General features: G+C 49.3%; 1 protein-coding gene across 1 annotated transcript; it reads right to left on the reverse strand.

Moving 5' to 3' along the window:
• Positions 1-22,093: 22,093 nt before the first annotated feature.
• On the reverse strand, positions 22,094-48,444 carry LOC140394043 (beta-1,3-N-acetylglucosaminyltransferase lunatic fringe-like). The gene is made up of 8 exons (XM_072480833.1): positions 47,846-48,444; positions 31,602-31,650; positions 30,389-30,491; positions 28,090-28,243; positions 27,135-27,220; positions 25,999-26,164; positions 25,806-25,891; positions 22,094-24,153 (listed from the first exon to the last, which is right to left on the reverse strand). Exons 1-8 carry the CDS (start codon positions 48,293-48,295, stop codon positions 24,087-24,089), a joined length of 1,161 nt encoding a protein of 386 aa, XP_072336934.1. The 5' UTR covers positions 48,296-48,444; the 3' UTR covers positions 22,094-24,086.
• Between the last annotated feature and the right edge of the window lie 23,645 nt (positions 48,445-72,089).

Raw genomic sequence — 72,089 nt, forward strand, 5'->3', positions numbered from 1 at the left:
CCAACTGCATGGTCTCCAATTCCTCTACTACTGCCACAATCCCGATCGGGGCTCCCAACCCCTCCAGCGACCCGTCCTCCACCTTCGGAAATTCCAAGAACTGCCTCATCCCCTCCACTCCAGCATGGGGCTCCGACTCATACAACCAACTGTAAAATTCCTTGAACACCCCGTTCACCCCCGCTGGGTCCAAGACCTTGTACCCCCCTCTATCCTTCACTCTTCCTGCCTCCCTGGCTGCCTCCCTTTTGCTGAGCTGGTGTGCTAGCATCCTACTGGCCGTCTCCCCATACTCATATACCGCCCCTCTCGCCTTCCTGAACTGCCCCACCGCCTTTCCTGTGGATATCAGACCAAACTCCATCTGCAGCTTCTGCCACTCCTTCAGCAGCCCGGCCTCCGGGGCTTCCAAATATCTTCTATCCACCTGGAGTATCTCCCTAACCTGCGTGTCCACCTCTGCCCGCTCCATCTTCTCCCTTTGAGTTCGTATCGAAATCAACTCCCCCCTAACTACTGCCTTCAGCGCTTCCCATATCGTTGCTGCCGAAACCTTCTCTGTGCCTTTTATCTCCAAATAATTCTGGCCTCCCTCACCCGCTTGCACACCTCCTCATCCGCTAACAGTCCTACATCCAATTTCCATTGCAGGTGCTGACCCCCCCCCCCCCCCCCCCCACTTCCTTGCTCACCCATAGATCCACCCAGTGTGGGGCATGGTCCGACACAACAATCGCCGAATACCTGGTATCGACCACCCCCGCTAGCAAGGCCATATTCAAAACAAAAAAATCAATCCGGGACTACACTTTGTGTACATGGGAGAAATAAGAACATTCATTTGCTCTTGGTCATCCGAACCTCCATGGGTCTACCCTTCCCCCCATCTGTTCCATAAACCCCTTTAGTCCCTTCGCCGGGGCTGGCACCCTCCCTGTCCTGAGCTTGACCGATCCAGCCTCGGCTCCATAACCGTGTTAAAGACCCCCCCACCTCCCCCCCCCCCCCCCCCCCGCTACCCCACTAGTTTTAAAGTCCAGCCCCAAATGAAATACCTTCCCGACCCACCCCTTCCTCAACCTAGTCTGATCCACGACACTCAAATGTGTCTCCTGTAGCATTGCCATGTCCACGTTCAAACTCTTCAAATGCACGAATAGGCGGGCCCTCTTGGCCGGCCCATTCAGCCCTCTCACGTTGCATGTGATCAGCCTGGTCGGGGGGCACCCCGCCCCTTCCCTCTGCCGATCAACCATCACCCTTCTTAGGCCAGGCTCCAGCCCGCGTCCCGTGCCTCCTCAGGCCCACCCTCGGGTGCCCCGTTATCAACCTCCAATTTGTCTCCAAGCGCCAATCCCTCCCATGTCAGCAAAACAATTCCCCCCCTCCCTCCCCCCATAACAAAATAACAACCCCATCCCCTCTCAACAACCTAATCACCTGCTCGCCCCCCACTGCGCTTCCGTGAGCTAGCCCGCCCAGCTAGTCTGGTAGCCTGGCCCATGGCGCCAAGCATCCTACCCCACTGATCTCCCCCACCCCCCCACCCCGCTTGGGCATACATATGCATAACATAACAATCCCCAACAAACACAAAGAAGAAAATTCCACCCACTATCCCCCATTAAGAACTATGGGGCGGGATTCTCCGATAATCGGAGCGATGGCTTTGACCCTGCGCCAAAAACGGCACGGATCACTCCGGCGCCGGGCCCCACCATACGGCACCAAGTCTCCAACCCCTCAGTAGCGGCGGACACGTGGCGTCACAGCACAAAAGCCGCCGCCCCCCCCCCCCCCGCCCCCGGAGACCCGACAAGATGGTGGCCCGCCGCGCAGCCCCGAGGTTCCAGGAGCGCGACATCGAGGCACTCCTGGATGCAGTAGAGCAGAGGAGGCAGGCCCTGTACCCCGGACACGGCCGTAGGGTCACCCCACGCCTCAGCCGGCACTTGTGGAAGAAGGTGGCAGAGGCCGTCAGCGCTGTGGCTGTAACAACAAGGACAGGCGCCCAGTGCCACAAGAAGGCGAATTACCTCATCAGGTCAGCCATGTGCGGCACACCCCCAGGTGCACCTAACCCTAACCCTAACCCTAACCCTAATGTGCTGCGCGCCTCTGCTAATATGCGCACAACCTCTGGCCTGCATGTATATCCCTGTGGAACACTGTTGCCCTTTATCCCTGCCACCCACCCACCCGCCCCCCACAGGAGAAGCACGGACAGAACAACAGCGAATGTGAGAGGACCGGAGGGGGCCAAGCTGATGAGAGACCACTCACCGTTCATGAGGAGAGGGACCTGGAAATGGCAGGTGGACCCGAGGACGGGGAGGTTGCCGATGCAGAGGACGAGTGCGCACCACCAAGTCCCCTTTCCCCTATATCACCCCTCCCCTATATCCCCCCTCCCCCATACCCCCCATATCCTCTCTCCCCCATATCCCCCATATCCTCCCTCCCCATATCCTCATATCCCCCCTCCCCGATACCCCTGTATCCTCCCTCCCCCATATCCCCCCTTCCCGATACCCCCCCTATCCTCCCTCCCCATATCCCCACTTATCCTCTCCCCCCATATCCCCACTTATCCCCCCTCCCCATATTCCTCCCTCGCTCATATCCCCCTCCCCATGCCCTCCATATCCTCCCTCCCCATAAAACCCCCATACCCCCCATATCCACCCTCCCCCATATCCGCTCTTATCCCCTCCCCATACCCCCATATCTTCCCTCCCCCATACCCCCCTTATCCTCCCTCCCTCATATCGCCCTCCCCATATCCCCCTTATCCTCCGTCCCGCAAATCCCCCCTCCCCGATACACCCCCTATCCTCCCTCCCCATATCCCTCCTTATCCTCTCCCCCATATCCCCACTTATCCCCCTCCCCATATCCCTCCCTCCCTCATATCCCCCTCCCCATGCCCTCCATATCCGCCCTCCCCCATATCCCCCCTCCCCATACCCCCCATATCCACCCTACCCCATATCCGCCCTTATCCCCCTCCCCATACCCCCATATCTTCCCTCCCCCATAACCCCCCTTATCCTCCCTCCCTCATATCCCCCTCCCCATATCCCCCTTATCCTCCGTCCCTCATACCCCCCACATCCCCATAGCCCCTCTCCCCCATATCCCCCCTCCCCCATACCCCCCAGATCCTCCCTCCCCATATCCCCCCTTATCCCCCTCCCCCATATACTGCCTTATCCCCACCCATATACCCCCATATCCTCGCTCCCCCATATCCTCCCTTATCCTCAATCCCCCATATCCCCCATATCCCCCTCCCCATATCCTCCCTTATCCTCCCTCCCCATATCCTCCTCCCCATACTCCCCATTTCCTCCCTCCCCCATATCCCCCTTATCCCCCCTCCCCCATATCCCCCTTATCCTCCCTCCCTCATATCCCCCTCCCCCATATCCCCTTCTCCCCCTCCCCATATCCCCATATCCTCCCATCCCCATATCATCCCTTATCCTTCCTCCCCATATCCCCCTTATCCCCCTCCCTCATATCCTCCCTCCCTCATATCCCACCTCCCATACCCCCATATCATCCCTCCCCATATTCACCCTTATCCCCTCTCCCCATTCCCCCATAACCCCCTCCAACATATCCATCCTCCCCATACCCCCATATCCTCACTCTCCCATATCCCCCCTTATCCTCCCTCCCCCATATCCCCCCACCCCCATATTCCCCCATATCCTCCCTCCCTCATGTCCCCCTCCCCTTACCCCCATATCCTCCCTCCCCATATCACCTCTGATCTCCCCTCCCCGATACCCCCCTATCCTCCCTCCCCATATCCCTCCTTATCCTCTCCCCCATATCCCCACTTATCCCCCCATCCCCATATTCCTCCCTCGCTCATATCCCCCTCCCCATGCCCTCCATATCCCCCCTCCCCCATATACCCCCCATACCCCCCATATCCACCCTCCCCCATATCCGCCCTTATCCCCCTCCCCATACCCCCATATCTTCCCTCCCCCATAACCCCCCTTATCCTCCCTCCCTCATATCACCCTCCCCATATCCCCCTTATCCTCCGTCCCCCATATCCCCCCTCCCCGATACACCCCCTATCCTCCCTCCCCATATCCCTCCTTATCCTCTCCCCCATATCCCCACTTATCCACCTCCCCATATCCCTCCCTCCCTCATATCCCCCTCCCCATGCCCTCCATATCCGCCCTCCCCCATATCCCCCCTCCCCATACCCCCATATCCACCCTACCCCATATCCGCCCTTATCCCCCTCCCCATACCCCCATATCTTCCCTCCCCATAACCCCCCTTATCCTCCCTTCCTCATATCCCCCTCACCATATCCCCCTTATCCTCCGTCCCCCATATCCCCTTCCCCCACATCCCCCATAGCCCCTTTCCCCCATATCCCCCTCCCCATACCCCCATATCCCCCATCCATATCCCCCCATATCCTCGCTCCCCCATATCCTGCCTTATCCTCAATCCCCCATATCCTCCTCCCCATACTCCCCATTTCCTCCCTCCCCCATTTCCCCCTTATCCCCCTCCCATATATCCCCCTTATCCTCCCTCCCTCATATCCCCCTCCCCATATCCCCTTCTCCCCCCTCCCCATATCCCCATATCCTCCCATCCCCATATCACCCCTTATCCTTCCTCCCCATATCCCCCTTATACCCCTCCCTCATATCCCCCCTCCCTCATATCCCACCTCCCATACCCCCATATCATCCCTCCCCCATATTCACCCTTATCCCCTCTCCCCATTCCCCCCATAACCCCCCTCCACCATATCCATCCTCCCCATACCCCCATATCCTCACTCCCCCATATCCCCCCTTATCCTCCCTCCCCCATATCCCCCCACCACCATATTCCCCATATCCTCCCTCCCTCATGCCCCCCTCCCCTTACCCCCATACCCCCCCTCCCCATATCACCTCTTATCTCCCCTGCTCCATATCTCCCCATATCCCACCTCCCCCTCATCCCCCTCCCCATACCCCCCATATCCTCCCTCCCCCTTATTCTCCCTCCCTCATATCCCCCTCACCCATATCCCCCTTAACCTCCCTCCCCCATATCCTCCCTTCCCTATACCTCTATATTCTCCCTCCCTCATATCCCCCTCCCCATATTCCCCCCTCCCCAATACCCCCATATCCTCACTCCCCCATATCCTGCCTTATCCTCCCATCCCCATGCCCCCTTATCCCCCTCCCCATATCCCCCTTATCCTTCCTCCCTCATATCCCCCTTCCCCATAGCCCCATATCCTTCCTCCCCATATCCCCCTTATCCCCCTCCCCATATCACCCCTGCCCCATATCCTCCTGCCCCATACCCCCATAACCTCCTCCCCCATAACCACCATGTCCTCCCTCCCCATATCCCCCATATCCGCCTTCCCCCATATCCCCCTTATCCTCCGTCCCCCATACCCCCATATCCCTCCTCCCCATATCCCCTCTCCCCATATCCCCCGTTCCCCATACCCCCCATATCCACCCTCCCCATATCCCCCTTATCCCCCTCCCCATATCCCCATAACCCCCTCCCCAAACCCCCATATCATCCCAACCCCATATCCCCCTTATCCCCCTCCCCATATCCCCTTTATCCTCCCTCCCTCATATCCCCTTTATCCTCCCTCCCTCATATCCCCCTCGCCATATCCCCCTCCCCCATACCCCCCATATCCTCCCTCCCCATATCCCCATATCTCCCTCCCCCATATCCCACCTCCCATACCCCCATATCCTCCCTCCCCTTTATCCTCCCTCCCTCATAGCCCCTCCCCAAATCTCCCTTATCCTCCCTCCCCCATATTCCCCCATATCCCCCCTCCCCTATACCCCCCATATCCTCCCTCCCTCATATCCCCCTCTCCCATATCCCCCTCCCCATATCCTCACTCCCACATACCCTGCCTTATCCTCCCTCCCCAATATCCCCCCTTATCCCCCCTCCTCCATATTCCTCATATCCCCACTGCCCCATATCCCCCTCCCCATAACCCCCATTAACCCCTCCCCCACACCCCCATATCCTCCCTCCCCATTCCCCCCTTATTCTCCCTCCACCATATCCCAATATTCCCCCTCCCCCACATCCCCCCTTATCCTCCCTCCCCCATATCCCTCCTTATCCTCCCTCCCTCATATCCCTCCTCCCCATACACCCCATATCTTCCCTCCCCCACATCCACCATATCCCCTCTCCCCATTTCACCCCTCCCCATACCCCCATATCCTCCCTCCCCCATATCCCACCTTATTCCCCTCCGCATATCCCCCCTTATCCTCCCTCCCTCATCTTCCCTCCTCCCCATATCCCCCTTATCCCCCTCCGCCATACTCCTCATATCCTCCCTCCCCCATATCCCCCCTTCTCCCCCTCCCCCATACCCCCATATCCTCCCCCCCATATCCGCCCTTATTCTCCCTCCACATATCCACCCTTATCCCCCCTCCTCCATATCCCCCTCCCTCAAATCCCACCTCCCCATACCCCCATATCCTCCCTCCGCCATATTCACCCTTATCTCCCTCCCCATATCCCCCATATTCCCCCTCCCCATATCCCCCCTCCCCATACCCCCATATCCTCACTCCCCCATATCCCCCCTTATGCTCCCCCATATTCCCCCTCCCCATATCCCCCCTTATCCTCCCTCCCCATATCCCCTTTAACCTCCCTCCCTCATATCCCCCCTCCCCATACCCCCATATCCCCCCTCTCCCATACCCCCATAACCCCTCCCCCACACCCCCATATCCTCCCTCACCACTCCCCCCTCATCCTCCCTCCACCATATCCCCATATGCCCCCTCCCCCACATCCCCCCTTATCCTCCCTCCCCCATATCCCCCCTTATCCTCCCTCCCTCATATCCCTCCTCCCCCATGCGCCCCATATCCTCCCTCCTCCACATCCCCCATATCTCCTCTCCCCCATTTCCCCCCTCCCCATACCCCCATATCCTCCCTCCCCATATCCCCCTTAGTCCCCTCCCCATATCCCCCCTTATCCTCCCTCCCTCATATTCCCTCCTCCCCATATCCCCCCTTATCCCCCTCCGCCATACTCCTCATACCCTCCCTCCCCATATGCCCCCTCCCCATATCCCCCTTATCCTCCCTCCCTCATATCCCCCCTCCCCATATCCCCCCTTCTCCCCCTCCCCCCCATATCCTCCCCCCATACCCACCTTATCCTCCCTCCCCATATCCACCCTTATCCTCCTCCACCATATCCCCATATGCCCCCTCCCCCACATCCCCCCTTATCCTCCCTCCCCCATATCCCCCCTTATCCTCCCTCCCTCATATCCCTTCCCACCCATGCGCCCCATATCCTCCCTCCTCCACATCCCCCATATCTCCTCTCCCCCATTTCCCCCCTCCCCATACCCCCATATCCTCCCTCCCCATATCCCCCTTAGTCCCCTCCCCATATCCCCCTTATCCTCCCTCCCTCATATTCCCTCCTCCCCATATCCCCCCTTATCCCCCTCCGCCATACTCCTCATATCCTCCATCCCCATATGCCCCCTCCCCATATCCCCTTATCCTCCCTCCCTCATATCCCCCCTCCCCATATCCCCCCTTCTCCCCCTCCCCCCATATCCTTCCCCCATACCCACCTTATCCTCCCTCCCCATATCCACCCTTATCCTCCTCCTCCATATCCCCCTCCCTCAAATTCCCAACACTCCATACCCCCATATCCTCCCTCCCCCATATTCGCCCTTATCCCCCTCCCATATCCCCCCATATTCCCCCTCCCCATATACCCCCTCCCCCATACCCCCATATCCTCACTCCCCCATATCCCCCCTTATGCTCCCCCCATATTCCCCCTCCCCATATCCCCCCTTATCCTCCCTCCCTCATATCCCCCTCCCCATGCCCCCCATATCCTGCCTCCACATACCCCCCTGCTCCATATCCCCCCATATCCCCCCATATCTCCCATATTCCCTCGTCTATACCCCCATATCCCCCCTCCCCATACCCTCCATATCCTCACTCCCCCATATCCCGCCTTATCCCCATCCCACATATCCCCCCATATGCCCCCTGCCCCATATCCCCCCTCCCCCATACCCCCATAACCCCCTCCCCCATACCCCATATCCTCCCTCCCCTATATCCCCCCTTATCCTCCCTCCCCCATATCCCCCATATCCTCCCTCCCCCATATCCCCCCTTATCCCCCCTCCCCATATCCCCATATCCCCCCCTTAACCTCCCTCCCTCATATCTTCCCTCCCCATAACCCCTAATCCTCCCTCCCCATATCCCCCCTTATCCCCATCCCACATATCCCCATAACCCCCTCCCCCATACCCCATATCCTCCCCCCCTATATCCCCCCTTATCCTCCCTCCCCCATATCCCCCATATCCTCCCTTCCCCACATCCCCCCAAATTCCCACTCCCCATTTCCCCCGATCACCGCCTGCGTGTCTAACCATACATGCTGTATTGTGTATTGCAGGACCAAACGCGAGGCACCCGCCCCCGCGGATGCTGGCCACCCACAGGACGCCCCAGGGCGGCCACGGGACAGGATGAGACCCAGCCCCTCCGGCATGCGACGCCCCCACGATGCCCCAGGGAGGCCTCGAGACAGGGACAGGCCCGGAGCAACAGGGAGACGACGTCCCTGTCTCGTGCGAGTGCGGCGACGCAAGCGCGTGACACCCAACGACTAGGGGGGGCAGCCACAGGGCCCCGACGCAGCCGAGCCAGGACAGCCCTACCCAGGACACCCCTACCCAGGACAGCCCTATATAGGACAGCCCTACCCAGGACACCCCTACCCAGGACACCCCTACCCAGGACACTCCTACCCAGGACACTCCTACCCAGGATACCCCTACCTGACACACAGCAGACGGGTGGACAGGAACCGCCACCCCAGGGGACCATGGACTCTGGGTCGGATGATGCTCACGACGCAACGCCACTGCTATCTCCAACACCCTCCACCATCGCAGAGACACTCACCTCGGTTGGGCACTGTCGTGTGCATTGAGCGCCAGTGAGTGTGTGAGGGGTGGTCTTATGTCGGCCCCAGGTGAGTGTGCCCCACTCTCCCCACGGGTCGCCCTCGCCATCCCCCCGGGCAGAGGACGGGACCGTGCACTGCAGTGTCACGGCCGCATGCAGGGATGGTCCAGGTGGAGGGTGGTACTGTGGCCATGGGTCAGACATTGCCCAACGATGTCGAGCCAGGAGCTCATCGCAGAGCGGGTTGTCATCATCCTCCATGGCCTGCAATAGACACACTTCCACAGGCGACCGTGTGAGCCCGGCCCGTTGTGCCGCAGGTGGATCTGCAATGGAGGGGTGGTGTGCATACGGGTGGGGTGGGTGTGGTTGGTGGTGGGTGCGGTGGGGGGTGAGGGTGTTGGTGGTGGGTGAGTGTGGGAGGGTGAGGGTGTTGGTGGTGGGTGGGGGGGTGAGGGTGTTGGTGGTGGGTGGGTAGGGTGGGTGAGGGTGGTTGGCTGGTGCCGTGGTGTGCGGTCTGTGCCCATACTTGGCGATTCCCACGCCCCCGTAGTCAATGAACCGGGCGGCTATCAGCCTGTCCCATGCCTGCTGGCCCAGCCGGTAACAGTGGGCAGCCTCCCACCCATGTCCAGCCCATCTATCCTGGCCATTGCTCCCATCCTCCTCATCTGGGGAGGACTGCGCCTCGTCTAGCTGCTCCTCCACTCCCCCCTCCTCTGCCTGCGGCACATCACCCCTCTGCTGGGCTATGTTGTGCAGGACGCAGCAGACCACAATGATGCGGCCGACCCTATCTGGTGGTTACAGGAGGACCCCTCCAGAGCGGTGCAGGCACCTGAAACGCATTTTTAGCAGGCCAAAGCACCTATCACACCTCTGGTCGCTGTATGGGCATCGTTGTAGCGGTTCTCCACGTCAGTCTGTGGCCTCCGTATAGGCGTCATCAGCCATGACCACAACGGGTAGCCCCTGTCGCCCAACAACCAGCCCCTCAGCCGAGGGTGGCGTCCCTCGAACATGCCGGAGATGTAAGACTGCGCCAATACGTACGAGTCATGTACACTGCCTGGGTAACGGGCGCAGACGTGCAGGATCATCATGCGGTGGTCGCAGACCACCTGCACGTTCATGGAATAGATCCCCTTCCTGTTGGTGAACACGGCCCTGCAGGTGGCCGCACGGCGACGTGCATCCCATCGATCGCGCCCTGGACCATGGGAAACCCGACCATGGCAGCGAAGTCAACGGCTCAGGCATCCTGGCTGGCCCGGTCCACAGGGAACTGGATGTAGCGGTGCGCAATGGCATATAGGGCGTCTGTCACTGCCCGGATGCACCGGTGCACCGATGTCTGCGAGATGCCGGACAGGTCCCCACTCGTCGCCTGGAATGACCCCGTGGCATAAAAGTTCAGGGCCATCATAACCTTGATGGACACGGGGAGAGGGTGTCCTACCCCAGTGCCACGTGGTGCTAGGTGCACCATCAGGTGGCAGATGTGTGCCACGGTTTCCCGGCTCATCCGGAGTCTCCTCCTGCATGCCCGGTCCGTGAGGTCCTGTTACAACGAGTGGGGCCTCCTCGGGCTTCTCCATCGCCATGGCGCTACCACCTCCTCCTCCCCCTCCTCGTGCTCCTCTTCCTCGTCCTGTCATGCGGGCGGCCCTCCAGCCTGGGCGGCTGCCACCTGCCGCTCTGCGGCAGCCTCCTCCGCCTCTCTGGCACGCTCCTCCTCCCCCCCCCAGGGCAACATGGAGAAGTGTGGCTGCCGCTGGCTGATCAGCAAACATCACGGCCTGCAGGGGGTGGGGGTGGGGGTCGACGACATGTCATCAATGCCCGTACCCCCCCCCCGGCAGCCGGTGCCATGGGCTGCATGGTCGCGACTGTTGTAAACTGGCACCTGGCCAGACGGTCGGCCTCCCTCGTCCTCTCCCGCCTCCCCGGCACTCTCCCCCTCACCCCGGCACACGCCCTCTCCCCGGCACTCACCCTCTCCCCGGCACTCGCCCTCTCCCCCCTCCTCGGCACTCGCCCTCACCCCGGCACTCGCCCTCACCCCGGCACTCGCCCTCTCCCCGGCATTCGCCCTCTCCCCGGCACACGCCCTCTCCCCCCTCCTCGGCACTCGCCCTCTCCCCGGCATTCGCCCTCACCCCGGCACTCGCCCTCTCCCCGGCATTCGCCCTCTCCCCCCTCCTCGGCACTCGCCCTCACCCCGGCACTCGCCCTCACCCCGGCACTCGCCCTCTCCCCGGCACTCGCCCTCTCCCCCCTCCTCGGCACTCGCCCTCACCCCGGCACTCGCCCTCACCCCGGCACTCGCCCTCTCCCCGGCATTCGCCCTCTCCCCCCTCCCCGGAACTCGCCCTCACCCCGGCACTCGCCCTCTCCCTGGCACTCGCTCTCCCGCCTCTCCCTGGCACTCGCCCTCTCCCCCGTCCCCGGCACTCATCCCTCACCCTGGCACTCGCCCTCACCCCGGCACTCGCCCTCACCCCAGCACTTGCCCTCTCCCCGGCACTCGCCCCCTCACCCCGGCACTCGCCCTCTGCCCGGCACTCGCCCTGGCACTCGCCCTCTCCCCGGCACTCGCCCCCTCACCCCGGCACTCGCCCTCTGCCCGGCACTCGCCCTCACCCTGGCACTCGCCCTCTCCTGGCACTCGCCCTCACCCTGGCACTCGCCCTCTCCCGGCACTCGCCCTCTCCCCGGCACTCGCCCCCTCACCCCGGCACTCCCACCTCACCGGCACTCGCCCTCTCCCCGTCCCCGGTACTCGCCCCCTCACCCCGGCACTCACCCCCTCACCCCAGCACTCGCCCCCTCCCCGGCACTCATCCTCTCCCCCCTCCCCGGCACTCGCCCTCTCCCTGGCACTCGCCCTCTCCCCGGCACTCGCCCCCTCACCCCGGCAATCACCCCCTCCCCGGCACTCGCCCTCTCCCCCCTCCTTGGCACTCGCCCTCACCCCGGCAGTCGCCCTCTCCCCGGCACTCGCCCTCTCCCCCCTCCCCGGAACTCACCCTCACCCCGGCACTCGCCCTCTCCCCCCTCCCCGGCACTCGCCCTCACCCCGGCACTCGCACTCTCCCCGGCACGCGCCCTCTCCCCAGCACTCGCCCTCTCCCCGGCACTCGCCTCCTCACCCCGGCACTCACCCCCTCCCCGGCACTCGCCCTCTCCCCCCTCCTCGACACTTGCCCTCACCCCGGCACTCGCCCTCTCCCCGGCATTCGCCCTCTCCCCCCCCTCCCCGGAACTCCCCCTCACCCCGGCACTCGCCCTCTCCCCGGCACTCGCTCTCTCCCCTCTCCCCGGCACTCGCCCCCTCCCCCCTCCCCGGCACTCGCCCTCTCCCCCGTCCCCGGCACTCATCCCTCACCCTGGCACTCGCCCTCACCCCGGCACTCGGCCCATCCCCGGCACTCGCCCTCTCCCCGGCACTCGCCGTCACCCCGGCACTCGCCCCCTCCCCGGCACTCGCCCCCTCACCCCCTCCACCCCCCCATCCACCCTCCCCCTCACCTTCCACCCCCACACCCCCTCCACTCCCCCCTCCACCACTCCACCCCCGTCGCTCACCCCCCCCACACCCTCCCACTCCCCCCCCCCACAACCCCCCCCCCAACACACACACAGACTGCGGCCACGCCGTCACTTCTCCTGCGGCCACCCCACGCCGTGACCTACCTCCGCGCTGTTTGGCGTCAACCATCAGCACTGGTTGACGCCGTTATATAGGTGGTTCAATTTACACCGGGGTGACCCGTGGTCACGTCAGTGGGACTTTGGCCCATCCAGCCGGGAGAATTTGGGCAGCCCCGGGGTCCATAGTGTCGCGCCGGTCCCCGCCATTCTCCGAGGCGGGTGGCGCGATTCTCGCCTCGCCGACTTTTGGGGGGTCGGAGAATTGTGCCCAAATGAACTGGGTACATCACGCCGAACTTCACCCCCTTCTTAAAGGAGGCCGATTTCACTTTATTGAAGCTCGCCCTTCTTTGGGCCAGTTCCGCACCCAAGTCCTGGTAAATGCGCAGCTCGTTATCTTCCCATTTGCAGCTTCTCGTCTGCCTGGCCCACCTCAAGATATGTTCCTTGTCCAGGAAACGGAGCGCACAGAGCGCTGATGAGGAAGCCACTGAAGAATGAGCCACCGAGGGCGATGGTGGGACGACTGGTCCACCTTCAAGGACCGGGTAAACGCAACTTCCCCCAGCAGCTTCTCGAACATACGCACCTCATATGCCCCTGCATCTGGTCCATCGCATGCCCTCTGGAAGGCCAACAATCCTCAGCTTCTGACTGCGCGACCTGTTCTCCATGATCCTCCACTTTCTCTTGCAGCCTTTTCTGGTGGTCCTTCATCAGCCCCATCTCCGCCGCCATCACGGTTAGCTGGTCATCATGCTCAGCAACTGCCGCTTCCACCTTCTGGATCGCCTGACCCTTGCCTTCCAATTTCTGCTCCACACGGTCAATCTCCGTCTTAGTCGGATCCAGGTATTCTTTTCTTTGCTGAGCAAAGCTCTCCTGGAGAAAGTCCACCAGCTGCTCCGTTGGCCACTGGGCCGGCAATTTCAGTCCCTGACCCTCCGCCATATTTTTCTGTGTTGCAGACTCTACTCCCTTCTTTGACCAATGATCTCTCCTTTTCAGACCACTTCTGGTCCACGAAGCCATACACTGGTGGGGAATCCTTCTCCTGTACCTCACCACTCTCCTGTTTTGTCGACTAATTCCCCCATAAATCAGGGGAAAAGATCCCAAAGGTCCACCATGAGAGGGAGCTACCAAATAAGTGACCACTCACTCCATGGTCGCCACTGGAAGTCACTAGATATCTCTTTCAAAGAACCAACAAAGACCCAATAGGCTAAATGTCTTTTTTCTCATGCTGTGCCATTCCATGAGTCTTCTGATGCGCTTCTGATTGCACTTGACGCAAGGAAGTATTTTTGAAGAAATAACAGAATGAACAATCGCTGGGGTCCTTTCCCCAGTCCGAAAACACATTTAAATCACCACGGAGTTCAGGTGCAAATCCTCACTGATTGTCTTCAAAACTGCCAAAATTAAAAAATAAACAGGATATGCACAGTGCGTCCTGGGGACATGCAGGTGTTTAAATTATTTTATCTTTTGGAGAACCGAGTAATAAGGCTTGATAATAATGCAGAAAGGCTGCTTCAACAGGTGGACTCTCATCTATCAGTTTTGGCCATTGTATACTTCACTTTAAACGTGCAAAGGGGACACGTGAAGTTAATGGAATTGTTCTTGTCTGTTGATTCAAAGAAAGTGGATTTACTGAAGTTAATGTTCGTGTTATCCCTCTTTGCACCAGGCTAGGCGTATCACCTGCATTCTAGAATGAGCTTTTATAAACTTCTTATAGACAAGGTATTAACTGATAAACAGGCAAAGGCATTAGTTTGATTTAGATCCAAGAATAAACAGTGCAGTTATATCAGTTACTATGAGCAGATGCTCCTTACCTACTTGCAATCATTTCTAAACCTAATAATAGGAACGTGCAGAGGCCAGCCATAAATAAACAGTAGTTTTAGTCCAGTGCACGCTTAAAAGAGCTCAAACTATTCTTAGACAAATAGAGGATTTCCCTCAGGGAAGAGTGAAACATGAAGGTTATCTTCTCATCTCTGTTCTGTAGGATATCCGTTTATTTGATCTTCCATACACATTTTACATGGGAGAAAGAAAATAAAGTTGAACCATAGCAAATAGCCCCCAGTCAAATCTCATGGAATGACAATATCAGAATTAATAGCAATGGGTTGTATTGAAGTAAGACCCTATGCTTTATTTTAGATGAATGATTTTCTTGTGCACTCTTCCTTTTTGAAGTTGTTGGTTCTCTGCTGAGCTTCGCAGGTCGATAACAATAAAGGGCAACTGACCACGCGCAGTTGAGGGAAAATAATAATAATAATCTTTATTAGTGTCGCAAGTAGGCTTACATTAACACTGCAATTAAGTTACTGTGAAAATCCCCCAGTCGCCACATTTCGGTGCCTGTTCAGGTACACTGAGCGAGAATTCAGAATGTCCAATTCACCTAACAAGCACATCTTTCGGCACTTGTGGGAGGAAACCGGAGCACCCGGTGGAAACCCATGCAGACACAGAAAGAACGTGCAGACTCCGCACAGACAGTGACCCAAGCCGGGAATTAAACCCAGGTCTCTGGAGCTGTGAAGCAACAGTGTTAACCACTGTGCTACCCTGCACCCATGGGGCAGCACGGTAGCACAGTGGTTAGCACTGTGGCTTCACACCACCAGGGTCCCAGGTTTGATTCCCAGCTGGGTCACTGTCTGTGTGAAGTCTGCACGTTCTCCCTGTGTCTGTGTGGATTTCCTCTGGATGCTCTAGTTTCCTCCCACAAGTCCCAAAAGACGTGCTGTTAGGTAATTTGGACCTTCTGAATTCTCCCTCTGTGCACCCAAACAGGCACCAAAATGTGGCGACGAGGGTCTTTTCACAGTAACTTCATTGCAATGTAAGCCTACTTGTGGCAATAAAGATTATTATTATTATAAAACTTAGCCCAGTCAACGTTAGCCTAGATCAACATTCAACTCCAAGAGCGCTGCAGCTGACCGATCTTCCTCTAACGCTCCGTGAGATAGTCTAGGAACGGTTGCCATCGCCTGTAGAACCCCTGCGCAGACCCTCTCAAGGCAAACTTTATCCTCTCCAGCTTAATGAACCCAGCCATGTCATTTATCCAGGCCTCCACGCTGGGGGGCTTCGCCTCCTTCTACATTAGCAAAATCCTTCGCCGGGCTACTAGGGACGCAAAGGCCAGAATGCCGGCCTCTTTCGCCTCCTGCACACCCGGCTCATCCACTACTCCAAATATTGCTAGCCCCCAGCTTGGCTTGACCCGGACTTTCACCACCTGAGATATCGCTCCCGCCACTCCTCTCCAGAACCCCTCCAGTGCCGGGCATGACCAAAACATATGGACATGGTTCGCCGGGCTCCCTGAGCACCTTCCACATCTGTCCTCTACCCCAAAGAACCTACTCAACCTCGCCCCTGTCAAGTGAGCTCTGTGAACCACCTTAAATTGTATCAGGCTGAGCCTGGCACACGAGGAGGAGGAATTAACCCTACCCAGGGCGTCAGCCCACAAACCTTCCTCGATCTCCTCCCCCAGCTCCTCCTCCCATTTACCCTTCAACTCTTCTACTAGCGCTTCCCCCTCTTCTTTCATCTCCTGGTGTATTGCCGACATTTTGCCCTCCCCGACCCATACACCCGAGATCACCATGTCTTGAATTTCTTGTGCCGGGAGCAACGGGAATTCCCCGACCAGTCGCCTCACAAAAGCCCTCACCTGCATATATCTAAAGGCATTTCCCGGGGGTAACTCAAACTTCTCCTCCAGTGCCCCTAGGCTCGCAAATGTCCCGTCAATGAACAGGTCCCCCTTTCTTCTAATCCCCGCCCGATGCCAGCTCTGGAACCCCCCATCTTCCCCGGGACAAACCGGTGGTTACCCCTGATCGGGGACCACACCGAGGCTCCCACTGCACCCCGTGCCGTCTCCACTGGCCCCAGATCCTTAACGTTGCTGCCACCACCGGGCTCGTGGTATACTTTGTCGGCAAGAAAGGCAGCGGCACCATCACCAACGCCCCCAGGCTCGTTCCTTTACAGGACGCCATCTCCATCCTCTTCCATGCCGCCCCCTCTCCCTCCATAACCCACTTGCAGATCATCGCCAGATTTGCTGCCCAGTAGTAGCTCCCTAGGTTTGGCAGCGCCAACCCTCCTCGGTCCCTACAGCGTTCCAGGAACCCTCTCCTTATCCTCGGGGTCTTATTCGCCCACACAAACCCCATAATACTCCTACCTACTCTCTTAAAAAAGCCTTTGGTGATCACGATGGGAAGGCACTGAAACACAAACAGAAACCTCGGAAGGACCACCATTTTGACCGACTGCACTCTACCCGCCAGCGAGAGCGGTAACATGTCCCATCTTCTGAAGTCCTCCTCCATTTGGTCGACCAACCTCGTCAGATTCAGTTTATGTAGGGCCCCCCAAGTCCTGGCTATCTGGATCCCCAGATACCGAAAACTCCCCGCCACCCTCCTCAGCGGTAGGTCCCCTATCCCTCTTTCTTGGTCCCCTGCCTGTAATACAAAAAGCTCACTCTTCCCTACATTGAGCTTATAGCACGAAAACTCCCCAAACTCCCTTAGAGCCTGCATGACCTCCACCATCCCCTCCATTTGATCCGCCACGTACAGCAAAAGGTCATCCGCATATAGCAACACCCGATGCTCTTCTCCCCCTTGGACCACCCCCCTCCATTTATTAGACTCCCTCAATGACATGGCCAAGAGTTCGATCGCCAATGCAAACAACAGGGGGGACAGGGGGCACACCTGCCTCGTTCCTCGGTACAGCCGAAAGTACTCCGACCTCCGCCGGTTCGTCACTACACTCGCCACCGGGGCTCTGTAAAGGAGCTTAACCCAGCTGATAAACCCTCCCCCGAACCCAAACCTACGCAGCACCTCCCAGAGGTACTCCCACTCTACTTGGTCAAAGGCCTTTTCCACGTCCATAGCTGCCACTATCTCCGCCTCTCCCTCCTCCGATGGCATCATTATCACGTTTAAGAGCCGCCGCACATTAGTGTTTAATTGCCTGCCCTTTACGAATCCCGTCTGGTCCTCATGGATCACCCCCAGGACACAGTCCTCAATCCTCGTGGCGAGCACTTTTGCCAACAACTTAGCGTCCACATTGAGGAGCGAGATCGGCCTGTACGATCCACATTGCAGTGGGTCCTTGTCCCGCATTAGGATCAAAGAAATTGTTGCTTCCGACATTGTCGGGGGCAGGGTCCCTCCCTCCCTTGCCTCATTAAAGGTCCTCACTAGTAGCGGGGCCAACAGGTCTACGTACTTTCTGTAGAACTCCACTGGGATCCCGCAAGGCCCCGGGGCCTTCCCCGCCTGCATACTCCCCCCCAAAAAAAACATTCAACTCCAAGAGAGTCCAACTTTTAAAAGATATTTATTTTTCTCCTTTGCCTTTCTAAATGCTATGCTTTAATGCTTAGTCATTGAAACAATTCATTTTGGGAGGGACATGAAACCAGACAGATAATGAGTCTTTGATTGGTTTTCCCCTCATTGCCTGTGAGTGAACACTGGGGACAAGTTGCAGAACTTCGCAGAGACTACAGGAACATGCCACATCCTGTTACTCAGTTCAAAGTGTTGGGTGTGCAGCATACCACATCAACTGTTTCTGAAATATTCTTCATCCAACCAACTTATTCTTCTGTCGTACGCTTACCAAGGTATTGAGTGGTACTTGTAAACTTTATCAGGGCAAAGCTTATTTTTTGAGAAATTGCTTTAATTTGGACTCAATTGCAAGGTGAATAGTTAGATGAGTGCCCTAAACTGATAATTTGTGACTGTTTCACAATCTTTCCCATCAGTTTGTTTATTTAATCATCTATTCCTCATTGCAACCTTCACAGGGTGGTTAATTAAGTCTCACGTTTGTTGGAACAAACATTGGAACAACAAAATATTGAAAATGAGCGTATTTCAGTTTGCAGGCCAAAAAACCCTCCACATAAACTCCTGATTAAGGATAGCCTTGTTTAACCAGTTTTAGAAGTTCCTATGGCCGTGATTTTCTCCAATAACGGCGAAGGCCGAGGTTCGTCGGGAAAAGTGGCGTCAAAGCCGCCAAAGACAATGATGGCTTTCTCCACCATACAGTGCAGCACTTTTGAAAAAAGAGTCACGGATTCCATGACCGATTGCTGTTGGGGAACTTTGATTCGCCCGCCCTGCCATCAAATTTGACACTCAATAATCCGGGGCGCCATTGTGAAAGGCCACTCCAAAACACAGCAAACAAAGCAGTTCACCCAGGTGCATTCCCCTAACACCCCCAGGCAGTGCCAGGCTAGTGCAAGCTTGATGCCAGGGCACTAACAGATGCCACCCTCTTCCCCCCATGGAGTGCTGCACTTACCTGAGCTCGCCGGGAGGTCTGCTCACTAGGTACACACCTTCAGAGAACAGTCATGCTTCACATTGTTCTGCCAGCATGTCGCTTTGGGTGGATTTTTGGACATGGGGGGGGCGGGGGGTGATTCTGGCATATGTGCCCGATAACAATATGTTAATTCATTATAACGATGTTCCAAACAAATGCGGCCTGTCACTGACAGGGAGAGGGGACAATTGTGTCATGCTTTCACGTAAAACGCGACTTTGCACATCTCACGATATTTTCCACTCCCGTCATGAAAAATCTCGGCCACAGAATGATTCAGCACAAAAGGAGGTCATTCAGCTCGAATTGCCGGTGTAACCCCACCTCTTAACTAAATCTATCTAGTTTGTCCTTCTTTCCTGCTCTTTTGTCATGACCACAAAATTATTTGCCCCTTCAAGTATTTATCTATTGAGTTATTGAACCTCCTTCCACCACCTTTCAGAAAGTGCGCTCCACTTCAACTTACGCGTGCCAAAAAAACTCCTTTTTTGCCAATACCCTCTCTGTAAAATGCAGCAAATGTCCTCTAATGGCTGTGTCCGGGGTGACAAATGGAACTTTAATTTTGAAAACTAATAAGTGGTAAAGACTACACTAAAAAATATTGTGCTGGATTCTCCATTATTGGGACTATGTTCCTATGCTGGCGTCAAAACGGTGGAGTTTCACGCCAGTTTTTCCACATATTCCCAGCCCTCCGTGCTCCATGGCAGATTCGGACCGCGGAGCCAGACCCAAGAAAGAGACAGCCCGAACAGCCGTGCGCCCAACCCTCAAACCCCGCACGAACATTCCCCGGCCGCCTACAAGGCCCCCCTGGCCTCTGATCCACCCGGCCCCAACCAGGTTAGATCCACCCCGTCGGGACTTCGGCCGGTCAGGGGCGGAGAATGTCGGGGTGGGCCTATGGCAACGGCCCCAGGCAGCACAATGTACTCCCGGTGACACCGCTTTTCGGTGCCCGGAGAATCGGCAAACCGGCACCGGTCCCGATTTCCGCATCAAACTGGATTCTCTGCCCCTGCGCCGGCAGCGATTTTGGAGAATCCAGCCCATTGTCTTTAATGACCACTTTAATTTCCGTGGCTAAAAACTGGTAAAGGAATGATTTTACAGTGCAGAGGAATGATGATGATGCTGCAAATGTGTTTAATGTTGAATAAATCTCATTATATATGTATTAAATAAGAGCCTGAAGTAGTTTCAACTCAGGATGCAGTTTGAGGTTAAAGAGTGTTGGGCTTGGTTAGCATTTGGGTGGGAGACCACCTGGGAATGGTTGATTAACAAAAAAGACAAAAGGTCATCTGAACAATGGGAGCTAAATGGTAGAGTCCCATACGAAAATACTACCTTCAATTGAGAAGGATGTAACCTTTAATCAGCTCAGTGAATTCCTGCTTATGGTTAGACCACAAATGGTGGCTGATTTCCCAGAGGACCAACCAGAGGCTAAATTAACACTTCCAAATAGCTGGTCATGGAACACGACAACTTGAGTCGGTGCTTGCAGATTTTGAGTGATACATTAGATCATGCTCTCCTTACTTGAAGAAAAATATCTTTTAAAAGTTGCTACATTTTACTGGAGTGCAAGTGGAAAATAGAACTTTGGAAAAAATGTAAAAGGAGCACGCTATAAATAATGTATTGTCAGGAATTCACAATTGCTGCCAGTGCTGTGTCCAGCAACAGACTCCCTCAAGACCATCATGGAGAGCAGTGTGATTGGCTGTCAAATGTATTCACACAAAGCAGACCAGGCTAACCCATCTTCCCTCCCCAGCAACTCCCAGAAGGAGTTTTGAACACTGGTATGTGTTGAAATACTTGCACTATTGTGGGACAGTAGGAGGAGCTCTAATGTAATGTAATGCTCTCCAAATAGAATTTGCCAGCTCAAGGTGTAGTGTTAAAGACTCCCTGGAGCTTTGTGGAAATCTATTGTGCCCTAATTCAATTAAATTCTTGTATGAAGACCTTCCAAATTCATGCCCTGCTGGTCAGGATAGAGTTTTGGTGTCTTTACGGCTGATGCTATCGGCATCAATATAATTGTATTCAATGGCCAAAATTCTCCGGTCGTTGTGATTCAATTTTCCCGCTGGCGGGCTTGGCAGTGGCGTGGGGTGGTTACAATGGGAAATCTCATTGATAATCCCGGGAAGATAGAATCCCGCCGTAAACAAATGATGCATTGCCGAGAAACAAAAATCCAGCCCCACATCTTTTCTGACAAATTTAGCAAAATTGGGGCTCGTTTAGCTCAGTGGGCTAGATAGCTGGTTTGTGATGCAGAACAAGGCCAGCAGCGCGGGTTCAATTCCCGTACCAGCTTACCCGAACAGGTGCCGGAATGTGGCGACTAGGGGCTTTTCACAGTAACTTCATACTTGTGACAATAAAAAAAAATTAGCAAAATTATTTTACAATGCCAAGTCCAGTTCCACTTCAGCTACGAAATGAAACTGTAGTTGGACAAGGATGTACTGTGCCGCAGTGGGTAGCGTTCCTGCTTCTGAACCAGAAAGCTCTGGGTTCGCGTCCCACTCTAGGACTTGGTGGCCAAGGAAAGTGTGTTCATAATGTGCACATGATCAACTTGCAAATTATCCAATATGCCTATCAGGCGGTAAGAGTGGCGGTAAGTGTCTCCTGGTCAGCCAAAACCGGAAGGAGGCAACGGCAAACCACTGCAGTACCTTGCCAAGTATAACACACGGAAAGTCCACAGCTGCTAATGCCCTCTTAGAGGCAACTGAAGAGAAACAGATGCTGGGCCTCAAAGAACAGATCATAGTTGTAGTCAGCAAGATTGCAAAAATGTCATTACAAATATGTTTACCATCATATGATCTTTGTTGCCAGCTGCTAAGTGGACGCAGAATCCTACCTCCGCACAGCACAGCCCTCTGTATAATGTCCAAGCTGTTCTAAAATTACTAAGACCGCTAGGTGCTTCAGAGACCCTTCCCAGGGGCATGAGAAATGAGTCAATATGGTTTTATTTTTCAAGCAATAAAATCCTTTATTAGAAAGGAAAGGATGGGTCCCCATCAGCTTTCACTGTAACCATTCAGGTTCCATCCCTGAGTATCAGCGATTATATTTACAGTGCTTTACAGCCATTTGTTTCCAGATACTGGAATATAAATAAGAAGCAATTAAATCTAAACATTCAACATCGCGTTTTTACAGATCAGAAGGATTTCTGAATATTAAGCAACCATTTCAAATATACAGCAATACAAAAGAACAGTAAATACTGTTCAGATAAATATATACAATACAAATAACCCAGTATGGGTCACTGTCACAGAGCATAACATGACTGATACCTGCTGCTCTAAGTGCTACACACTCAATGGGATTATTTTTAGTCCTTTCATTCCCTCTCTAACTCTAAAAACAAGAAGGATTCACACAACTCTAAGAGCTGTTGGTGTTTTTTTTTTTTGGGGGGGGGGGGGGGGAGGGGAGGAAGGGATGGGAGGGGGAATGAAAGGGTTAGAAAGATGATACAATTTTATGTTAAAAGGAAGACATCAAGAAAATATTAAATAGGCTCAATGGAAATCCGGAACCGGTCAGGTATGGTCTCTAACCTTCTCAACGAGAGGGAGACATACTACAATCTCAAAGTCCTCAGATTAAGATGGGTAATAGCCTGGGTAATAGCCAGAGTTCCAACTTCTGCCCCTCTAGCCAGGAATCAAGTACCAGTAGTAAAAGTACACGGACGGAAGGAGGATTGAGAGCATCTCTGCTGCGTCCCCCAGGTTAAATAGCGTGCCATTTTAGACAGTGGTAGATTAGCCTCAGGTAATCCATCTGATCCACACAAGTGATTGGGGTGGGTAGGTTAAAAGAGTAAAAATTAAGTGTTTTTAAAAAATTTTTTAAAGTGACAATGATTCAACCATTTATTTTTAAAAACCAAAAATGTCTCTTCAACTAGATGCAGAATAGGAATCTGTAAATAAGTGGCTTTCTGACTTTAAAAAAATCTAGTGAGTAACACTGCTTTGAAGTCATTTTCAATGGAGTGATATTTTGAAATACCAAATATTATGATTAATAGAATTAATCAAACAGCATTTTTTAGCCAGTCTTCCATTAACTGTTAGTGCAGCACATTTCCAAATTAATTCCAGAAGAGTCTCACGAGTAGCCGACTCCTTTACGCGCCATTAATTCATAGGATTCTAACAGGAGTGAAGAAAAGTGCTTTCACGTGGAGACGGGTCTCAGTAATAATCAGAGGCCTGGTCTCGGAGCCTCCAGCAGCCAGCCTTGAACACACGCTTTACCAGTGACACCCTGAACAGTACGATGAGCGCAGATGGTAAAGAAAAGAAATCCTTTCAGGAAATCGCAATCATCTTTTAATCCCATCTGGCATCTCGGGCGGTGATGAGGCAAAATAATTTTCCAAACTTAACGAGAAGTTGGAAAGGATTGTACATTCTTCAGACATGTTCAGTCCTATGTTTCAGCATCCACTGAAATGGAGCCTTTGAAACATCATCACATTGCCGAGCACCTGTGTTCGTGGCTCAACTCTGAGCTTAACCCTCAGCATGTCGACTGACTTTCTCCTATCATCTGGTCACAATGAAAAGCAGTGAATGTTTAAAGCTAGCTCAGGGAGGAGCTGTTTACATTCCTAAAGATTCGCCGATACATCGGCAACACTTTCAATTTCACACTCGGGGAAAAATTAATTACACAACACACACAATCACGCATCCTTTGTGATGTCCGCTTGCCTTCCGTTGCTTCCTGTTCTGCTTGGACTCAAGAGCATGGCTCCTTTCCGTACAGGCCTCAAACAGGAGGGAGGCACTAAAAACTATTGATAAATTCGGACCGCACAGCAGCCCTACCACCCAGCAATGTGCATTAACACTGCTACAAAAGAGCTTCACAGCCAAAATATACAGTGGTCCCCACATCCCCTTTAGATACCAGGGTTACATGGGACGAGGTTAGAGGTTAATAAGTAATATTGCGAGGACACCATGGGGTATCAGGATACAGGAGGCAATGAATTGAGCGAAACCTAGAGAAATCAAGAAAACAATCGATTAGGTTCATAATAATAATCTTTATTAATGTCACAAGTAGGCCATCATTAATACTGCAATGAAGTCACTGTGAAAATCCCCTAATCGCCACACTACGGCACCTGTCCGGGTACGCTGAGGGAGAATTCAGAATGTCCAATTCACCCAACAAGCACGTCTTTCAGCACTTGTGGGAGGAAAATGGAGCACCCGTAGGAGACCCACGCAGGCACGGGGAGAACGTGCAGGCTCCACACAGACAGTTACCCAAGTCGGGAATCGAACCCGAGTCCCCGGCGCTGTGAGGCAACAGTGCTAACCACTGTGCTACCCTGCCGCCCAGTATGAAAAACAAATAATCTTCTTGTAACTTAGAATGGAAACAATTCTGATTGCAAGTCATGTTCACGTTATGTTATAGTCACTGGCGTTGAGTGGAAAGATTTGAATACAATGCTGAGCTTTGTGTGGCATAAGGTTTATAGTTTACTCTCATTCATTTATCACCTTGTGCTACTGAACAAATCTATCACTGCTTTGAGAGAATGAATTGCAGGTAGAACTTACTGCCAGACCAGTGTTATCAAACTTGATTGTGTGCTCAGTAAAACTAGCCAATGTTCTTATCACAGCACAGGTATTTGGTTTCTTCCCTGTTACCTATTTGTTTGGTTTTGGCCCGGGTGACAACTGCCAGGACTGGGTGTTTCCTAGATCTCTGCAGCAGACGTGATTGGAGTTGCAAATTATTCCAGGTTAATAGACTCCTGGGATAATTGTGCTGAACTCACTGAGTGAAGCCACTTTAATGGATTAGTACTCCACTGTCAATGTTTAGCTTATTGAAGGCACGTAATCTATTCCCCCTGCCCCCAACCAATGTCTATGGAAGTAGTTCTGTTAAATACACTGCCTACAATATTCTGACCATTTATTTTAATAGCTAGAAAATCATGGGCTCCACATACTACTCGTTTCTGGCTAGCGAGCTCTAAAAGAGTTTTGACTCATAAAACCTCACACCATCCCTTCCGACATTGCACCTACCAACATCGTCAAACAACATATCAAAGATATGACAGGAGTGGAATTGCAGAGGTTTTATTGGTGACTTGGGTTGTGCAACTTTAGAACTCTGCCTCAGAAGGCGGCATCACTGAATGTTTTAAGGCAGAGGAAGACAGATTCTTGCTAGGCAAGGGAGGTGGATGGGAATGAGGAATTTGAAACATAGGGATCAGCCGTGATCACATTAAAATCAGAGCGGACTCGAGGGGCTGAATGGCCTACTTCTTCTCCTATTTCATAGGTTTTGAGCACTTCTGTAACAAAGCACATGGCGGCACAGTTTTTAGCACTGCTGCCTCACAGCACCAGAGACCCCGGTTTGATTCCGACCTTGAATGACTGTGAAGTTTGCACGTTCTCCGTGTCTGCGTGGGCTGGTTTCCTTTCACAGTCCAAAGATGTGCACGTTAGGTGGGGTTACGGGGATAGGGCGGGGCAGTGGGCCTAGGTAGGCTGCTCCTTCGGAGGGTCGGTGCAGATTCGATGGCTGAATGGCTTCCTTCTGTACCGTATAGATTCTTAATCTTTAATGCTGACTAAGCTGCTGAATTCATGCATTGCAATGGGACCTCACACTTACCGAGACGGATCCTCCTCAATGGAAAAGCCCCCCTTCAGATTAATGGCATTCCTTTTATTTTCAAACGTGCCGTAGCTCAACGTAACCTGCAATACAGACCAGTTCAATTCAAGAGCCTGTTATTTCTTCCTGAGGAATGGGCGCAGTCTATTACTGAAATACTGTTGGGCTGGCTGCCACATACGCTGCTTACCTGGTTGGGAATGTCAGTTCTCATTACTTGCTGCAGGTTCTCCAAGTGCGAATGGAACAGGTTACTCCGAATTAGCCTCACTCCCAGAATGGCCTCGATGATGTAACCAATGGTGCAATCGTCAGGAAGGCGGATTTTCTCCGCAGTGTTCATGAAATGACCGCCACTGTGGAGAAATGGAGAACGCAGAAATTGGCACACTGTATTCTGTTCAAGGCAGCTCACCCCAGCCAGGGGTTCATAACAACATTTTCAAATAATATCTAACAAATCCACAACAGTTAGATCAGGTATGCAGACTTATATAGTCCAGATTGACCATCGTTTTTTAAAAATTCATTGTGGGTGTCGCTGGCGGATCCAAATTACCCTTGAACGCTTTGAGAGGCAGTGAAGAGTCAACCACATTGCTATTGACCTGGAGTCACATGTAGGCCAGACCCGGTAATAATAATAATATAATAATCTTTATTGTCACAAGTAGGCTTACATTAACACTGCAATGACGTTACTGTGAAAAGCCCCTCGTTGCCACACTGTTCACGCCTGTTCAGGTACACTCGAGGGAGATTCCGAAATGTCCAAATTATCTAATAGCACGTCTTTCGGGACATGTGGGAGGAAACCGGAGCACCCAGAGGAAACCAACGCAGACACCGGGAGAACGTGCAGACTCCGCACAATGTCTCAAGCCGGGAATCGAAACTGGGACCCTGGCGCTGTGAAGCCATAGTGCTAACCACTATGCTACCATGCTGCCCACGGGAAGGATGGCAGTTTCGACAACGGTCGATATGTCATGGTGGGATTTGAACCAGGGTCCTCAGAGCATTACCCCATGTTCCTGGATTACTAGTCCAGTGATAATACCCCTAGGCTACCACCTCCCAAGTCTAGTACAGTTACAATTAAAATATTTCACTTGAACTTTCAAAATGTATACAGGCAGTATTACGACAAGCATGAGACAGATTTCTCACTTGCCTGGTTGGGAAGTGAATTAATGACGTGCCCCTTATTTGAATAAACATGGGAAAATTGGTTTATCATTCAAAATGGTCTCATCGAAAAGAGCAACGACAGATAACGTGCAAATGCTCAAATTTTGTCTGTTTAGCTGCCGGCAGTGCACATACCTTGCCCAGGGACTCATCTTCAGTGCTAGTCCTCGGCTGATACAGAATCCAGCCCCACCAGTTGCAAACCAGAAATGTACTGGGCGCTGCGAGAAAAGGAGAATATCACTAATTACATTAAATAAAATACCACCCTCTTTCAATACCCACACTGCCCAGTCAGCACCAAGAAACACAATGGTATTGGCACAAGCTACGTAGTAAGATATCCAAGTTCAGTTATCATTTGGGGATGACCCAGAATGCCAACTCCCTTCTCCAAAGATTTATTCTTTGCGTAAACCATAACAGTTGGTAGCACCCTCGCCTCAAGAGTCAGAAGGTTCTAGATTCTACCTCCAGTGACCTGAGCCCAGAAATCTAAGGCTGACGCTCACAGTGCAGTACTGAGAGAGTGCTGCGCTGTCAGAGGTGTCTTTTGGTTGAGGCCCAGTAAAAGCTTCCATGACACTGTTCCAGAAAAGATGGAACTCCATCCAGTTGCACTGGCCACAATCAATTACTGTGGTAGGTTTCTCCGCCTGTTCACGGCAGCGGGATTCCCTGGTCTCACTGCAGTGAATGGGAGATTTGGCTGAGCGGCAAATTTTCCATCTTCACCCACAGCAGACTCGCAACGGAAAATCCAGGCGCTGGTCAGTGTTGTTTGTGGGAGCTTGGTGTGAACAAATTAGCTGTCACATTTCATACATTACAACAGTGACTACACTTCAAAAAGTGCTTCATTGGCTGTACAAAATCTCTGGGATGTCCCGAGGTTCTGGAAAGTGGCATATACATGCAAGTATTTATTTTAAACAGGTAATCATGTAACTCTTACTCTGCCCAAAGACCCTGGCAATTATGTGAAATGAGCATCTGAGCCAGTATAAAATAACTGTGCAAATCTCCACTACTGTCAAACAGCTAACAATCAATTCACTCCATTAATTTTCATTACTGTCTCCACACCTACCATTTTATTATCACTGATCCTTTCAGTGGCCTCAATGGGTCTATCCAGGCTTGGTTTCCCAATGTAGATGTCCTGAGTGTGTGGGTACTGTGCCAATAGCTTTACCAGGGTGCGGGTATTCACATAATTATCATCATCAACATGACAAAACCACCTGCAAGGTAGAATGGTAACATCAGTTCATAGCACCAAACATTCAAACAGGCAAAACATTGACTTGTCAAATGAACCCTGTGCTACTCTCCTCCCCTACCCGCCTGTCTTTCACTCTCATATATGCTCTTCCTCCCATCCTTATTCTCGCCCCCTCTTTCAACCTCTCCCCCCACCTCCGCGTGCTCTCCCCTTTTAACCTCAGTTGCCATCTCGCTCACCTTCTTATCTGCCCCCCCACTCTTGCCCCTTTCCAATCTCATTCTCCCCTCATTTGGAGCAATGTCTACGCCGTGACACCCCAAGGGTGATGACCTCACTCAGGGTGACCCACAGCTCAGTGTCTAGTCAGCTGTGGTTGAGTCAACTGACCTCAAAAATGCAAAGGTCAGCAGAACAAAAAAAACGTTAGTCAGCGTTCCTGTTCCCAATTATTGCATACTTTCCAGGAGGGATCAAAGTGAAGATGGGATCCGTCTCCACTGTGATGCCTTGACAGTTGAATGTCCTGATCTCTTGCACACACTCAAGACTTAACAGCATCCATAAAAATGTACTCCAGCATGCCACTATGCTCTGCTGGGCAGAGGTGGGGTGGGGGTCAGAGAAAGAGCAAGGGGGACCAACCTTAACGTTGAAAGAAAACATTTACAGAAAGCATATTCCCACCAGACTACAGCAGCCCACTTACCAAAATATCAAGCAACTTCCTAAATTTTGCGGTGTTATGATGGCTGAGCTGAGTTTGTCTGGGCTCAGATTTCATTCCATTCTACACCACAAGGCTCTCTCAAATGTAACCATTTTCAGATTTATGTCTGTTGTTGTTTTTCTGCATTTCCTCCCTTTCCCTTCAACCCCGTTTCCTCGGAGGTGCTGATTTTAGCTGCTGCATGGGTGAGTTCAGCCCACTAGTACTTTGCCCTCTTGGTCATTCTTCATATAACCCCAGGAAACTAATGTCATAGATACATTCTGTGCGCGGGTCCTCCTGACCCCATAGCACAGTCAGAGCCTGTTCTCACTCTACTTCCTTACACATAATGGAGTCGGTGCACAATGTGAAGAAGCTAGGTTTCTGGCTAAGATTATTTTCAGTCTTTCCTTAGGGAAGGGATGCTGAAGCCACTATCGTATTCCAACTGCCCATCAGACTTTAAATTCTCTGCATTTTAGGAAGACATTAGCCAGAGTGCAAAAAAGATTCACAAGAATGGTTCCAGGAATGAAGAACTTCAATTTTATGACCTTAGATCGGAGACATTAGGGCTGTGTTCCTTGGAGAAAATAAGGTTTAGAGGAGGTTTGATAGAGGTATTCCAAACCGTGAGGGGTCTGGACAGATAGGGAGATACTGTTCTCACTCGGGAAAGGATCCATAATGAGCGGGCACAGATTTGAAGTAATTAGTAAAAGCAGAAGTGATACGAGGTGAAACTTTCAACACAGTGAGTGTTTCGGGACTGGAATCCGCTGCCAGAGTGTGGTGGAGGCAGTTCAACGGAAGCATTTGAAAGGGAATTAGGCCTATTTGAAAAGGAAGAATTTGCAGGGTTATGGGGAGAAGGCGGGGGAATGACACCAGGTGAGTTGCTCATTTGGCAAGCCAGTGCTGACATGGGCCAAGTGGCCTCCTTCTACGCTGTGATTCTCAGGTTGATTCTCAATATAGATGGAAGATTAAACTGGGAGCATCTTATTTTGTTCATTATTTTTTCATAGGGTGTGAGTGTTGCTGGCTGGGCCAGTATTTATTGCCCATCCCTAATTGCCCTTGAACTGAATGGCTTTCTAAGCCATTTCAGAAGGCAGTTAAGAGTCAACTACATTGCTGTGGGTCTGGAGTCACTTGTAGAAATTAGATGGGTTTTTAATGACAATGGTTTCATCGTAATCATTGCTGAGACTAGCTCCATATTTCAGATTTTATTAATTGAACTTAAATTCCACCAGCTGCCATGATGGGAATTGCCTCAAGGGCAATAGTCTGGGCCTCCGATTACGAGTCCAGTGATGTTGCCAATGCGCCACTGTCTCCTATGATTTGCATGATTTAGTTTGGCATGTGATGCATTTCTCGGCACCACCACTAGAGGAGCTACTACTCGCTTTTTCAAGTCACTTGCTGCTTCCCCTTGTTACTTACTTTTTTCCTGATTCAATAAACTTGTCGTATTCCACCGCCATCTTGCAGGAGAGAGCTTGTCGGCTGTGAGCAGCTGAGCAGTTAGTGTTGACCATGTGGCCTACTATTGGGAAAGGAAACAAAACATTAGCAATCATATACACGGTAAACACAGGGGCAAAGGCTACAGATGAACGCAAGCACACAGCAGAAGTGTGCATTATGTCGAGTGAATGACAAGTTCAGGAATCCTGGAGTCAAAACGATTCCGCTGGTAACAATGGGAATCCGCCTTTTCAAATCGTGTTGGAAAAGGAAGTGATATTTTGGAACTGCCTGGCCACAAAGCAGAGCGAAAATTGCAGTTAACAAACAGTTTGTTTCTACTCTCCCCATTTCTGAAGGATTTCACCAGGCCTGTGCAAACTGACCCATGGGTGAAGGGGCTTAGAATTAATTAAGCTGCAGTTTTTGGTAATAACACAATCAATTTTGCAGACAGCTGCAGCCTTGCAACAAGCAGGGGGTGTGGTGGGGGGGGGGGGGGGGAGAAAGAGGTCAGGGCTCTCAACTTAAATTTTGCTGCTCCATCTAGAGTCAGGGCAGCTATGATCCCCATGGCAACCAGACTTTTATTTTTCTCCCTTAATCAATTTTATTCAAAGGCATCCCACGCGACAGGTGGCAGATAGTGGGAAAGTTTGTTGAATAGCGACCGAGTTATGAAACTCTGACAACTATCAATCATAATCATCGCTTGGGAACCGCAAAATGCCAGGGACTTCAAAGGCTGGTGATGAGACAGTGGCCTGACGGCACTTCCAGATTTACTCAAATCAACTCCCGGGTCTTTGCTGTCACAATAACCGCATTTTATCAAACAGCAATCACACAAGACACCAGGCTGCTTCATCTGACCCCTGGAACTAACTGGTTTACTACAATTGAACAACCCTTCACAAGCAGCACCGGAAGGGTGGGCTCATTAAGGGTCCCCCCCCACCCCCACCCCCACTCACTCTCTTAATGCCAGCAAATTAAAGATTGCCCCTAACAGCAGAAGGATAGCCTTTTTTGTGCTAATTGGTCTCAGTTAACAGACGGCCCACCAAACTGCTGGGGATTTTGTCATTCCTGGACCCATCAAGTTATGAGATGAGAGTCCCATCCAAATAAAGGGACAGGTGTACAGCAAGGATCTCGGGTGACCCCAGAAAGAGTTCCCACGGCTTACCTGTCCTTTTCTTTAGTTCCTCGTCTTCTCCATCAGTAAAAATATACGTCTGGAAAACAAAAATGAAACATGAACTTCGAATCAACCCGCTATGAGCCTAGCTGCTATTTCTAAGCATCTTTTATGTTTCTATGGCATAGTATTACTGGAAGAGATGAAGAAATAGAAAATTGAGGACTTGGCTATGAATAGACTTTAACCCTCAATTATTTAGTTGCATGTTCATGAAGTGATTCAATATAACAAAAAATAGCCACCATTATTTTATTGACGCAATTCTGTAGAAATTCAATGGTTGTTGTTCATTTTGGGCTGTTATTGTTGAGAATAACTGTGCAAAGTGATTCAAAGTCTCGTTATCTGGCTCTCCCCCTTCCCCAAGGATAAGATTCTGCCCAAATCCACCTGCTCGGCACCCCCCGTCCCCGTCCCCCCACTCTTTTTTTGTCAGCCCTCATTTTTATTCCCAGACTATCCAGCGTCACCAGGGTTTGCATCGGCTCTGAATAATGCCAAATTTATTCCAAACTGCTGCTTAAACAAGTCAAACAAACTCAAAATGTGAAGGGGGGGGGGGGGGGGGGAGATTGTCGGGGGACGCAATGAGAAGCAAACCTCCCCGCATAAAGATCTGTTGTGTCGCTTTCTGTGCTTTGCCGCTGCCTCGCCATAGCAACCTGTCCAGAGCTCCACAGCATCCCAGCCCCACAGCTAACTGAGGACAAAGCGGAGAGGTGACCCTTGGGTTCCCTTAACATAAGGGCCATTGTAACATGGCCTGTCACCAAGAAGCATAACCATTCACCAAGAAATAGCCGTACAACCAGCGCTAAAAAAGTGCCAGCATGTTAACCATCGAGTGACTGCAAGTTGCAATGGAGCAGCTCGCTGAATAAATTTTTTTAAATATATAAAAGTCAGCTTTGTTTTAAGGAACATAAAAGGCGATGTATTGAGAGACAGAAGGAGTGCGATGCAAGCACCATGATAACTCTTTGATGGCATTTCGGGTCCCCCCACCAAACCACTTTTCTTCGTTATTTACAAAGCGACACACTCTGGGTGGGGCAGCAGCACCTGGCAAGAAAACACCTCAGGCACCGGCACGGGGCCTTCAGCCACTTTGTCTGCTTGCTTTACCCATCAGGCCAGGCATGTTTCCACAGTCAACATCAGAGACGTGTTTGTACAGTGACACGGCTCCTGGAGTCACTTAAGCCTGGCTGCAGGGAACACGCGCTAACCTTTATGTGTCCTTGAGCTGAGGCCAAGGTGCATTCGCGCGCGCCTACCTGCTCGGGAGTGAGTCACTCACCTGCCTGTTTGAATAGCTAACTGCAGGCAGCTGGCGAGCAGCTCAGAAAAGCTGCCATTGTGTTTGCCCGGGGTGGAGTCGGTTGGGGTGGGCGGGAGCGAGTGTACGTGTAGGAGAGACGACAAGTTAAGACAGCTGAGGATTCAGCTCCCAGCGGGAAAAACAAATATTTTAAGGCGAAGTGGGGGGAGAAGGCACGCACTGCAGGACCATCTGCCGACTTCAGGGAGCAGAACAATACAGAGGGAGAGAGAGAGAGAGAGAAAGGAACTGACGGGGTGGGGGGGAATAAAAGAATAACAGCATAACTTCTGCTCCACTGCCACACAAGTCCCTGTGTATTCAAGGCATACCGCTACCCACCCGCACTAAACACTCCTCACAATAGCAAGGATTCCTTGCTTGAATTAAATCGCCAGTAAGGAAAGTAAAAACATGTTTTAACTGATTAGCATACAGCTGAGCAATTTAAACAAAGGTTGGGGAGGTGGGGGCCTGCCTGCTCTTTTAAGTTAAAGGGACGCCCTCTGGCCACCTGCAAGTTTCATTACCAGCTTTTATGTGACAACACACATTTTGCTTTGGTCAATAACATGGCACGAAACACTCAGCTTTATTTCATGGGAGAACTGGTGGAATTTGGGACAAACTATTTTTAAAAAGGATGCCCAAATTTTTAAGCAGCTTGTGGCAAATTAATATCGCGCTGAAGTGCACCTTCTGGGCTGATGTGGATCGTTCTATTACTAACCATTTTTAAAATTTAAAGTATCCAATTAAGTGGCAATTTAGCATGGCCAACCCACCTACCCTGCATATCTTTGGGTTGTGGGAGTGAGACCCATGCAGGTACTGGGAGAACCCCGAGCCTGGGATTGAAGCCGGATCCTCAGTGCCATGTGGCAGCAGTGCTAACCACTGCATCACCGCGCCACCCCTATTTCTAACCTCTAACTGTAAGTAACACACACAGGTTTGTTGCAGAACCTATCCAAAGGCTTTCACGGAAAAGCCTTCATATTCCACCAGATTTCACACAGAAACATAGAAAATAGGAGGAGTCGGCCATTCAGCCCATCGGGCCAACTCCACCAGTCAATGTGATGATGGTTAATCCTCCTATCTCAAATGACAAAAACCCACTCTCTCCCCATACTCCTTGACGCCGTTAGTGTCTTGACATCTATCGCTGTCTTTCTTAAATATTCCTGGAATGTTTAAAAGTGGTCATGTACAAATATTCTCAGATTGTTGGATAATCATTTCAAATAAATTTTAACAGGCAACCATTTTGATATAAAGCCACAATGCATGGGGCATCAATGCTTAGAATGCACCAGCCTGCTTACTTGTGCCTGACCAAAATTTAGCGATTTCTTTCCAAATTTTGCATTCGGGTTCACCACCCCAGCCTTCCACACCTCAGAATGTGGTACTTGTGCCAGTTATCAAAGGACTGTTGGCGCCTGCTCAACAAGGGGGCCATTCCTCTGTGCAAACCATAATGGTTGGAGTGTTGGTGAGCTATTTGACCATGAAGGGCATTGTCGCTGTACCCACCTCTACCCTCTCTGCAGCCCAACTGATTTACTGCACATTTCAACCTGCAAGAACCAGAATCAGAAAGATACTAGAGCAATGAGGAACGTCAAATAACTGTGACTGTGTAAGCGATCCCAAAGACAGACTTGGATCTTCAGGAATCCTGCCACCTGAAAAGATGACAACTATGAGGCATGCAGATTTTTCAACAAATATTAATATAGACCTCCCCAATGGTGTTGTGTGGTACTAAGCTGTACAAATCAAAAAGAGCCCAGGTTTGATGGCAAGTCTATCTGGCTGTGACCTATTGGGGTGATGTCAAAGGGGTGGGGCGAGGGGAGGGGGGGGGGGGGAAATGATGCATTGAATTGTTGTCCTGATTACTAACCCATAATTCCTGCTAGACGTGTAGGTTTGGGGTTCGGGACATCGAATGAGGGTGTGATTAAATTTGCGATGTACTCCCAGTGCAATAGCCAGTCTAGGGTCACATGAAGAATGCCAATGTAGGTTTGTTACCACTATTCCAAGTGCTCGCCGGATAAACATCTCGCCCTGGCGCAGCGTGGCTGGTGAAAGCCGTGAGATCCCGCTCCCAGGGTCTAACCAGCTTGCAACACCTCACGATTTTCAATGCAATCTTGCAAGATATTGCAAGGGGAATCCCGCCCACAATGGGAGAGATCACTTTTATCAAATCTGCAGTAAGCCTTACTCAATGTGCAGATTCCCAAGCTACCTGATTCATTCACGTTGCCTTGGGGACCTTGGGTGAGCACTGTTTGGCACTGGTCCCCACAAACGGGGACCAGACACAATGGCACTTGTGGATGTCTCCAAATGGATCGGAGGCCCCCAGATGCATCCCCTTTGGGCAGGTACTGCTAGTGCCACCAGGGTACCCTGGCAGTGCTACCTGGGTGCCATCCTGGCACTGCCAACTGGCACTTTTTGCGTGGATGATCGGGCCAGATTTGCCTGGCCGGGGGTGGGGGGGGGGGAGGGGGGGGGGGAAGTCGGGGATTCTTTTTGGGGTCTTGGAAATCGGACGCTATTTAATCTCTCGGGACAATAGGGAGTTCCGGCGAGCAGAGCTCCCCATTGTAAAAAACGGGGCTAGGTGTGGCCTCGGCCATGCATTCCCCATTCAGGCCTCTTATTCAAAGTGAGTCATGTTGAATAGCCATGTGTTTCTCAGCACTGCGAGAGCCAGAAAACACGCGGCTAAACACGCTCACTCGGGGACTTTGTTCCCTTTTGGGAAGATCGTGCCCCATATCTCCGCAAAAATAAGCAATCTTGTAGTGGGGGGCAAACATCAATCTGGACTCTCCTGAGCTTGATTGACTTGTCCCAGAATTTGTTCAAATTTCAACCCTAGAGCTGTGAAGTGGGCAGGATTTGGGTTTAATTAACATTTTTTTAAAAAGAGAAAACAAAGGTGACTTCATAGATCGGGCTTTTGAGCAACTGAGTCACCAGCAAGAGAAAATTGACCCTTCCGCAATTTTCAGCATTGCAACTATATTTGCTAGCTGGGAACCTATTACAAAAAACCCCACAAAATATTGAAAGCAAACAGCATCCAGTTCCCAATGAGAAAAACAATGTTCAAGGCTGTTTTCTTAAGATTTTGTCCATATGCTTAGAACTGTGTCAATAGCTGTCATTTCTCACCCTCCTCCTCGCAATGTGCAAAAGAGTGAATTGAATGCAACTGGAAGCACCGCCAACCTCTCAAATGCAGGAAAGGCTTCATGGCCCTTCTGAATCTGCACTGTGGAAACCAGCAGCCAGCCAGACCGCTCCTGCCTCCTAAAAGGGATGCTTGGCAGGAAAGGCAAGGCCGGCAGGGGCTGCAGAGTCAGCCCCTTCGGAGCCAGTTTCTGAGCCCTGCATTTATCACTTCCCACATTCCTAACCCTTCTTCCTGCCTAGCCTGTACCAGCACTCAACACTGCTGGTAGCAAGCCAGGAAACTCACTTCAAAGAACAGGCTGACCGAAGCGCTCCTTTTGGCTGTTCCAGTGTTCCAGTTTCCATCCTGTCCTTAGACATTTGGTGCAGTTTGATGACATGGGCTCCAGCCTGACCCCTACGCAACAGGATTATGAACACTCAAATTGATCTGACCATCATTAACTCAATCATAGATTAAGTGTGGGGAACTGTATTCTGCTCATAAATGTTCTCACTATGGGAGGTCTTGGGGCACAGTGGATAGCACCCTTGCCCTAGAGCCAGAATCATAGAATCCCTACAGTGCAGGAGGCCCTACGGCCCATCGAATCTGTACTGACCCTCTCCGAACCCAGGACTTGATGGCCAAGGAAGGTGCGTTCATATCGCGGCCAAAAAGTGTGTCAACCTGTAAATCCTTCCAAACACCACAAGGCTGGTGGTAAGAGTGAGACACACACCTGGTCAGCCAGGCCTGATGTGGAGTGGTGTCCCTCAAGCTTTAAATCCCAGGCGATAAACTAGCTAATCAGTTCCAGGAATAACCAATTATGGAAACAGACGAGAGTTTGCCTTGGTGCATCTGGAGAGAATTGGAATGTTCTCACTACAGGCCTTACGTATAAACTTTGGCCGCAATTCTCCATTTCTTGGGATTCTTTGTTCCCTCTGGCAGCGCATCCCTGCGGTTTCCCGTTGGCATGGGGCGGCTTCAATGGAAAATTCTATTGACAAGTGGTGGGCATAGAGAATCCCACTGCCAGCGAACATCTGTGCACTTGGAATAGGAGTCAGCTGGAGGACTGAACCTTCATTCCCTGGTGTTAAGCGATTCTGCCAGTGTAAAAAAGCAATACCAGTACAAAGGAAATGAACTAATCCATATTCAACTTAACGTGTGTGGACTGCACATCTCATGAACAGTTGTCACATTGAATTCCCTTTGTTCCAGTCAGTGGTATAATGATTACACTCTCTTTAATAGTTAGCCCTACTGCCTCACAGTGCCACAGACCCGGGTTCAATTCCATCCTTGGGTGACTATTTGTGTGGAGTTTGTACTTTCTCCCCGTGCCCACGTGGGTTTCCTCTGGGTGCTCCAATTTCCTCCCACAGCCCAGAGATGTGCAGGTTAGGTGGAGTTGCCATGCTAAATTGCCCTTAGTGTCCAAAGATGTGCAACTTTACTGGGGTTATGGGATTACAGGGATAGGGCGGAGGAGTGAGTCTTGGTAGGGTGCTCTTTCAGAGCGTGGGTGCAGACTCGATGGACCGAATGGCCTCCTTCTGCATTGTAGGAGTTCTATGTTTCTAATCTAGGTAACTCATATTGCTTCTTCACTCCTGCAGACTGCAAGAATGTCTAACGCGACAATATTTCTCAGGGGTTAGCAAATTTCCACAAACCCAGCTCCATCCGAAGAATGGGGGCTTTCATCTTGCATAAATCTATTTACAAGATACCTTGCTCCGAAGCAAACATTCATTGTTTTGGAGGCCCTATTGTTGTCCTGTACTCTATTCTTCTCTTCCAACTGGGAATTACTCATTGTTTTCTCTCAGCATTCATTCCGACCAACACAGGAAGGCTCACTGGAGGAACCAGGAACAATGAAGCCAGTCAGAGTCCAGAAAAAGACAGGAAGTAATTTTCTGTGGATAAGCTCAACAGCACAAGGCCACGAAGGGAACATAGGAAGTTTGTAATATTAAATAAAAGATTGACTGGTAATTTTATTTTAAAATGACATCGCTGGCGAGAAGGAATGCATTAATATTTGATGCTGTACTCCGATCGTATTTTTGATTGGGCTGATTTGCAGACAAACCCTTTAATGCTTGTTTATCGTGGCAGGTTATATATCAAGAGCAGGGTGTCAATGGCAGTTAAATAGACCAGTAGAAAATGTTACGTCCAGCAGATGATGTATAATTGCGATATTAAAATGATCACGTGCTGAAAATCTGTTCGAGTGACCCAACAGCCTTGGCAACGTGAGCTGCAAGACGTTTATTTGAACAGCCAAGTACAGTCCCAGTCCGAATAGACCGAGATGGTGCATGAAAGTTGTTCACCAACAGCCTTACATTGGCAGTGCCATCTATCACAGCAAGGGGGGAAAAATCCAACCAAGTACCACGCCTGGGCATACAATCAGATGTCCAACACAACTAATGACTATCCTAGCATGGGCTGAAGAATCACCGATACGGTTCACAGGGCGGCACGGTAGCACAGTGGCTAGCACTGTCGTTCCACAGCTCCAGGGTCCCAGGTTTGATTCCCCACTTGGGTCGCTGTCTGTGCGGAGTCTGCACGTTCTTCCCGTGCCTCTGTGGCTTTCTTCCAGATGCTCCGGTTTGCTCCCACAGTCCAAAGATGTGCAGGTTAGGTGGATTGTCCATGCTGAATTTCCCCTTCGTGTCCAAAAAAAAAAGACAAGGTGGGGTTACTGGGCTACGGCGGTAGGGTGGAGGTGTGGGGAGGTGTTAAGGAGGGTGCTCTTTCCAAGGGCCGATGCAGACTCGGTGGGCCGGATGGCCTCCTTCTGCACTATAAATTCTATGATTGAGTGGGTGGATTTTTTTAGAAACTAGAATAAAATCTACTGTGATTTTTAAAGTTCAAAATGTTCAATCAATAAAGGAATGTCACAAATGTTGAAATGTTTGACATGCACAAAGGGGCCTTCTTGCGCCTCCTTTTTAAAATCACTGAACTATGTGGCCTTCAGGGTTCGAGGATACATTTTAACAGGTTTCCTCAAGAATTTGAAGCATGTTTTTAAAAAGATGATGTTAACACGCACCATTGGCTGTTTTCAGTTTGTGCTGTTCCTAACATGCTAACACTTCAATGTGCCTCAGGGTTGTGGAGAGCGTGCCTGGTGAAAGCTGAGACGGTCTCAACCCACTGCAGCACACGCCGAGCCTGGAGCTGATTGCACTGCGACTCCTCCCAGCCTGTAACAGGTGAATTGATAGCTGCTCAAGGGAGGCTCCAGATGCTGCCACTCTCGTTCAAACAGTTAATATTGCCACACGCTCTGCACATTCCTGCTTCCACAAAGATAAACAGTCGAGAGAAGCAGCCCTCCGTCTTCACTTGCTCAAGAAAAAGAACCTGCCCCGGGATTAACTAGTTGGAACCAGCTCGATCTGGCCCAAGGTGCATCTTGGAGGCTGAGCCACCAGATCAGTGTTTATACTGTACACAGTAAACAGAACAGTGGTCCAACGGCTAAACAGACATTGAGAAATGCATCAGGGCAGGAATGCAAATATCAACACAAAGACTGTCGAGTTGCAGGTTCAAATTTAAACAAAGCTATATTTGGTATGAGGTCAGAGCAGTTTGGAATAACACACTCAAAACTTTCACCGAGTTTTTTTTTCCAAAAATTATTTTAAATTATACCTATAACCGTTGTAAATATTGAGCATCAGCGAGATGAAATGCAATACCCATCTCTCTAAAGACTTCCCGCCTGACAACCTTCTGGGAATACTGCATCATTCCAACTCTTGCCCATGGGTTCCCCACTCCCTTTGTCCCACAACTGATCCAGTGCCTTTAGCCATCGAGACCCTAAGCTCGGACATCCTGTCCCCAAATCTCCATCGTTCCCACTCCGCCAAACACACACGAAGAATGGCCACTTGGGGCAAATACTGAAAAGTTCCTAGCTCCCAGGAATCCAAGCAACACATGAATGATATACTTCAAGTGGTCAATCATCTAGATCCAAAAACATTACTGCAGGAATTCCTCAGGGTAGTGTCCTAGATCCATCTATCTTCAACTGCTTTATCAATGATCTTCTCTCCATCACAAGGTCAGAAGTGGGGATGTTCGCTGATTACTGTGCAATGTTCAGCATCATTTGTGACTCCTCAGTCCTCAGACTGAAGCAGTCCATGTCTAAATGCAGCAAGACTTGGACAATACCCAAGCTTGGGCTGACAAGTAGCAGATTACATTTGTGCCACACAAAGGGCCAGGCAGAGAGAATCCAGCCATTTCCCTTATATTTCAATGGCATTACCATCATGGAATCCCCCACTATCAACATCCTGGGGGTTCCCATTGACCAGAAACTGAACTGGATATAAACACTGTGGCTATAAGAGCAGGCAAGAGGCTGGGAATTCTGCGGTGAGTAACTCATTTCCTGACGCCCCAAATCCTATCCACAATCTACAAGGCACAAGTCAGGAGTGTGATGGAATACTCCCCATTTGTCTGGATGAGTGCAGCTCCAAGAACACTCACCACCCAGGACATAGTAGCCCTCTCCCTCCACCACTTACGGATAATGGCAGCAGTGTGTACCATCCACAAGATGTACTGCAGCAACTCACCAAGGCTCCTTCAACAGCACCTTCCAAATCCACAACCTCTACCACCTGGAAGGAAAAGGGCACCAGACACCAACTGCAAACCCCCTCCAAGCAACGCACCATCCTTACTTGGAAATATATCGGCCGTCCCTTCACCGTCGCTCTGACAAATTCCTGGAACTCCCTTCCCAACAACACTGTGGGTGTATCTATACCACATGAATGCAGCGGCTCAGGAAGGTGGCTTACCACTACCTTCTTAAGGGCAATTAGGGTTGGGCAACAAATGCTAGCTTTACCAGCGACGCCTACATCCAATTAAATAATTTTTTTTAAAGGTGGACAAATCACACAATTTTTAAAAATGCAGAGAAAAGTTAATCACATCCATGTTATGCGCTTCCCACTTATACTCGGACCTCCTGCGTTCCTACCCCTGATTTTCATAGCCCCTCCCATTACCCTCCCAAATCTTTGTCCTCTCTCATCCGCACCAGCTGTTTCAGCCCAGCAATTTAAAGCTTTGTCTGTTAGTTTAACTAAAATTATCCACTGCAGTTAGTGCATTCAATGCAGACACAGCCAGCCCCTTCTGCGATTAAAACTCACCATTGAGTTTGCTTGCTGAAGGGGAAGCGGAAGTGCTCAGCAATGGGCCACAGATCCCACCCCTCCCAAGAGATGTGCAGAGCAGAGCAGACCACCTCTGGGCAAGGGGGGGGGGGGAACCAGCAAGGGAGGAATTTATTTTGTTTGATGGATAGGGTGAAGGAACACTTGACCGATGCTTCACCAAGACTCAAGGGAGGGCGTTCTCTTCCAAAACAATCCCCCAAAATCCACAAAACAACACAGTTAGCGCACGTGTTAACTGCTGGGTTTTGTAAACATAGTTCATTTATTTAAATTAAACATCCAGCTGGTCAGCAGAAAATAATAATCAAACAGTCTTTATCACTGCATTTGATGAAGGACAAAAAAAAAGAAGCAATTGGATTGCATTTTTTTTAATAGAAACATTTGGCTAAAAGTAACTTGGACCAATGCCTAGTGACTTCCTTTCTGAACCCAATACCACTATTTTTAAAATAAAACAAAAAAAGTCTGAAGAGAAGTCTAAAGAAACAATACAACAGTTATTCAGCTGCAGCAGTGTACAGATCATACACGTGGGATTAACACAGGTGGCAGCTGCGAGAACTGCCCTGAAGATTAATATTGCAAGTTGCTCAGTATTATGGGATTCTCCTCATTTATATTACAAACGGATTTTGGGGATGCTGCGGGTAATATTGAACAAGTGTGCACTTAGCAGGGCAACAGCGATTTTAAGCCCCCTTCATATGTCCATAAAGGACAACTAATGTCAAAATGCAGTTAGCAACAGGCGTAGGCTTTCCAAGTCTATTTTCACTTTTTAGTGATATCCTGATTGACGTGAACCTCCCTCAACTCTTTGCTCCACAGTCCTTAACATCTTTACTAAACAAAAATGTATCCATCTCCATTTTGAGATTTTCAATTGACTCTGTTTCAGCTGCCTTTTGGTGGTGGGGAGGGGGTAGAATTCCAGGTATCCACAGGGGATTTACGTGAAGAATTGCTTCCTGGCAATTGTTTCTCGAAAAGCTAGCTATAACCTTACGGCTATGCCTTTGTTCTGCATTCACCCAGCAGAGGAACTAGATTCTCTCTCATACAATCTACCCTATCAAATCCTTCAATTACTTTTCAGTAACTTAATTAGATCACCATTCATACTCATGGGGGTACAAATCTAGTCTATGCAAATGGTCCTCCTAATTTAACCCTTTCAGCCCCAACATCATTCTTGTGCTGCATTCCCTTCACGGTTAATGTGCAGTCCTATACAATATCCAGAATTGAACACAGTATTCCAGAGAAGGTCTAACCAGAGATTGCAGAATTTTGAGCCATTTATATTACGAACCTCTGGAGCTAAAGGCAAGTGTCTTGGCAATTTTAATTATTTTTTTGTACCTGCCCTGTTTCTTATTCGGACCCCCATATCCCGGTGCTCCTCCAGAGTTCCGAGCTTCTTAACATTTTGAAAATAATCTGTGTCCGACCTCACACACTATTCTCATGTAACCAACACAACCCCCCCCCCCCCCCCCCATTTGAACTCCATCTCACACAGTTTGAACAAACTGGGATACAGTGAACAGCCTGATTCTGCCTGATGTACATGGAGTTAATGATGAGGCTCCAGAGATTGTGGCGGGAACTGAAGCCAGGTTTACTGCTGAGCCTTCCAATGAAGACTAACTGATAAGCAGGAGGGTTTTATTTTTAATTGGCCTTGCCAGTTTGCAACACTTGGACAAAATGTCATCTTGCGTTGCACAGACGAACAAACCTCCTGCACCATGGCAACGTCACACATTTGAGCGCCAGGTACCATTCTGACCCTGCAGAAATAAACACCCATTGTTATTTCTCTTCTAGTTTTTATCTTTTGTAACCATGTGTTTGGCATTAGGTGTACACCTTCATTTGACAAACAGTTTATCCAGTTAGCACTGATACCAGATTGACCAAATTAATGGAGCATTACAGACATTTTCCTGCTTGCGTTTATAGGCCAGGTTCACACTTGATAGAAATGTCATATGACATAATGTACAGGGCTCTTATACATCAGTAACAGTGCTGCATATCATAACGGTTGTCTTTATTCTCTCAACCAATAACTACAAAAGACTTGATAGACACACCTTAAAGGTTATGCAGGTACATCAAATAGCCATGGAAGATTTATATTCTCAATACTCTTGTGAAGTGTGTGTAATATGGCTGGAGGGCAACAACCACAGGCTTCTTTTGCAGCTGTATTAACATAACCCAAATCTTCTACAACTGTGTGGACATTAAACACACAGGCAATGCTGATCTGACTGTGAGGAGGTAACCGTTTACTGTCACTCTCTCAGCGTCAGTAAGCTGGGAACCTCTTCCCATCACCAGGCAACCTGACCTCCGCTTCTTTCCTTTCCAAATCCACGGCTTCATCTTCTACGTTCCCATGGAAAGCCCAGGACAAGAGGCCAGAGCTCCTTTCTCTGGTTTCAGAAAAGAGCTTTGTCTTCAAGGAGACAGTGTGAGAGCTGAACTACGATCACTCAGGCTGGGGATGTCAAGCTGAACCTCTCACAAAGCTCAGAGCATCACATCAATTTTTTTTTAAACACACATTCTATCACAGTTAGACGAAAATCCTTTAAACGGTGATTGTCTTGTCAAACCATAGAACCCCATCTTAGTTAATTTAAGCTTTTGTTGATTTCAGAGTAGATTTCACCTACGAACATTAAAGTACGTGATTATCTTTCAGATCATACGGGATCACCCCAGGTTCGATTCCCAGCTTGGGTCACTGTCTGTGCGGAGTCTGCACGTTCTCCCCGTGTCTCCGTGGGTTTCCTCTGGGTGCTCCGGTTTCCTCCCACAAGTCCCGAAAGACGTGCTTGTTGAGTGAATTGAACATTCTGAATTCTCCTTCACTGTACCCGAACAGGCGCTGGAGTGTGGCGACTAGGGGATTTTCACAGTAACTTTGTTGCAGTGTTAATGTAAGCCTACTTGTAACACTAATAAAGATTATATTTGTGGGCTGGTGTCATGTTATTGGGCTCAAACCACTCATTGTTACAACTACATCAAACCGGGGCCTGATTACCAGCTAAGAATTTGACCCAAACTTTAGTCATTCAATTTACATGAGTTTCTGTTTATGGATTAGCCCAAATGCATTGTTCTAATCTGATGACCATTCAGGTCTGAAGCAGCTCAACTCAATTATACTGGATGTCGGTGACATCAACAGAAAAGGATCCATATCACAGATCTTTCCACTAGATTTAAGTGCCAGGGCCAGGCATTTTTATACACAGAGCAGAATGTTTCGCCCTTTCACTACTAACCAAATTTTAAATGCTGCCGTGTGTTATTTAACTTGTGATTCAGGAGTTCCTTTAACAAGTCAATTCAACAGGTGCAAAATATTGATGATTTTCAATACAGTCGTTTGGGAAAGAATTACAATATGCGCAGTGAAGGTGCACATCGCCTACATTAACATAGAACATACAGTGCAGAAGGAGGCCATTCGGCCCATCAAGACTGCACCGACCCACTTAAGCCTCACTTCCATCCTATCCCTGTAACCCAATAACGCCTCCCACCTTTTTTGGGGGTCACGAAGGGCAATTTATCATGGCCAATCCACCTAACCTGCACGTCTTTGGACTGTGGGAGGAAACCCACGCAGACACGGGGAGAACGTGCAGACTCCGCACAGACAGTGACCTAGCAGAGAATCAAACCTGGGACCTTGGCGCTGTGAAGCCACAGTGCTACCATGCTGCCCCAAAATATCTATCTGGCATTAACCTTGGTAAGGGTCCTGCCAATGACAATGTTCCTTTTGGGAGCCTTTTCACCTTTCAAGAATTGGGTTTTAAATGTTTCCTATCCCAGTGATTCCGGAGTGTATCTGGACTTGGAAGAAAACCCACCGTTTCTTCCCACAGAAAGGGAAGCTAGGCTGTTCAAATTCTACCGCCTTTTTATTTGCTGTTGGAACTATCGGACTCAATGCGCGACTCAGATCCCAGAACCTGTTTTACATCTGACAAGTGCTCTCAAGTCAAAAAGTGAGCACCGTCACTAATCACATTATATGGCCCAATTCTCCAAATTCCCAGGAGACTGGGAGGAGGAGTTTATGTGTGCGTGAGAGAGAGAGGGGGGGGGGGTTTGGGCGATATGCATTTTTACAAGGCTGAGGGTTAATGCCAGATAGATATTTTGAATTAACCCTTGCTGAATGTTCTGGTTTTCAGTGCTTAAAAATTATGTGCTTATTTTATTTGGGAAAGTACAAGTGGATTAAAAAAACATTTAACCAATAGCTATTTTAGAAATAGCATATGGGGACATTCAAATCTCTACATATTGAGGGATTTTCTCAACCCTCTCACTCAAGTAAGCTTCAAACCTTGAAATCATAGAATCCCAAAGTGTAGACGCCATTCGGCCCATTGAGTATGCACCGACCCTCCGTTAGAGCACCCTCTACCGAGGCACACTGCCCCTTAACTCCATAACCTGCACACAACATTTGGACATTAAGGGGCAATTTAGCATTGCCAATCCACCTAACCTGCACATCTTTGCACTGTGGGTGGAAACCGGAGCACCTAGAGGAAACCCACGCAAACAAGGGGAGAACGTGCAAAATCCACAGTCACCCAAGACCGGAATTGAATCCAGGTCCCTGGCACTGTGAGGCAGCAGTACTAACCACTGTGCGACTGTGCCTCCCTTAAGTTAAGACCCCTTTTCTCCATCATGTCTCACACATTCTTCCACTGTCTTCCCTATTGTTGTATCTATCACCAGTCTCTGGGAACTTAAGCTCATGCCCTCTCTGCTCCCAGCCTAATTCTGCAGTCAGCTCAGGATAATTGTTTAAAGCCTCTGGTTTCTGTTGAACCCTCTAATTAATCAGGTTAGGGCTGACAGAGCATGGAAATCCTCATTTCAGGACTTGGGGGTCTTGCACAGGCAAATATTGTGCTGTTCTTCCCTCTCACCCCACATTAGCAAGAACACAAAGCAGAAATTTCCCTCCTCCCCCTACGCACAAGGGACAACGTAATTTATTAATGATGATCACAATATTAACAGTTACTCAAAATTAAAAACAGTTTCAGTAAAATATACCAAACTAATGTAAGTTTAGCATGGGTACATTATTAATGAGCCCAGAGTCAAATATGATTCACTAACATTGTTAATCCCTTTTTAAACAAAAGATCAGATATACTATGCTAGTACACTAACCAAGAGGTCAGTCAACACAGTAAGAAGTCTTACAACACCAGGTTAAAGTCCAACAGGTTTGTTTCAAACACTAGCTTTCGGAGCACTGCTCCTTCCTCAGGTGAGGTCAACAATAGTTCTACAGCAATAGTTAACTTTTTTTTTTAAAAGGGCAATCAAGCTTATTTTTTTAAAAATTCCAATGAATTATAGCATTAAGTCATTTAGATCAGTAAATGGGAATTAACTGGAGGAAGGTTTAGCACTGGAGCAGGGAGATCAGCTTCAATTACAGCAGCGTTACAGCAGGAGGCTGGCAGGCGATGCTGAATCTCAGCCACTCAGTCTGCCAGACCTGGGGGCCAGAAGAGGCTAGACACACTCTCGTAGCTCCAGCACTGTTAGCCATGTGACAGATTGGGCAGCTCAGCCTAGCACTGAGGGGCAATGCCCCACTATACCCTTCCAATTTCATTCAAAGTAAACTTCAATGTTACAAGTCGGCAGCAAAGCTAAACGAACAGGAGCTGGGTCTGTTCTGTGAATTTAACCAAAACCGACTTAATCTCAAATTTATTGAAGGCTGGGCTGTCACCATCCTGCACTGTATGGCCCCTTCTCCTCCCAAACCCACCCAGTAGCCCTTATCCACCCAGCACCCCCTGCCCACCTAGCAGCCAATCTTCTCACCTACCCAGCACCTTCTCGCCAACCCCTGCACCCTCTCTGCCCACCTGGCACCCTCTCGCCCACCCCTGCACCCTCTCCTCTTGCCAATCCAGCACCCTCCTGTCTGCCCACCCGGCACCCACTCTGCCCACCCGGCACCCACTCTGCCCACCCGGCACCCACTCTGCCCACCCGGCACCCACTCTGCCCACCCGGCACCCACTCTGCCCACCCGGCACCCACTCTGCCCACCCGGCACCCACTCTGCCCACCCGGCACCCACTCTGCCCACCCGGCACCCACTCTGCCCACCCGGCACCCACTCCTCTTGCCCACCCAGCACCCTCTCCTCTTGCCCACCCAGCACCCTCTCCTCTTGCCCACCCAGCACCTTTCTTGCCAGTCCAGCACCCTCCTGCCTGCCCACCCGGCACCCTCTCTCCCTGCCCAAATTTCCGATGGGGATGGAGCAGTCCCCCAGCTTTGCCCCTGTTATTAGTGTAATTTGCAGACATGCTGCAGTTGGACATTATTTAATTTACCAGCTGATTGCTGGCCTCTCACTGACCTGCTCCCTGTTCCGGGAGATCCATGTGTCCAGCAGCAGCTCCAGCCGGGCCCGGTGGAATTTCTTGGTGGTTTTCACTGCGATGAACAGGTCCGCGGCGCTGATATCGTCCCGGAAAGGTTTGGGAGTGACGGCCGCCTCCGAATGCTCCTGCTCCCGCTGCCACTGCAGCCTCATGCCGGAGCCTTTGCCCACCCGGCTCAGCTCACTGAAATACTCCTTGAAGCTCCTGGCTGGCGGCTCCGGGCTGCTGCCTGCTCCCTGCGGCTGCCCCTTCTCCCTCTCCTCCTGCTCCCCGGGGCTCTCCCAGCTTTGCAGAGAGCGGCTCCGCAGCTCCAGCCCTCTCTGCACCGGCTGCTGCTGCCCCTGATCCAGCAACAACACCAACAAGCAGGTTAACATAGCACCCAGCAGGGAAAGCAACACCTTCCTAACACACAGCCTTAGCATTTCCTTTACAGCTCTGTGTATGTGTGTCTCCCTGCTTGCTGAAAGCTCCCAGTCTCTGTCTGTGTTAATTGCTAAATCTCCACACAGACACACACCTCCTCTCGCTATAAATATCTCTCTCCGCCTGTCTCCACAATCACTGCCTCCCGCACTGCTCCCCAGCTCCTTTTATAACCTGCTCGCTGATGTCAGCCTCTCCAAGGCCCGCCTCTCGGTCACTAATAGCGCTCTAATCCCACTGTAAAGCGACACGGCTGAGTGTGTACATCAGGATTGGGGGGGGGGGGGGGGGCATGAGAGTGACAAGCTTTGTGAGTACACTGCCTCAGAACGTGTACAGTGTGGGAGTGTGCCACAATGAAAATGCGCCCAGTGGGGGTGCTATGTGGGGGTGCTGTGACAGACTGAGTACATGAAGTGAATGTGTGCAGGGTGTGTGCCAGAACTTGAATAGAAAAAAAATGGTGTATATGTACAACATAGAACATAGAAAAATACAGCACAGAACAGGCCCTTCGGCCCACGATGTTGTGCCTTTGTCCTAGATTAATCATAGATTATCGTAGAATTTACAGTGCAGAAAGAGGCCATCCACCCAACCTGCACATCCTTGGACTGTGGGAGGAAACCGGAGCACCCGGAGGAAACCCACGTACACACGGGGAGGATGTGCAGACTCCGCACAGACAGTGACCCAAGCCGTAATCAAACCTGGGACCCTGGAGCTGTGAAGCAATTGTGCTATCCACAATGCTACCGTGCTGCCCTTAAGAACAAATAAATCTACACTATATCATTTTACCGTAATCCATGTACCTATCCAATAGCTGCTTGAAGGTCCCTAATGTTTCCGACTCAACTACTTCCACAGGCAGTGCATTCCATGCCCCCACTACTCTCTGGGTAAAGAACCTACCTCTGACATCCCCCCTATATCTTCCACCATTCACCTTAAATTTATGTCCCCTTGCAATGGTTTGTTCCACCCGGGGAAAAAGCCTCTGACTGTCTCCTCTTTCTATTCCCCTGATCATCTTATAAACCTCTATCAAGTCACCCCTCATCCTTCTCCGTTCTAATGAGAAAAGGCCTAGCACCCTCAACCTTTCCTCGTAAGACCTACTCTCCATTCCAGGCAACATCCTGGTAAATCTCCTTTGCACCTTTTCCAAAGCTTCCACAGTTGGTGTGTCAGGGGAAAGTGTGTGTGTGTCTCCAGGAGTGACACTTGGAAACACTTCCACACACAAAGGCTGGCCGAAGTTTGGAAAACTCTTCCACAAATGGCAATTAATGCTCCATTAATTTGTTCATTTTAAACCTGAGCTTGATATTTATTTTTAACCAAAGATATTAAGGGATAAGGGTCAAATTTACAGAATTAAGTCACAAACCAGTCATGATCACGTTGAAGGACGGGCAGGCTCCTCCTGTTTTTATTGATTTTATATGACCACATTCCTATTTAGAAGGTTGGGGGGGGGGGGGGGGGGTGTTCCTTGTGATGCAGTGGATAGAGTCCCTGCCTTTGAGTCTGAAGCTCCAGGTTCAAGTCCCACCTCAGGACCTGTTGTCCGAGGAAACTGGGCCTATTATAGGACAACTTATAAATCTTTCCAATACGCGGCAGAGGCCGGCGGTAAGGTTGGGAGAGATTTCTGGTCAGCCGTGTTGTGGAAAGAAAATTGGAACCTCTACCATCACTATCCAAAACTTCAGACTACCATGTGAGTGTAAAATCATAGAATGTACAGTGCAGCAGGAGGACATTCAGCCCATCGAGTCTACACCAGCCCTTGGAAAGATATTACAGGATAAGGGTCAAATTTACAGAATTAAGTCCCAACCTATCCCCGTAACCCAATCTAACCTTTCGCCACTAAGGGGCAATTTGTCATGGCCAATCCACCTAACCTGCACATCTTTGGACTGTGGGAGGAAACCGGAACACCCGGAGGAAACCCACACAGACACAGGGAGAAAGTGCAAACTCCACACAGACAGTCACCCAAGGCCAGAATTGAACCTGGGACCCTGGTGCTGTGAGGCAGCAGTGCTAACCACTGTGCCATCATGCCAAAGTGCATTTTACTCCAGCTACTCAGGACTGGTTGGCTCAGTTAGTGGGATGGTTGGTGTGGATCAGAATGGTGCCAACGGCACAAAGTTTGATCCCCATTCCTGCTGGGGTGCATTTGGGACCTGCCTCCTTGCCCCTACCCATGGTGGAGGTTGTGGGGCTGTGGGTCAGAGCTGCCTTTGAGCAGTGAACACAGGAAGAAGAAGATTCCTATGTAGTGGTGTGTAGTGTGTATGAGATGGTGGATGTGGTTTAAGAGAGTGAAAGATGGCGGAGATGGGTAAGAAGTTAATGTGTCCTCAGTTACGGACCCCACAGTTGCCTGCCTGCTTTCTTCTGACACTGATTTTAACTGCTCTTCCTGTTGGCTTCCTGTTTCCGAGCACCACTGCCACTCTCCGTCCATTTCATGTCGGCAACTGAAGAGGCCAAGAAGTTAAAATCGCTTGAGCCCCAAACTGCTAATATCAGGCACATCTGGTGCTCACCCTTACCCTGGCCTACTCAGTTTAAACTTCTCCCTCGTGTGCGTACAATGTAAGATAATGAGAGCATGTGATAGTGACAGACAGTGAGAATGTATATAGTGTGAAAGACAGTCAGTGTGTGATAATGAAAGTCAAAGGTGAGAGAAAATTGAGTGTATGCTTGTGTACAGTGTGCGAGTGAGCTTAAGGTTAGTGTGTATGACTGAGTACATACAAAATGAGAGATAGTAAGATATTAAGATCCCAGATCAGACCCCAACAGTGGCTAGGATACTGGACCGCAACCCCAGTATTTTATTTTATTTTATAAGACTGTGGGGAAAGAATGATTCGCTCCAGGAGTGATTGCATGGAAAAATAAAGATTTGGGGCGCTATTGTCCCCCCCCCCTCCCCCCCCCCCCCCCCCGCCCCTCCCCCCCCCCCCCCACCCACGCCGGGTGGGAGAATCGCCGGGGCACCGCACGAATTGCGCCACGCCGCCCCGACCCCCGCACACGATTCTCCCACCCCCCCCAGAAACCAGCGGCGCGCGATTCACACCGGGCCGCTCGGAGAACCGGCGAGCGGCAATTCTCCGGCCGGATGGGCCGAGCGGCCGCTACAATACGACAGGTTCCCGCCGGTGCCATCCACCCCTGGTCACCGCCGGCGGGAACTCTGCGGGAATGCTGGGGGGGGGGGGGGGGGCTCCTTCACCGGCGTGGGCTCTGATGGGGTCTGGCCCGCGATCGGGGCCCACCGATCGGCGGGCCGGCCTCTCCTCCCCCGGGCCTACCTCCTTCCGCGCGGCCCCAGAACACCGGCCCCATGTTGGTGAGGGGCCGGCGTGCGTAAGACGTTCCCCACGCATGCGCAGGATGGCGCAGCCCGACTGCGCATACGCAGGATTGGGCTGCCCCAACTGCGCATGCGCGGGTTGGCGCAGCGCCCATTTGGCACTGCGTAAGGACGCTGGAGCGGCGTGAACTGCTCCAGCGCCGTGCTGGCCGCATAGGTCGTGCCTGGCACCTGTTTGCGCAAACACTTGGCCTCCATATCGGAGAATCGCCCCCTTGCTGTTTTAAAACAAAACTTTGTTATGGATACAATATTAAAATGTTTAACTTCACACCCAAAAAGAACAGCTTACATTACCCCTTAAACAACAAGAAAAGAAACATACAGCTCTGAGTCCAGCTGCAACTGATTTTGGAGAGTAGTCCATGGTGCTTCTGATGGTGGGATGGAACTTATTGATGTCATCGTATAGTCATTTCAGTGATTCTTCGCCGTGGGTCTCGACATGTATGCTCAAGCCGTCAGGAGTCGCGTCAATGCCAGATTCATCAGTCGCATTCACAAGACAGCCCTGAACGTCACCTAAGCACAACACAATGCCATCTGTGCTCTCAAGACCAGCCGCAGCATCGTCATCAAACCAGCAGACAAAGGAGGGGCCAACGTCATACTGAACAGAACGGACTACTGCAAAGAAATATACCGACAACTCAACAACCAGGAACACTACAGACAGTTACCCGCAGATCCGACCAAGGAACACATCCGCCAACTCAACAGACTGATCAAGACCTTGGATCCAGACCTTCAGAACACCCTACGTGCTCTCATCCCACATACTCCCTGCATTGGAGATCTCTACTGCCTCCCAAAAATACACAAGGCCAACACACCAGGCCGTCCTATCGTTTCAGGCAATGGGACCCTGTGTGAGAACCTCTCTGGCTACATCGAGGGCATCTTGAAACCCAATGTATAAGGTATGCCCAGCTTCTGTCGCGACACGACGGACTTCCTACAGAAACTAAGCATCCATGGACCAGTTGAACCAGGAACATTCCTCGTCACAATGGACGTCGCGGCACTCTACACCAGCATCCCCCATGACGACGGCATTGCTGCAACAAGTTCCATCCCACCATCAGACTCACCATGGACTACTCTCCAAAATCAGTTGCATTCTTGGACACACTCATCTGCATCAAGGACGGTCACCTCAGCACTTCGCTTTACCGCAAGCCCACGGATAACCGCATGATGTTCCACTTCTCCAGCTTCCACCCTACACACATTAAAGAAGCCATCCCCTATGGACAAGCCCTCCATATACACAGGATCTGCTCAGACAAGGAGGAGCGTAACAGACGTCTACAGACGCTGAAAGATGCTCTCGTACGAACAGGATATGGCGCTCGACTCATCGATCAACAGTTCCAACGCGCCACAGCAAAAAACCACACCGACCTCCTCAGAAGACAAACACAGGACACAACCGACAGAGTACCCTTCATCGTCCAATACTCTCCCGGAGCGGAGAATCTACGACATCTTCTTCGCAGCCTTCAACACATCATCGATGAAGATGAACATCTTGCCAAGGTCATCCCCACACGCCACTACTTGCGTTCAAACAACTGCGCAACCTCAAACAAACCATTGTTTGCAGCAAACTACCCAGCCTTCAGAACAGCGACCACGACACCACACAACCCTGCCTTGGCAATCTCTGCAAGACGTGCCAGATCATCGACACGGATACCACCATTACATGTGAGAACACCACCCACCAGGTACACGGTACATACTCGTGCGACTCGGCCAACGTTGTCTACCTCATACGATGCAGGAAAGGATGTCCCGAAATGTGGTACATTGGCGAGACCATGCAGACGCTGCGACAACAAATGAACGGACATCGCGCGACAATCACCAGGCAGGAATGTTCCCTTCCAGTCGGGGAACACTTCAGCAATAAAGGGCATTCAGCCTCTGATCTCCGGGTAAGCGTTCTCCAAGGCGGCCTTAAGGATGCGCGACAACGCAGAATCGCTGAGCAGAAACTTATAGCCCAGTTCCGCACACATGAGTGTGGCCTCAACCGGGACCTGGGATTCATGTCGCATTACATTCATCCCCCATCATCTGGCCTGCAAAATCCTACCAACTGTCCTGGCTTGACACAATTCGCACCTCTTTAACCTGGGGTTACCCAATCTCTGGATCTGTAAAGACTTAATTACCTGCAAATGCTCACATTCTAAGCATTGTCTGGTATCTTTGAATTTGTCTATATATATGTTTCTGGAACATACCTCTTCATTCACCTGAGGAAGGAGCAGTGCTCCGAAAGCTAGTGTTTGAAACAAACCTGTTGGACTTTAACCTGGTGTTGTAAGACTTCTTACTGTACAGTATTAAAGATTGCCTGCACAGTAAAAATGTGCACAGCATGAGTTAGCCTGTGAGAATTATTTTTTAAAAATTCATTTACAGGATATGGGCGTCGGTTAGGCCAGCATTTATTGCCCATCTCTAGTTGCCCTTCAGAAGCTTCTTGAACCACTGCAATCCTTGAGGTGTAGGTACACCCAATTGATGTTAGGGAGGGAGTTCCAGGATGTTGTTCCAGCCCCAGTGAAGGAGCGGCGATATATTTCCAAGTCAGGGTGTCGAGTGACTGGGAGGGGAAGCTCCAGGTGGTGGGGCTCCCTGCTATTTGCTGCTCTTGTCCTTCTAAATGGTTGTGGTTGTGGGTTTGGAGTGTACAAATGTTTATGAGAAGAGTGATTAAATGCAGTCCAAGTCCAATAAGACTATGTAAGTATGAATGAACCGTTGGATTTAGAAATCCCTTTTGCAATCCATAGAATCCCTCCAGTGTAGAAAGAGGCGATTCAGCCTATTGAGTCTGCACTGGCCCTCTGAAAGAGCACCCTACCTAGGGCCAATCCCCCACCCTATTCCAGTAACTCCAGCTAACCTACACATCTTTGGACACTAAGGGGCAATTTAGCATGGACAATCCACCTAACCTGCACATCTTTGGACTGTGGGAAGAAACCGGAGCACCCAGAGGAAACTCAGGCAGACACTGGGAGAATGTGCAGACACCACACTGGTAGCCACCAAGGCCAGAATCAAACTGGGGTCCCTGGCGCTGTTAGGCAGCAGTGTGCCACCATGCTGCCCTGTTGCAGGAAGGAAATTTCATTCAGAAGAGAAAGGGATCTTTGTTAATACTTATTAACGCTAATAGGTTCAGGTTGAATAAGGAGCTTGGAGTATTCCTTTAATGCCTATCTGCTGTTTTCCTTTTTTCGAAGAAATATGATTAAATTAGGTTTGCCTATAATTCAACAAAAAAGCCTTCTAGGGTCAATAATTCTTGTTTGCTAACTATTTATGGAGAAGATTTCCCTTCTGTACTGTCCGAGTGAATTCATAATGCCCTTGCAACAGAGGCCAAAATGCCTTCCTAATGACTTCCTGTACTTGCATGCTAACTGAGTTTTTTGTACAGATACACCCAAATCCCTTGAATATCAACATTTACAAATTTCACATCTTTTAAAAGGTACTCAGTTTTTCTATTCTTATGCCCAGCAATAATAAACTCACAATTCACTGCACCATAATCATCAGCCATCTTGTTGCTCACTCACTTCAACTGTTTGCAGCCTCTCTCTGGCCTCCTCACAGCTTACATTCTCAGCTAGGTTTTTAATCATCTTCCAATTTAAATACATCACTCTCTGTCTCTTCATCAAAGTCATTAATATAGATTGTAAATAGCTGAGGTCACAGCACTGATTCTTGTGACACTCCAATAGTCATGCCCTGACAACTTAAACATCTCCCATTTATCCCTACTCTTTGCTTCCCATCTGTTAACCATTGCTCTATACATCTTGGATTTTCTACAGTGCAGAAGGAGGCCATTTGACCCATCAAGTCTGCACCAACTCTTTGAAAGAGCACTCCAACCATGCCCACTCTCCCGTCCTATCCCAATAACCCCTTAACCTAACCTGCACATCTTTAGACACTAAGGGACAATTTTAGCATGACCAATCCACCTAACCTGTACATCTTCTGACTGTGGGAGGAAACCGGAGCACCTCGAGGAAACCCACGCAGACACGGGGAGAATGTGCAACCTCCACACAGTCGCCCAAGGTTGGAATTGAACTTGGGTCCCTGGCACTGTGAGGCAGCAGTTCCAATCATGCTGATATATTGCTGCTAACTGAATGAGCCTTTAAGTTTTGAATTTACCTTTTCTATGGTACAGTATTAAATACCTTTTGGAAATCCATCTACTGTTTAACCATTCACTGTTTATTTATGGTCATAACTTTGAATCTATTTACCAATCAACCCTGGGCAGCTCTCCCTTCTTATCTATGTAATTGGCCTTGTTTAAATTTAGGGTTCTTGTTTGGGACTGAATTATGTCATTTTTACACTTAATATGGAATTCAATTTTTCCCCAATGATTTTTTACGATGATATGACTAAATAATCCTGTCCCATTGCATAACATCATATCTGAAATAGCTTTATCCCAATTGATTCCACAATATGTTGTGCCAAGAAACTGCCACAAAAACATTCTACACACTCATCTTATGGGCTGCACTGCTGCCTCACAGCGCCTGCCTCATAGCACCAGGGACCTGGTTTCAATTCTGACCTTGGGTGACTGTTTGCGCAGAGTTTGCACATGTCTACGTGGATTTCCTCCGGGTGCTCCGGGTTCCTCCCACAGTCCAAAAATGCGCAGTTTGGGTGGTTGGCTGTGCCAAATTGCCCCTTAGTGTCCCAAAGTTAAGCTGCTCTTCCAGAGGGTCGGTGCAGACTTGATGGGCTGAATGGCCTCCTTCTGCACTGTAGGAATTCTATGATCTAAGATTTTCCAGACCACCTTTACCAATTTGACCTGTCCAGCCTATATGAAGATTTAAATCCCCCACAATTATTACATTGCTTTTATTATTAGCTTCAATTATTTCTTGCTTAATGCTTTGACCGATGTGTAACTACTATCAGGGGACCTACATAAACTAATCCCATCAACGTTTTTTGACCCATGTTATTCCTAAAGTTGAAATTATTTTTTAAATTCTCAAACCCTATTAAGCCTCGGCATATAAATAAGAACTTCAAATATTTTTTTAAAATATATTTTGGAAATGGTCTAATTCAGCATGAAAAATGTCTGCTGAAATGGCTTAGTGTAATATGCTACTGAGCTTAGAAGTCCCTTGTTTGTATTGAATTAGATTATGGTAGTGGCAGGAGTCCTACTTGATCACCATTCAGTGACTCCTGCTTGGAAGTGTACATGTATGGACACCAGTCTAAGCCAGCATTAGACTTGGCTCTGATTCTGTAGTTGAATATTCTAATAGGCTACCGACTCCTGTGGAACTGCTTTTACGATTGCCTTCTGTAGAGGAGTAGAATAAATTGTAGGAAAAACATGAAAAGCATATCTTTCGTACCAATCTATTTCAATTATATTAAAACATCTACAGTTGTCAACACATTGGGAAAGAGCCACATTGCATGGTAGTGAAACATGCTGACGAACAGCTACAAGGCTTGTCTTAAGTAATAAATCTTCCACGCCGTACAATGCACTCATTCCTTTCAAAGGGTTTACCAAAACAGTGAATAAAAACAAGCATTAGAAACCAGCCTGGATGGAACACCCCCCACTGCCCCATCTTGTTTGCATGAGTGGACTTTTTATTATTATTATTTTGTTTTTAAATTCCTCCCTCCCCAAGTACTGAACACTGACCGATCCTTAGAACAAGTTGACAATAGCTGTTGTTCATTTGCTGTGCGGATTACATCTTGTGCCCAGAAGCCTAAAGGATTTTCCTCCATAAATCATTGCTGAACCTTTAGTAACAAGAGGAAAGCGGGGAATAAAATGCCAAACCAAGTCCCACAAATCCAGACACCTCCAAAGCAATCAACAGTTTTGATATATTTTAGACCAGCAAGGCATGGATTCCTCTTTCTAAGAGGCACTAACGATTTTAAACTGTTCTTATTCACAGATGTAAGCTTATTGGAAGTGTGAAGAATTAAATCCTCAGGAGGCCATTTTCAGTGTATTCAATAAATTGGAGGGAGTTGCAAAGCAACAAAACTCTAACCCTAACCCTAATGTAGTGAAGCAAAAGAATAAAATAATGACTTGCATTTATATGATGTGGAGATGCCGGTGTTGGACTAGGATGGGCACAGTAAGAGGTTTTACAACACCAGGTTAAAATCCAACAGGTTTGGTTCGAATCACTAGCTTTCCGAGTGCAGCTCTTTCATCAGGTGAGTGATAAAGGAGCTGCGCTCTGAAAGCTAGTGATTCGAAACAAACCTGTTGGACCTTAACCTGGTGTTGTAAGACTTCTTACACTGCATTGATATATCATCGTTCTTGACATCAGGATGACCCAACGGACTACGTGACTAGTGAGGTACTTTTGAAGCGCCGTCACCATTGTATTAGAGGGAATAACTGGCATCCTTCCATGTACATCAGATGATGGTCACCCAGCAGACAATCCATTTAGGTGATGTGCCTTGATTTGGCGCACCTTTGCTGCTGGCTGTACAGGCCAACCCTTGAGAGGCAGTTTCTGCCACAAGCTCCACACGTGAAGCTGCCAAGTGACATTGTGGGCTGTTGCTTTCAGCCTTGGCGTCCGTTGCCAAGCTGCTGGAGCCACTTGCCATGGTGCACGCCAGGCCACAGGAGGTGTCGCCGTTTCCCTCTTTCACCAGCCAGTGACTCCCAAGTGCGGCAGTCAATGTCAAGCTGGCAACCATCCCGGAAGTGGAGATAATGGATAATGTCATGCACAAAGTGGCCTTTTCATGGTACTGGAACCCACCAGTTATGATCTATTTTTGATCGTTTTCACCAAAATTATTTAGCAAAGTATGCCATTTGCTTTATTTCAGACAGCTCGCCAGCACCCAGAATTTTGCCAGATCTTTGCTGGGAGGAACAGATGATGATAGCGTCTGCAAATTGCAAGCATTTATTACTTAAGCCCAGACAAGTTCAGTTCATTACATGAAAGGTAGGTTATTAAAGTCTTTTCCAGTGGAATACATGTAGCAACCAGCAGTGAGCAATGACAATTATCCTTACAAGTAAGGCTCCCTGGCAGTAATTTACGGCTGACAAGACCTTCATGGACTTTCCACTGGATTTGATCTTTTGCAAGAAGCTTTCTGTTTCATTGCAAGTGGGTCTTTGGCTAATGATTCTTGTAGCTCTGAATCACATGGAAGACTCTGATGTACTCGGGATCGCTCTGTGGCCTCTGAGTCAGAATAAAGCTCTTAAAATCTTTATTAGGGATGGGGCATTGTTAACAAGGCCGGTATTTTGTTGCATATCCCCAATTGCCTATGAACTGAGTGGTTTGCTGGGCCATTTCAGGGGACAGTTAAGCGTCAACCACATTGTTGTGGATCTGGGGTCACATGTAGGCCAGACCGGGTAAGCATGGCAGATTTCCTTCCCTCAAGCACATCAGTGAACCAGATGGGTGCTTACGATAATCAATGGTAGTTTCATGGTCAATCACTGCGACTGGTTTTATATTCCAGATTTTATTGGATTTAAATTCCACCAGCTGCCATGGTGGGATTTAAACACTTGTCCCCGGAACATTAACCTGGGCCACTGGATTAGCAATCCAGTGAGGTTACCACTATCCTCCCCATTTCCATTCCCAATGCTCATTCCATTGAGTACAAAATCTGTCCTGACACTCCAGTGCAATGCTAAAGGAGTGCTGCACTGTCGGAGGTGCCATTTTTCAGAGAGATGTTAAGCTGGTGTCCCATAGAATCATAGAATCCCTACAGTGCAGAAGGAGGCCATTTAGCCCATCGAGTCTACACCGACCCTCTGAAAGAGCACCCTACTTAGGCCCACACTATCCCTCAAGCCCATCTAACCTGTACATCTTGGGACACTAAGGGGGAATTATAGCCTGGTCAATCTACCTAACCTGCACATCTTTGTATAATGGAGGAAACCAGAGCACTCAGAGGAAACCTACACAGTCACAGAAAGAATGTACAACCTCCACACAGGCAGTCACCCAATGGCAGAATTGAACCCGGGTCCCTGGCGCTGTGAGGCAGCAGTGCTAACCATTGTGCCACTGTGCCCCCAACTGCCCTGTAAAGTAAATGCAAAAAACCCCATGGCACCATATTGAAGAGGAATTGGGGAATTTTTGCTGATGGCCAGGTCAAAAGCTGTCCCACAACCAACAACTCAAGTGGATTCTCTGGTCATTGTCATTTTGCTATTCATGGGGTTTTGCTGTTTGTAAGTTGGTCCCCATGTTTTCTGCATGGGAGCAGTACACTTGAAACAAGTACTTCATTGACTGTAGAGTACTTCAGGAGGCTCTGAGAAGATTAATTTGAGAAAAGCAAGTCTGCCTATATTTTGTTTATTCGCCAACTGAGTCATCGGGCAAGGCATAAAAATCTCAACTTCCCATTTGATTCAAGAGAAATACTGCTTATCTGAACACAGTTAAAAATGTCTGCTGTCCCTATAACGCTTGACTCTGATTGGGCCCTCGAAAGGATGATTCAAGTGAAGTGAATCCAGTGGAAAAATTGTCCTGTTTGAAGAATGAGCTGGCACTGAGGATCCCCTATTTGCCCTTATTTACATGAAAGCTGTCATCCTCTGATTAGCCCGCAGTTGCTGGATTCAGTACTTTAACCTCTAAATGTCCAGACATTGCTTTGTGATGTGTAAAGTCAATACTTGTCTACTTATGATTAATTAATGTTTTTTGATTTTATTTAAACATACCTGATATTCACAGAACAACAGACGTCATTGGAGGTGTCAAATGCTGATAAGATCACATCGCCTTGATTTCCATGGATTTAGTTACACCCTCTTTGATACTTCACATTAAACATTGACGTGAGAACATTTCCAATATAAAGCACTCACCTTAGTCAAGGTTTATTGATGAACAAAGTTAACATTATAAGCAATAAACTGTTACTGACACATAAAACAGGAGAGATGCATAAACATTTCATACATCAACTAAATCATCAATTGTTTGATCTTAAACAAGGGGTCAAAGTGTTAAAAACACTGAAGGATAAATTCTTACCTTTGTGAAAAATGTTTTGTTCTTCTGAGGGACTGTATTTCAGATGCTACAATTGATCTCAGTGTTGGATTCTGTAGTGATTAACCAGGGTTTCTGTTCTTTCTCACGATCCAGCGATACCCCTACCTGCCCCATCCTCAGAGGACATGGGCAGAAAACAAGATCACACTAGCCAGAGGTGGATTCTAGTGAGTGGCAAACAGCATAAAATACTCAGGAAAACACTCACTTGTGAAAAATAGTCCCTTCGTATGGTAATAAATAGTGTTCAGGAACTGTGCTAATGAACTCCGGCTAGACTGGATGTTTTCAGAAGAGAGAAGGAGGAAAACAAATGATAATTCTGGTCAATAATCCTGAGAGTTTAGCAGATTTTTATTTAAGATTTTGGGCATAACTTGTCAATTGGAGACCATGTGGAGTTTGCACATTTCTCCCCGTGTCTGTGTGGGTCTCACACCCACAACCTAAAAAGATGTTCAGGGTAGGTCAATTGGCCAGGCTAAATTGTCCTTTAATTGGGAAAAAAACGAATTGGGTACTCTAAATTTTTTTTAAAAACTTGTCAATTGGGAAAATAATGCCAGAAAGTTAGGGTTAGATTCTCATCCTAGATGTGGATAGTGGGAATTGGGAAATCTCCCGACTCAACGCACGTTCCTCAGGGGAAAGTGGGAGCAAAGACTGGGACTGGATTCCACCCCCCACCCCTACCCCCTATGGTTGCCATCAGCAGGGCTGGAAGGTCCCAGCACTGGGAAAGATTGGAAAGTTCATCCTGGGATTTGGGTTCTGAGGTGGGTGGGGGGTGGGGGGATGGGGGGGGGGGGGTGGCTGGATAAGTGTGGGTGCAAAATGGAGCCCCTGGAAAACATTCAGACACAGTCATAAGAGCTGCAAAGTGCCAAAGTGTGTTGTTTAAAAGGCCTCCACAGTCCTTTGGGACATCATCCCTCTAGACATCACCAACTGTAACCCCTCTCAGCCCCCACACGCTCCCCATGCCCAATCCACAACAGCTCATGCCCTCTCCACCCACACTCCCCTCTACCCCAGCCAAACTATGGCACTTACATGCTCATCCACCCATTATATGGAACCAATAAATCCTATAGACACAATAGAATGTGTGAAATGCTTTTTCAAAAACGTCAGTCATTCATATCTCTCTAATTTCTCTAAAAGTACTCCTTTCACAGCAGCCATTATCCAGACCCTTTAAACTATCAATAGCTGAAACTATTTATCTTCTGTAAATAAACATTGTGCAGTTGACAGAACAAGTCAGCGAGCAAGGGCTGTCAATCACCAATGTTTTCCTTGGGGTGCAGCTGTTTCAACAGTCCAATGGATATCTGGACTCTCAACCAAGCCTCATTGTGTGGGTATGTGAAGAGCCATTAGGAATAAGTGGAAGGGCATAACTTGACATGGAAGATATGAAGAGCCATTGGAGCAGCCGAGGGGCATAGCTTAGCATGGAGAGTTATGAAGGACCATGGAGAGTGGTTCAGAGGCATAGCTTGGTATGGGGGCCATGGATAAGACCTTTTGAGAAGTTTCCCTCATGCAGACTAGGGTTCATGTCAACTCTAAGTGCAATAAAAACTGAAGCATTTGAAAACACTCACCAGTACCAGGCAACATCTCTGGAGGCAGAAACAGGATTAACGTTTCAGGCTTGATTAGAATCATAGAATCCCTGCAGAGTGGGAGGAAACCATTTGACCCATCGAATCTGCAACAATCCTCTGAAAGAACACCCTACACAGGCACAATCCTGTGCTTGAAGGGGCTGTTTAGCACAGGGCTAAATCGCTGGCTTTGAAAGCAGACCAAGACAGACCAGCAGCACGGTTCAATTCCCGTACCAGCCTCCCCGAACAGGCGCTGGAATGTGGCGACTAGGGGCTTTTCATAGTAACTTCATTTGAAGCCTACTTGTGACAATAAGCGATTTTCATTTCATTTCACAATCCCCCGCCCTAGCCTTGTAAGCCCGTAACTCCACCTAACCTTTGGACAACTAAAGGGCAATTTAGCCTGGCCAATCCACCCAACCTGCACATCTTTGGACTGTGGGAGGAAACCAGAGCACCTGGAGGAAATCCACGCAGACACAGGGAGAACATGCAAACTCCACACAGACAGTCAGCCAGGGTTGGAACCAAACCTGGGTCCCTGACACTGTGAGGAAGCAGTGCTAATCACTGTGCCACCATGACGCGCTGATGAATAAGAACGGATGAAAGGTCATCGACCTGAAATGTCAAGTTCTCGCGGCTCCCCTCAGCTGCTGCTTGACCTGCCAAGTTTTTCCAACATTTGATGCTTTTAATCGCAGAGCCTCCAGGCTATGCTCACCCTCTACACCTCCCATTAAAATCAGTGCCTTTGTTCCTGTTTTTCTATGTCCCTGATCCTCTGACAATCATGGGCTGATAATTTCTCACATTGGCAGAGAAGGCCTTGTACCAATAGCACACAAGCAGAAATGAAAAGTGCTCCATGAATGGTCTCATTCAGCTCGTTCTGGTGACACAAGAGACCCAATTTTTCACGGGTCTAGTCTCAGTGACTCCATTTCAGTCCAGAGGCATGTGGATGGAAAGGTAAATGGAGCAGAGTGGCAGTAGGAGTCTTAACCCTATTTCTCCCTCCACAGATGCTGCCTGGTGCTGTTGAGTATTTTCAACATCTTCAGTTTTTATTTTCCAAATTTCCAGTATTCGCAATATTTTGTTTCAGTATGGGAACCCTAGGGTTGAGGTGCAATCCTGGGGCTGGATTCTCTGCCACCCGCCGCCGGTTTCCCCGATGTTGGCCAAAAAATGGATTTGCCGCCCGATGCTCCGGTCCCCCGCTGGCGGCGGCATCGGGATTCACTCCCATGCCAGCTGGAGGATGCAAATGGGTCAAGTTGACTAAAGACTGGAATTTCATGGATAGACATGTTCCTCACCTCTGCCAAAAAGCCGTATACTTGCTATCATGCAGTATACTCACTGTGTGCAGTATACTCACTATGTGCAGTATATTAACTGTGTGCAGTATACTCACTATCGTGCAGTATACCCCCTGTCGTGCAGTATACTCACTGTGTGCAGTATACTCACTATGTGCAGTATACTCACTGTGTGCAGTATACTCACTATGTGCAGTATACTCACTGTGTGCAGTATACTCACTATGTGCAGTATACTCACTGTGTGCAGTATACTCACTGTGTGCAGTATACTCACTGTGTGCAGTATACTCACTATGTGCAGTATACTCACTGTGTGCAGTATACTCACTATCGTGCAGTATACCCCCTGTCGTGCAGTATACTCACTGTGTGCAGTATACTCACTATGTGCAGTATACTCACTGTGTGCAGTATACTCACTGTGTGCAGTATACTCACTGTGTGCAGTATACTCACTGTGTGCAGTATACTCACTATGTGCAGTATATTAACTGTGTGCAGTATACTCACTATCGTGCAGTATACCCCCTGTCGTGCAGTATACTCACTGTGTGCAGTATACTCACTATGTGCAGTATACTCACGATGTGCAATATACCCATTATGTAGAATATACCCATTATGTGCAGTATACTCATTATAAGACCATAAAACATAGCAGCAGAATTAGGCCATTCGACCCATCGAGTCTGATTTACCATTCAATCATAGCTGATATGTTTCTCATCTCCATTCTCCTGCCTTCTTCGCATAATTCCTGATGCCCTTCTTAATCAAGAACCTATCTACCTCTGTCTTAAAGACACTCAGTGATTTGGCCTCCACAGCCTTCTGCGGCAAAGAGTTCCACAGATTCACCACCCTCTGGCTGAAAACAATTCCTTCTCATCTCAGTTTTAAAGGATCGTCCCTTCAGGGCTGTGCTCTCGGGTTCCAGTTTATCCGACTGGTGGAAACATCCTCTCCACGTCCATTCTATCCAGGCCTCACAGTATCCTGTAAGTCTCAATAAGATCCCCCCTCATCCTTCTAATCTCCAATGAGTACAGACCCAGAGTCCTCAACCGTTCCCCATATGACAAGCTCTTCATTCCAGGGATCATTCTTGTGAACCTCCTCTGGACTGTTCCAAGGCCAGCACATCCTTCCTTAGATACAGGGCCCAAATTTGCTCACATTGCTCCAAATGAGGTCTGACCAGAGTCTTATACAGCCTCAGAAGTACATCCCTGCTCTTGTATTCTAGCCCTCTCGACAAGAATGCTAACATTGCATTTGCCTTCCTAACTGCCGACTGAACCAGCGCGTTAACCTTAAGAGAATCTTGAACTAGGATTCCGAAGTCACTTTATGCTTCTGATTTTCCAAGCTTTTTCTCATTTAGAAAATAGTCAATGCCTCTATTCTTCCTACCAAAGTGATAACCTCACACTTTCCACAGTATATTCTATCTGCCACTTCTTTGCTCACTCTCCTAGCCTTTCCAAATCCTTCTGCAGTCCCTCTGCTTCCTCAACACTACCTGTCCCTCTGTATATCTTTGTTTCATCTGGAAACTTAGCAACAGTGCCCACAGTTCCTTCTTCCAGATCGTTAATGTATATTGTGAAAAATTGTGGTCCCAACACCAACCCCTGAGGTACACCACTAGTGATCGACTGCCATCCTGAAAAATACTCTTTATCCCCACTCTCTGCCTTCTGCCAGTCAGCCAATCCTCTATCCATGCCAGGATCTTACTCCTAATACATGAGTTCTTAACTTATTTAACAGTTTCCTATATGGCACCTTGTCAAAGACCTTCTGGAAATCTAAATAGATCACATTCATTGGTTCTCCTTTGTCTAACTTCCTTGTTAACCTCCTCAAATAACTCTAAGATTTCTCAGACATGACCATCCCTTGATGAAGCTGTGCTGACTCAGTCTTATTTTATCATGCACTTTCAAGTACTGCACAATAGGGGCTGTTTTAGCACACAGGGCTAAATCGCTGGCTTGTAAAGCAGACCAAGGCAGGCCAGCAGCACGGTTTGATTCCCGCACCAGCCTCCCCGAACAGGCGCTGCCGGAATGTGGCGACTACGGGCTTTTCACAGTAACTTCATTGAAGCCTACTTGTGACAATAAGAGATATTCATATTCATCTCATCTTTAATAATGGACTTGGCATTGACTGATGTCAGGCTAACTGGCCTATAATTTCCTGTCTTCTACCTCCCTCCCTTCTTAAACGGGGATGCTATATTGGCTTTTTCCATCCTCTGGGACCTTCCCCGCCTCCAGTGATTCCTGAAAGATCATCACAATGTCTCCACAATCTCCTCAGCAATCTCCTTAGAACCCTTGGGTGTAGTCCATCTAGTCCAGGTGATTTATCCATCTTCAGACCTTTCAGTTTCCCCAATACCTCCTCCTTAGTGATGGCACCACACACACCTCTGCTCCCTGACTTTCCTGGAATTCTGGTATCCCATGGGTGTCTTCCCCGTGAAGACTGATACAAAGTAACTATTCAATTCCTTCACTATTTCTTGGTTTCCTATTACTACTTTTTCAGCCTCATTTTCCAGATGTCCAGTGTCTATTCTTGCCTCTCTCTTACCTTTTATATATTGAAAAAAGCTCTTGCTATCTATTACTAGCTAGCTTACACTCATATGTCACCTTCTCCCCCCTTATTGTTTTTTTAGTTGTCCTCTGCTCTCTCTTAAAGGCTTCCCGATCTTCTGACTTCCCACTAATCTCCACCATTTTGTATGCTTTTCCTTTTTCTTTTATGCTATCCTTGACTTCCCTCATTAGTCATGGATGCCTCATCCTCCCCTTAGCATGTTTCCTCCTCCTTGGGATGAATTTCTACTGTGCCTCCCGAATAACCCCCAAAATTCCTGCTATTGCTGTTCCACTGTCTTCCCATCTAGGCTCCCTTCTGATCAACTTTGGCCAGCTCTTCCCTCATGTCTTTGTAGTTACCTTTATTCAATCGTAAAAGCGTTACATCTGATTTCAGCTTCTCCCTCTCAAACTGTAAATCCTATCAGATTTTGGTCACTGCTCCCTAAGGGTTTCTTCACCTTAAGTTCTCTAATCAAGTCTGCCTCATTATACATCACCAAATTATGTGCAGTATACTCACTATGTGCAGTATACTCACTATGTGCAGTATACGCATAGTCAGGAGGCATTTAAAATAATTTGCAAATGACATCATGCAACAACACATAAACAGTGAAGCTATGAGGAATAACTAAAAATAGAATGGGAGCAGGTAGTCTACAAGTTTGAATAAACTGATAAAGAGTGAGTTCAAAATTGTAATTTAATCTGAGTTCAGGCAGTTCATGTTGTCAACTCAATACCTCAATGATATGACAGTAGAGTCCGTCTCGCACATTTGCCATTCTGTATTGTCGCCTTCGTTTGAAAATACAAGGTAGAAAGTTTTAAAAGTTTGTTGTGGGGATCATATCGTTGTGACTTGCATTGTTGAAGAGAAAGAGTCATTTTATAAGACCCTGGGGTGGATTTTAACTTTAAGCAGGCAGCCGGAGCAGTGCTCAGCCAGTGAGGACTGAACCATTTTAAGGGCCGGCTCTCCTTTGGTTCCTGCTGATGGCCTTTGAGCAATGTGCCAGAACTCACAACCTTGTGTGGAAGACTGGGGGGGGGGGGGGGGGAGGAGGGATGAGCTGATGGAAAATTGCTGCTGGAAGGGATTCAAACCAACTCCACTATACAAACAGACAGGGTCAGATTCATGTGTATGACTTCAATATTTAAGTGAGATACAATTAAGTGTGGTACTTAGAGCTAAGGGTTAACATGGGACCAGATAGGTGACATAAATGGGCCAAACTGTCTTCATTCAAACACTCATTCCAGGTTAAGCAGCGTTTCACTTGCATCTCTTTCAATCTGGTCTACTGCATTCGCTGCTCCCAATGTGGTCTCCTCTATATCGGAGAGACCAAACGCAGACTGGGTGATCGCTTTGCTGAGCATCTTCGGTCTGTGCGCATTCAGGACCCTGACCTTCCTGTTGCTTGCCATTTCAACAAAAGACCCTGCTCCCATGCTCACATGTCTGTTTTTGGCCTGCTGCAATGTTACAGCGAAGCTCAATGCAAACTGGAGGAACAACATCTCATCTCCCGGTTAGGCACGCTACAGCCTTTCAGCCTGAACATCGAATTCAACAACTTCAGATGATCAGCTCTACCCCATCCCGACCCATTTGTTTTCTATTCATTTTAACTCTCTTTTACCATTTTTCTTTCTTAATATACATTTAATTTCCCACCCCCCCCCAATCTCATCCACCTTTCCTTCACCTGTCTCCTCTTTGCTTCCCCCCCCCCCCCCCCCCCACCCCACACACACACACACATCTACAATTCACCCTCTGATGTTAGTTTCTCTGCTGTGTGGCCCTTCACATCTTTTGTTCTCTGCCATTAGCACTCTTTCCCCTTGGTTTCTGTGGCTATTAGTACCCGGTTTCCCTGGGTTTCTGTGGCTATGACTCATCTTTCATTCTCACTCCACAGTATAAATATTTCCCACTTTCTCTGCCTGTTAGCTTTGACAAAGAATCATCGGACTCGAAACGTTAGCTCTTTTCTCTCCCTACAGATGCTGCCAGACTTGCTGAGATTTTCCAGCATTTTCTTTCGTCTCTTCATTCCAGACTCAGTTAATAATGTTTTCCCTCTTGAGTGAAAAGATTGTGGGTTCAGGTTCCCGTCCAGAGACTGGAGCAGAGTATCAAGGCCAGCATTCCAGGGCAGTACTGAGGGAGCACTGCACTGTCCGGGATGTCACCTTTTTGGATTAGACACTAAACTGATACTTTTTTTAAAATTAAGGGGCAATTTAGCATGGCCAATTCATCTACCCTGCACATCTTTGGGTTTGTGGGGTTGAGACCCATGCAGACACGGTGAGAATGTGCAAACTCCACATGGACAGTGAGCCGGGGCCGGAATCGAACATGGGTCCTCACCGGCGTGAGGCAGCAGTGCTAACCACTACGCCACCTTGCCGCCCACGAACAGAGATGTCAGTGGATGTAAATGATCTCACTGCACTATTCGAAGAGTGGAGCTATCTCCTGTACCCTGGTCAATATTTAATCACTCATGCAACGCCACTTAACAGACTGTTTAGTCATTGACATATTGCTGTTTGTGGGAGCTTGCTGTGCAGAAATTGGTTGCATGTTTCCTACATTAGAACAGTGACTGCATTTCAAAAATACTCAATTGGCTGTAAGGTGGGTTGGGACATTCTGAGTTCCTGAGAGGCACTATGTAAATGCACATCTTTGCTTTTGCTTTGTTCATATTCTATGGTGCCAGCTGGTCTGCAAGTATTCAAGTTGCCTACGCTCCATTAATTGTGTGGAAGGTGTGTCAAACTAGCATTGTTACTGAATATGGTCATGGCTGTTCAAGCTGTCTTTGGGATTCAGAGTGATTAAAGAGGCTGCCCAGTCGTAGAACTCCTTGTTGCAGACTACTTGTGGCTTTCAACGCACACAGCTCTCGCGCTGTCATTGCTGATATATACCTGCCGCTGTTGGGGAGTATGCTCTGTCCTCAGTTGGACTGGCCGATGGCACATCATTCTGTGAAAGACTGCTGCATTAGGGGAGGGAAGAAGAAAAACAAATCCTGGTAAAACATCGCTCGCTGATTGTGGTGAAATGTTCGTCCTAGGTGTGACTTTTAGACTCCAGGAAATTAGTGTTCAGCCGAACGACATAATAGACCCAGTAGGTAGAGGACATTCATCCAATGCCTATTCACTGGACCATACCAGAATATGCACATAATTCACCTTTTCCTATTGGAGGGTGTTGTCAGCTGATTAATAAGGGGACCAGGGGTTATGGGGAGAAGGCAGGAGAATGGGGATGAGAAAATATCAGCCATGATTGAATGGCGGAGCAGACTCGATGGGCCAAGTGGCCTAATTCTGCTCCTATGTCTTGTGGTCTTATGGTCTATGGTCTTATGGTAACAGTACTTGCACTGGCAAGAAACTGATGAATGGATGAAGAATGTGCTGGTTCCTGTTGGAATGGAAAATAACCAAAATAATGAGGAACCAAGTTATTCAAATATTTCTTGGGGTCCTCTGATGGCTCAATGAGTGTACTCAATGAATAACCTATCCATTAGACTGCAATAGGGACATCAGTGGTAGCCTCAGTGCTATCCCAAATTAGGGAGTTAGGAGTGTTACTGGTTTGATTTTTTTTGATTTGGATTTGTTTATTGTCACATGTACCGAGGTACAGTGAAAAGTATTTTACTGCGAGCAGCCCAAACAGATTATTTAGTACATGAAGAGAAAAGAAAATACATGATAGGGCAACACAAGGTACACAATGTAAATACATAGACATCGGCATTGGGTGAAGCATACAGGAGTGTAGTATTAATCAGGTCAGTCCATAAGAGGGTCGTTTAGGAGTCTGGTAACAGCGGGGAAGAAGCTGTTTTTGAATCTGTTCTTGTGTGTTCTCAAATCTTTGTATCACCTGCCCATACAAAGAAGGTGGAAGAGTGAGTAAGCCGGATGGGAGGGGTCTTTGATTATGCTGCCTGTTTTCCCAAGGCAGCAGGAGGTGTAGATCGAGTCAATAGATGGGAGGCGGGTTTGTGTGATGGACTGGGCTGTGTGCATGACTCTCTGAAGTTTCTTGCGGTCTTGGGCCGAGCAGTTGCCATACCAGGCTGTGATGCAGCCAGATAGGATGCTTTCTATGGTGCATTTGTAAAAGCTGGTAAGAGTCAGTGTGGACAAACCAAATTTCCTTAGTTTCCTGAGGAAGTAAAGGCATTGTTGTGCTTTCTTGGTGGTAGCATCGACATGGGTGGACCAGTACAGATTTTTGGTGATGTGTACACCTGGGGCGAAATTCTCCGGTATCGGCGCGATGTCCGCCGACCGGTGCCAAAAACGGCGCAAATCAGTCGGGCATCGCGCTGCCCCAAAGGTGCGGAATCCTCGGAAAAGGCGGAAAAGGCCTTTGGTGCCCCGCCAGCTGGCGCGGAAATGACATTGCCGGGTGGTGCATGCGCGGGAGCGTTAGCTGTCGCTCATGGCATCCCCGCGCATGCGTTGTGGAGGGAGTCTCTTCCGCCTCCGCCATGGTGGAGACCGTGGCGAAGGCGGAAGGAAAAGAGTGCCCCCACGGCACAGGCCCGTCCGCGGATCGGTGGGCCCCGATCGCGGGCCAGGCCACCGTGGGGGCACCCCCGGGGCCAGATCGCCCCGCACCCCCCCCCTAGGACCCCGGAGCCCGCCCGCGCCGCCTTGTCCCGCCGGTAAGAGAGGTGGTTTAATCCACGCCGGCGGGCCAGGCATCCTAGCAGCGGGACTTCGGCCCGCCCGGGCCGGAGAATCGCGGGGGGGGGGGGGGGGCGCCAACTGGCGCGGCGCGATTCCCGCCCCCGCCGAATCTCCCGTGCCGGAGAATTCGGCAACCGGCGGGGGCGGGATTCACGCCAGCCCCCGGCGATTCTCCGACCCAGCAGGGGGTCGGAGAATCTCGCCCCTGGTCTCTGTTGGCCCATGCCCAGGCTACCAAAGGATCGTTGCAAGGGAATACCTCCCTGCCCTTGGGTTAAAAAGAGCAAAGTTGGTACCACCCAGAAATCCTTGTTAGATGTGTGGTATTTTCATTGGGCTCAGTGATAACGTCCCTGATGAGAAATAGCCTGCTGCCACCCCTTGCTCAATCTCACATGAGGGAGAGATGGTGACTGGAGTCAATAGGACTATCCGAGTCAAAAAGGTGGGGAGAAAACTGGTGAGAGAAATGAAAGAATTACTTTTGACTTACTGCATTCTCTTTTCATGTAGTTCTGTTCATTTTAGTTGAAGCCGCACTCACCAGAATGAGGTCTGACAAGACTGAACTTGGAGTGTGTAATGCAGCAGTTATGTGGCTTGACATGTAAGATGAATTGTCAATAGCAGGTGGACTATTCGACAAATCCAGTGTATTACGATCTCAGACCAGACCCCAACAGTGGCTAGGATACTGGACCAAAACCCCAATATTTTAGTTTATTTTGTACGACTGTGCGAAAAGAATTATTCGCTCCCGGAGTGATTGCATGAAAAAAATAGGGATTTGATATTTCAAAACAAAACTTTATTATGAATACAATATTAAACTATTTAACTTAACACTCAAAAAGAACAGCTTATAATTACTGCTTGGACACTACTACTCAATTCCCCATTAAACAACAAGAAAAGAAACATTCAGCTCTCAAG

The sequence above is a fragment of the Scyliorhinus torazame genome, chromosome 17, assembly GCF_047496885.1.
Source record: "Scyliorhinus torazame isolate Kashiwa2021f chromosome 17, sScyTor2.1, whole genome shotgun sequence".
In the NCBI taxonomy this organism is placed as follows: Eukaryota; Metazoa; Chordata; class Chondrichthyes; order Carcharhiniformes; family Scyliorhinidae; genus Scyliorhinus; species Scyliorhinus torazame.

What these genes read in the sequence shown, in the direction of transcription:
- LOC140394043 (XM_072480833.1), bottom strand. Translation starts at nt 48,295, where the DNA reads ATGCTAAGGCTGTGTGTTAGGAAGGTGTTGCTTTCCCTGCTGGGTGCT. An exon ending in TCTCCCGGAACAGGGAGCAG is followed by an intron (nt 31,651 to 47,845) that starts GTCAGTGAGAGG and finishes TTTGTTTTCCAG; the next exon opens with ACGTATATTTTTACTGATGG. An exon ending in TTTATTGAATCAGGAAAAAA is followed by an intron (nt 28,244 to 30,388) that starts GTAAGTAACAAG and finishes TCTACCTTGCAG; the next exon opens with GTGGTTTTGTCATGTTGATG.